Source organism: Erinaceus europaeus, chromosome 17 (assembly GCF_950295315.1).
Source record: "Erinaceus europaeus chromosome 17, mEriEur2.1, whole genome shotgun sequence".
NCBI classification, from domain to species: domain Eukaryota; kingdom Metazoa; phylum Chordata; class Mammalia; order Eulipotyphla; family Erinaceidae; genus Erinaceus; species Erinaceus europaeus.
In genome coordinates, this window is record NC_080178.1 from 27,067,306 (window position 1) to 27,139,394 (window position 72,089).

A 72,089-nucleotide genomic window follows, 5' to 3' on the forward strand; every position below is an offset into this window, starting at 1 on the left:
CCTTGTGCTTTGCACCACCAGCTCTTAACTGCGCTGCGCTACCAGTCGACTCCCCAGTTTCCTTTTCTTACACATCCTTCTTACACACAGTGCAGATTCTTATCATCAAGGCTCTATGAAACTCTTCAGCAAATGCCTTTGTAAGTCACTGTTTAACTTAGCTTCTTTCTAATATATCTAACCATGAAACTCTGTGTGTGTGTGTGTGTGTGTGTGTGATGTTAGCATCCTGAGGATTATAGGCTCTGCCAAAAAGATATCTGGATATATAATGCCGGTTTGATCACTTATAACTACTTGTGTAACCTTTCTAACTATCACTTAGAGTAAGAGTAGTTATATATGTTGAAAATGTACATAGTTTCTAGGGCCAGGTGGACCTCCCCAAATGCTTATCTTTCTTATTGTTTATGAAGTTAAGTGACTGAATGACTGAGAGTTTCTAGGCCCCAGGAGAAATATGTTATGAACTGATAGAATTCAGTTACTACCTTAACATATTCTTTTTTTATGGTATTAGAAACCTGGGTGTAAGAGTGTGATTTCTACCTTCCTTTGTTCATCCTTTTCTGAGAAATTCAAAGTCAACACTAAATGCCTCTCTACAACTTGTCCTCAACACAAATCAGTGTGTTACTTCTACCCAAAAGTTGAGAATATCGCTTCTCTTTGGCTTGCCTTATAATTCAAAAGAAAATCTAGATATTTTACAATGATCCACAAGTATTATGCAATCTGACCTGTTAGTCCCTCTCATATCATTCATGTCATTTCCTACTATGGTTTATTCTTCTCTAATAAACAGGCTTTCTTGCTGTTACTTGGATGTGGCAAGAACATATCACCTCAGGACCTTTGCACTTGCTGGCGCTTCTAGTAAGGTTATATTCCCAGTCATTTACATGAATTTACATCCTTTACATCCTTCTGGTCTCTACAAACTGCTTCCTTCTTAACTCTGCTCAGACTTGCAACACTCTCATACACACTCCAGTACTTCTCTACTCCACAATTCTTTGCTAAACATCGGATGCTCCATATTTTATTTACTTGTTAGTGTCTTGTTTTCTTTTTGCTTCCATCCAATACAGCATAACTTCACAAGAGCAGAGTATTTTTGTCTCCTGCATTTTCTCACCAAACTCAGTGACTATAAGAAAGCCTGGTGGACTTCAATAAATTCTTATTGAGTAATTCAGTGTAGAAACTTCTTGAGCTTTCTTGCTGTATATGGAATGCATTTCCTCTAAGCCCTGCTTTGGATTACTTGTTGAAGTGTAAAGCACAATTACAATCTGGTTATCTGTGATTTTTATTAGTGTTTTCTGGGACCCATCAAACAAAAAACACATTTTGAAAATTATAATTCTTCCATAAGACAGAAATACTTGATTTGAATTTACCATAGTTTCAAGGGGAAAGTTTCTGATTCTTTTAAAAAATGGCAGCAGTAAGGTTATTTTCCACAAATTTCTTAACTTAGAAGCCCAATGGGGAGAAAAGCAAGAATTACACAGCTAGCAACAGAGATTAATCCTGATGTAGATAAACTTGTAAAGGCATATACATTTCAGTGGCTTATAAGGCACAGTCTCAACATGTTGGTGTTGGGGTTTTTTGGTTTTTTTTTTTTTAATGCTATATTTCTTATTCCAGAAATGAAATTCCAAGAACCCATGCTGAGGATAATTCAGCTCTGATAGTGTGATTGCTGTGTTATTCTTTTTATAAAATATATGATAAATATCAAAGCAATTGATTCATATGAAATATCTATTATACCTATAAATAATTAGATATGCTTCTCACCTATCTCATACCACACCATACATATAGTAGGTATGTGACAATTATTTTAAACTATAGAATGGTATCATTGCCTTTTCCTCTTACCATTTTTCCAATATTTTATATATTTGGGGGGAAAAAAGCATACTTGCAAAACTAGAATCTAACATGCTTGACTAGACTTATCAAAAGATCCCTTAGTATTTTTCAAAAAGAATATATATACATATATATATATATAAACCAACCCCCCCAAAAAAAACCCCTAAAACTTAGAACTGCTTTACACTTAAATAGTCTTTTTACATCATATAAACACATTCATAATCTTCATCAGTTAAGACAGGTCAAAGGTTCATCACTGGCTTCTTGCACCAGTTAAGTCTCACAGTTCTTAATAAGGCAACAGAATTCTCATCCAACATCTATTCACTTGCAGACCCAAAAAGTCTATCTGGGTTTTAACTTCAGCACAGGTAGGAAGGCAAAAAAAAAAAAAAAAAAAAAAAAAAAATCACAGTAAAACATCCAGGTGATGGATAATGTCCTTGGCATTTTGGCTGTTATGCTCTTATTCCAGTGAAGAAAAGATTCATGTGCTATTTGTGGATTAAGTCTCCTAATACAAGGAGTCTTCCAGAAGAAATTCACTCATTAACTCAACATATATTTAGGGTCACAATGCTATCATCTCAATCTATCTCTAGCTAAACATGGGCAAATCTTCTATATTTCTATGAAGAGTTTTTTTTTTTTTTGTCTAACAAGATATGGACTATTCAAAGAAAAATGTATAATCTGGTTTACTCTGTTCAGAAAGCAAGTTTAAGAAGCTCTAGGGATGTGCCTGGGAGCTAGAATCTTACTCAATCAAATAAACTGTTTAGGTGCCTCAGTTAATCTGATCCTCCTAAAGTCTTAGTGTCACATTTTCTTCCTTAGATTCCCATGAAAACTATATATAAGAACCAAAAGTTTTGCCTTAAAGATTTCAAGGAGACCATGTGTAGTAACCAGGAGAGCATCTGACACAGACAAGCTTCTTCTTGTGTTCCCAAAAGAAGGGGGGCTCACCTGATGCTGGCTTATCTGTGGGATTTTGATCTCCCTTTCAACACTGCAGTGGGAAGTATTCTGTTCACACCCCAAGTTGGCATGGCTCAGTTACCTGGAGTTCTCCAAGTCACGAACAACACACAGAAAATGCATCAAACTCAAGCCAAGACAATAGAAAGATATACTGAGAACTTAATACTTCAGTAGACTTAAGCAGGAACCAGATGCCAAGAAGTTGTCACTTTCAATAAATAACAGTTTTCTAATTATCTAAAGAACTGTTCTCATTGGTATTCCCCAGACTCACTCACTACCTAGCAGGGGTTGTTCTTCAATATAGAAGGTGCAGAAAAAGCCAAGGCCAATTTGGAGGAATGTGAGAAACTTCCAAGTTTAGAGGTACAAGGAAAGATACAGCTTCCTAGGTGATGAACAGACAGAGCCAGAGAAAAAGAACAACAACAAAAAAAGGCAGAGTGGCAGATAGCCCTTTGTACAGTTCAGATACACAGAGACCCATAAAATTCATGTAATTAGACTAAGGCAAATACTTAAATGCTTAATTTATTCTTTGTAAAATATAGTAGAACACTGGGAAGGCCTTTATCCCTACTCCAGAAGCAAGTTATATCTTTTATGCAAGAATGCCTCAGTTTCATAGACCTGTGCAGACCATTGTTATTTCTTTCCATCCCTTCTGTAACTGTTACCTGACAATAATAAGCAACACCTCTGGAGAGGGCACCCACCTAAGCAGAATTAAAAAGAAACTTGGTTGTACTTTCCAAAGATCATTCATCTCACTAACCTAGTGAAATCATGATTTTTTTCGTTGCAATTACAAGTATTTGGCTCTTTTTAATCTCAACCTTCTAAATATATTGCAAACAGATAGAACTTTTGACAATGAATGGATAAACACTGTGGAAGTGACTCAGAGTTAATAAAGAGCTTCATCCTCACATTATTGATCACAATAAAGAGAAGTGGGGAAGGACGTCAAAGTCTTGGATAGCCAAACTAGCAAGTTTCAAAAGAAATCTGAATACTGGATTTCATCTTGCAAGTGACTACAGTTTCTCATTCCTTCCATATCATAGGACACAGTGATAATCCTGTGAACCCTAGAATGATCCCATCACTGAAAAAAGTCTCCAAATCCTTACTGATGATAACTCTTGAGTTGAGTTTTTTGGTTTTTAATTTCCATCCTTCCTTATTTTTTTCTTCTTGTATTTTATAAAAATTTCCTCTGGACACAAATCTAGTACATATAATATTCCCTTTAACATGAGTTCAGATGAGATGAGGGAAAAGATGACGAAGAAAGGCTTTAACAATTAATATGTACAAAGATTCTCCCTATAACTTTCTCTCTCTCTCTCCTCCCAGTGTTTGATTCTGTAATATAATTGATTCTATAATTCCAGTGAAATAATTGTTATAATTCTAGATATACTATTATGTTTAATTTATCTATGACTCTTACCTGAGGGTCTAGAGAAGTCACTCTAAATATTTTCAATCCATCATCCCTAATGTCTTAAAAATGTAAACTAAATTGATTTTTAAGTCTTGTTTTTGTTTTACCTTAGGGAGTAAGAGATCTTACATATCTTTTTACTGTGAGAATACATCATCTTCTAGACCAGTCAGATGGGTGGTTCTCAGTCAAAGGTAGTTTCCTTCTCAAGGACATTACATAATATCTGGACACATTTTTGATTTTCACAACTTTGGGAATAGGAGTGCTACTGGCAATTAGTACACAAAGGTTATGGATACTGCTAACTATCCTACAATGTACAGGACAGTGTGCCACAATGTATCACAAACAATTATTCAATTAAAAATATCAAACTTGAAGAAATTCTGGACTCAAGAGTTCCAAGAACAACTTAATAACATCTCCTTCTTCCTTCTTAATTTTAAGCAGTGAGGGTAAACATAACCAAGGCTAAACCCTCTCTCTTAAATGAGACAGAAGCATAGGCAGCAACTGATTTTTTTTTTCACCAGCCATCCATAGGGGAGGAAAAAGGTAGCCTTGGCATCAAGTAAATCATTCCTGAATGAGTATAAAGCCCTACACCATTATTCTTCTCACTGATTTAAACATTGCAAGACATGTGGTTATGCAGTGACTACAGTCCACCCTGGATTTTGGGAAGTCACTGGCTGTTAAAAGATCAGGTTAAAATTCTCAGCATCCTTTGGTTCATCAGAAATATTGTCTGGGCCACTGGAGTTCAGTGTGGCAGCCATGCCCACCTCTCTTGATGAGGTCATGTGGAAACATGTGTGGCAGACATACCACCTTTTCTTAAATCATTTTGCATATAAAAACATTTAATGCCCTCTGATTTTTTTCTTTTTCCTTGAAAAAACAAAACAAAACATAACCAAAAAACAAGGCTATAAGCTCTGTTCTTCTTGCTGTGGAAAATTAACTTCACAATTGAGGCAAAAAATAAATCACAACCACATACAGCATCGTATTTCACAGAAAACTGTGTATGGTTGTTTCCTATAGGACATACTTCAAAGTACAAAATAATTTCATCAACTGTAATGTTTCTTCTTCCCATCAGAAGTAGATCTTTCCCCATCTTGGTGCATAAATATCAGAGAAAAGTTGTCTTCAAAAATATTTACGTCCAGAAAGTTCTTGGTGTGTTATCATTTGGGGGTATATTTGGGTTTGTGTTCAAAGTGTTGGCAGCTTCAATTTTCATTTTCTCTCCAGCCACGTGCATTCTTCCCAAATTTATAGACCAGTCTTCGTCCATCCACACGTTCTAGAATTTCTCTTTTGTAATAATATCTGAAACAAAAGATATTGCATGAGGTGACTAGTCAGGCTAAGACTACTAGTCAGGCTATGACTGCCAGGTAGAAACGATCATGATTAGAAACCAGACAGTCCTCACCTCATCGCTCTGCTGAGTTTCTCATAGGTCATGCTGCTGTTGTTTTTCTTTTTCCCCCATAGCTGAGCCACAGCCTCTGATTTCAAGAACCTGAAGATGCCCTCAGACCGATCTTCCCACTTTATTAGCCCTGGGTTCTTGTCAGGGTTTAGAAGGATGTCTCGAATAAATTCCCATAAGTGAGTTCCTCGGGGATCTGAGGAAATGTAGACAAAGGAATTTGTTAATGACTATGCTGGGGCATGAAAAGGGCCAGGGAAAACATAAAACTAGAATATGCCCCCTACTCACCAGCAACGTCAGAACTTAGAATCCCCCAAAATTGAGCATATTAAAGTATGAGAGAATAAACTAGCACAGAAGACTATTATTATTATTTTACAGAAATTGAGCCATGGAGAATTTAACTGACTCAACCACCTGTAACTAATCTGACCAAGACCTCACAGCTATGGAATGGGGAAACCAATACTAGTAAACTGTAGGCTTTAGGCCTCCTTATGGTGGCAGAGGGAGGGGGGACTCTCTCTTGTAAATACTGTAAACAAATTGCTCATGAGTTATTTCAATTTGTTGCTTCCTAGAGAATAACTTTCAAACACTTTTATATAGCACTTCTAGTGAAATCATTCTTTTTTGATTCATTTTTTTATTATTTAATTTACTTACAAAAGAAAAACCAGAAAATATCAACAAAATCATAGGACAAAAGGGGTAAAATTCCACACATTTCCCACCACCAGAGTTCTGTATCCCATCCCTTCCACTGGAAGTTTTCCTGTTCTTTATCTCTCTGGGAGTATGGACACAGGATCATCATGGGATGCAGAAAATGGAAGGTCTGGCTTATATAATTGCTTCTCCGCTGAACATGGGCATTGGCAGGTTGATATGTACTCCCAGTGGACCCCTATCTGGGCCCCTATAAGACACTGTCCTTAGTGTGGATCAACAGTGGTAGGGGCTGCCCTATTCTCGAAAGGGAGGTTGGGCCAAAATCCTCTACCACTTGAGGAAGTTGAGTCTGGTAATGGGTGAAACTTAGAACATTCCTAGCTATATGACCACAGAATGCAAGCTCAGACCTACAGGGATAGAGAGGTTACACAGGCTCCTTCCTGCACTGAATATAGGCCCCAGATCAAATCTATGGGGTTTACAGTTCTTGATATATATACTTTTCCCAGATTTGGGAACTACTCTCTTCCCTGATCCAGCTTTCTAGTCCTATTTCTAACCCTGACATCATCTCCCCAGATAATACCTTTGGCCCACCTGCATAGCTGTCAGGCTCAGGCAAAAATCAGTAGAGTCATGAGCCCCTTAGAATATACTTAAAATAGGCCTACTTTTTCTAAAATGGACACCCCAAATCTCATCTGCTACCTTCTTGCTTTTAGGTTACAGATTATTAAACAATTTGTTCTTTTTTATACTTAATGATTTTCAGACACCAAGTTGCAGATGCTACCATGATGCCAACCTGACTTCCCCAGGCAGACGACCTGACCAATGAACCTTGGAACCCCCATCTCCCCAGAGCCCTGCCCTGCTAGGGAAAGTGAAATCATTCTTACAGAGCAACTGTGCTTTAATCTGATGTACATCAAGAGGATTATAGAATTTAAATGGCTAGAATATATTGTTAGGAAAGGGGTCTTATGGGGCTGGGTAGGGAACAATTCCCTGCAATTGCAAGATTATATTATCTTGGTTTCTTTCTATGACACATTTGCCCATTCCATGTCTCTGACATTTCTTATTCTTTCATAAGATTTTGTTGGAGGAAATGCATCTCCTAAAGAACACTGATCAATCTGTAAGGGTGAAAATATATCTTTGGCAAAAGGTTATTTTGTGTATGATTTATTTATTTTCTACCAGAGCACTACTCAGTTCTGGCTTATGGTGGTGCTGGGGATTGAACCTGGGACTTTGAAGCCTCAGACATGAAAGTCTCTTTGCATAACCACTATGCTATCTACCCCTGCTCAGCAAAAGGTTATTTTCATAGGGGGGGGAGGGTTTCCTTAAGACAGAATGGAGATTACCTTAAAAGAGATACTTACATGTAAACATCTCCTTTCAAGGAAATATCCCAGGGAACATCTAATTAAAGGGGAAGGCAAAACTAAATCTTATCTTTACTATGTCCTTTTTGGGGTACTTGTCCTGACCTTTCCCAAAGTCCTCTGCATTAGGTGAATTATTTAAAGATGGTAGCTAAGATCACATGATCATGATAAATTACTTGGAATTTTGAGGTCTTTGCCATGTATACAGGGGATATACATATTACTAACACATTTTCTGTACTTTTTCTCTTATCAATCTGTCTGGAGCTCATTTGAGGATTTGACCAACCCCTGAAGGACCCTGAGTACAGGATGATTTCTTTTGTACTTCAACAAATCTTAAGATCAGTCACTCCACAGAGGTAGGAAGACAACATTTAGCAAGAGGAAAACAAAATCATCTCAGCTGTCTTTTCCCCACCTTCTTCCATCCTTTCTCTGAAGAGAATTTGCTAACTTTTATGAGGGCTTATGAACTGGTGTCTTCTTTTTAGAACAAACATTACATAATGAAAAGAAAATAGCCATTTGAAGGCTCCACTTGAATAAAAACTGCTGAAGGGGTTACTTTGCCAGCAAGTGACAACCTCCATTTTCTGACTCTCCTCAGTCTACATTGAAGAAATGGAGACAGCAAGCAGAGGCAGTGCTTGCCTGAAAACTAGTGGCTTCCAGTTTTGTCACCTGAAAACCAGCCAACTTACTGTGTTTTTTGGTGTGGGATTTTGTGGGGTGGTCTTGTTCCTTCTTCATATCAGGTGACTCTGCTAAAGAGAAAAATGACAGTCACTTAATTTACCTATTCCTAACAGTTAGCGTTTTCATTTACTCGTTCACCAGATTAGCCATTTGTCAAGCATCAATAATATGCTTGGCACTGTTCAAATAATGGAATAGTGACCAGCATAAAGCAGAGATGGCTAGTATTATAGGGAAAACCATTTCAGTGTAAGCAAGGGGGATAGCAGTATTAAGGTGAAAATCTTTTGCAATTTAATGTAAGGCAGTTATAAAAGACCTGTCTGATCTTCCAAGGGGGAAGAGAATGTGAGAGAAATAGCCATAGAGGATTTCTGGGAAAGTCTCTCACGAGTAAAATGGTAAATGCAAAGACCCTTCCTGAGGTCATGCATGTGTGTTTGGTATGTTCATAGAACAAGGAAGCCAGTGTGGCTGTGAGAAAGGACAGAAGAAAGTAAGAGCTGGGATTCAGGCCATAAGGTCTGATGTATGTGTTTGGGTTGGGGAGGAGCTTGCAAGGGAGGAGAGAGTGCTGTGTTCTCAACTTCTATTCTGAGAAAGATGGGAGCTATTCTATTGACAGAATTAAATCATTGAAAGGGCTGTTTTCTTTCACATAATACATAAATGTAAACATTTATAACAAAGAAAGATGGCTCTTAAGCCAGAGGAGTGTCTTTTTGGGCATGCAAAGTTACATTTTAATCAGCCTGACAAAGGGACCATTGACTGGTCTGAGCTAAGTAGTGTGAGCCTTGGTGGACTATGGAAACACAGATTAGCTTAACAAATGACTCATTATAATAACCCTTGTGACTATTACCAAAGAAGAGATGACAGAGGCAGATATGTAAAATAAAATTTAGAAAAAAAAAAAAAAGAAAAAGAAAGAAAAAGGGGGCCAGGTGGTGGACACCTGGTTGAGTGCACAAGGTCCTGGGTTCAAGCCCCCAACCCCAACAGCATGGGGAAAGCTTCACAGGTGGTAAAGCAGGGCTGCAGGTGTCTCTCTGTCTCTCTCTTTCTCTACCACTCCCTTCCTCCCCATTTCTGGCTGTTTCTATCCAGTAAATAAATAAAGATAATACAAAAAAAGTAAACAAACAAAGAAAAAAGTGTGTGTGTGTGTGCGTGCGAATGGGCACTTTGGGCATTGGAGGAAGGCTAAGGCAGATTTCATCCACAAAAATCTCACAGTGGGAAATGTTCCTATCTGAACATAGAGGAAGGTCCTACACACAGGCCCACTTGTTAAGAAGTTTGATGAATAAACATATTTCTTCGATGCACATTACTACATAGAAGCTCAATGGCCTATTTGTGGTCTCCAAAGGTATTTTGGATTGACTGAAAGTGCACAGAACAAAGAAACTCTCTACCACTTATTCACTTGGTCAAATTCAATTATTCAAATAATTCACTTGATCCATTATTCAAAGACATTTGCATAGTCCTTAGCTCCTAATTAAAATGATTAAGAAGAATCCCTTGGTTATTGAGCAGTTACTATGCACTTGGCACAGGGCTAAACACTTTACATGAATCACCTTATTTAACTTATGCAATAACCCTATGAGGTGGGGAAGATTATGATCATAGTTCATAGCAGTGGAGGAGCTAACTACACACAGACAGGTCAAATGACTGGTTAAAGTCACACAGCCAAAAGGCATAGTCAGTTTGAACCATTATCCTATATCATATCCAAAGACAGGGGCACACAGCAAATTTCACCACTGCCAGCCTGTCAAGTGTCAGCTTTAGTTCAGTAATGCTCTGAATAGTGAGAAAAGTCACTTTAGTTTGATGAGTCTGCATTTCATATTGTGCATGGACCCTTTAACAACCTGACCACTCAACTTATTAGGGTTTTTATATTCCTAGCATTTGCTCCAAAAGCCCATGGCAAAATGGAGGGGAGCAATATAATAAAAGCTAGTTAGAAAAGAAACTTCACTCTGGTTAAGAACTTCTCAGCTGGCATTGTCACAAGAGGGCCTGCACCTGACTGATGTTTCTCTGAAATCTGGAAGGACAATTCACAGGAAGTACAAGGAGACTCCACTCTCCCTCCCTGCAGGTTTCAGGGTGAGGTTGCAACATCCCATCAGGATGTGACAATATTGCAACAGGTCTGGCACCCACCCCGGTTTCCAAGTGATACATCACTCTGACAGGGCCACGTTGTTCTACAGACAAAGAGTGGCATTTACCCAGCAGGCCACAAGCAAAGTTGATTTTCAAATGGCTTCCAGGAGGGATGCAGGCCATTATTTTGAATTAAGAAAAAAAAAAAAAAAAAGCAAATGTCTCCCAGCTTCCTGGCCTCAGTCATTGTTTATGGGTTTCTTGCTGATAGAAAAGCATTTATGTAGGACAGGGTACCTTTATGAATATGGTGAAAACCTTGAACCCTCTCCCCCAGAAAAAGAGGTACCGAGGTGTACACTAATGAAAATCTGTAAACAAGTTCAGGGGGCTGTGACTCATGTAGAAGTCCATAGACTCTAGAGTTAAAAGCTTCAGAACAGTGTAGTGAAGACAGCAAAATGCTTATGCAAAAGACGTTCATGCCTGAGACTCCAAAGTTCAGTCTCCTGAAGAACAGCACTATCTTGGGGCATTGGAGGGGGGAGAAAAGCCTCTAACTAGATATGCCCAGAGATGAGCAAATGACTTCTTCAAGGCATCAACCATTTACCTATGAACTCTGTCCAATGCAGGAAAGGCCAAAAATCAATAAAAATAATATATTCCTAAATGAAAAGGTTTCCATTATCATATGAAGGGCTATGCATTCAAACATGGACCCCCCTCCTTTCTGGTGTTTAGAGACCAGCTGTGGAATGACTGCTCAGTTCTGAAATCTTTTGATCTGAAACCTCACTTTAAGGTTTTTTTTTTTTTAATATTTATTTATTTCCTTTTTGTTGCCTTTGTTGTTTTTATTGTTGTTGTAGCTATTGTTGTTGATGTTGTCGTCGTTGTTGGATAGGACAGAGAGAAATGGAGAGAGGAGGGGAAGACAGAGAGGGGGAGAGAAAGACAGACACCTGCAGACCTGCTTCACTGCCTGTGAAGCGACCCTCCTACAGGTGGGGAGCCGGGAGCTCGAACCGGGAGCCTTATGCAGGTCCTTGGCACTTTGTGCCACGTGCACTTAGCCCGCTGCGCTACTGCCCGACTCCCTGAAACCTCACTTTAATATGATGGTCTTCCCCCTACCCCCTCTGTCTTCCCTTCACCCTCAAATAAAAGTCCAATGCTTTGAAGTTATCCATGTGGTTAAGTGATTCACTCTTATAAAATAAAGGCTTGCTCTGGGGAAGTTGTCCAGCTTGGCTTTCTCTTACTTAGCTCCCAGGCACCTCAGGCCAAGGTCCAGTCTGGGCAGGGGCAGCACCAAGCCACAGGTTTATGATGTATGTTCCAGAGCATGACTTCAGCTAAGCTGCTTCACAAGAAGCAAAGATTAGAAACATTTGCATATGATTCAGCTGTGAGCCATTTCTTTACGGGATATACAAATTTCAGCATTATAATAGACCGTGCCACCCTAGCTTTAGGCTCAACAAGTCAGTGAATAAACACATCAAGCCTGAGTTGGCGTGATTGGCTCGAGAACTATCGGGCAGATCAGGAACACTGGCGGCGGCCATTTTATGAAATGGGCAGATGACAGAGAAATCAAAACAAAACCCGCTTCTCCACCTGCGTTTATCATAGAGGGCATCAGTTTACCTTGGGTCTCGCCTTAGCACAGCTTGTAACTTAACATGAAGACATAGAAAGATGTTTAACGGCAGGCGATTTAATGGGAACTTAAAATCTAAAGACTTGAATGGTGGAGTGGAAGGGGGTGGGGAATTCTGGTCCCACCCAACAGAGAACACTATTCTGAAAGGAACTGACACATTCAAGGCTGTAATTAGCTATCCTAAAGGACGGTTGTGACACCAATGACTTCACCAATCCCTGATACAGAACTGATTATTTAAACAATAAATTTGATAGCTGGTCTGAATTGCTTGTCATTTTTCAACCTATTTTACAATTCCAGGACAGATATGGGTGCCAGGGTGAGGGGTAGTGTGAAGGGGCAAGGATGGAGGTGGGTGGAATAAAGTAGAATTATAAAGTCATTTTAATCAAGACTATCCAAAAATAGAAGAGGTGGACTCAGGAGATAGTGAGATATGAAAGCAGAAAGTGGTCTGTATTGAATTTGAGGTTCTAGAAGGTAATCAGGAGACATAAGAGAGAAAAATTGCCTGGCTGTGAGGGAAATAGAGCTGTGAGTACTGTTTAGTTTTCCCAGTTCCCTCAAGACCTGGCAACCCCTGAGGTTCCAGAAATGGCTCAGATTTGTTCTCTTAGAATCTTTTGTCACAAGACCAGAAGGACATGGGAACCTATACCTTAGGAAGTATGTGAGGAAGTGAGAGGGTTGACCATCATAGTTTCCTCAGCTCTGAAACCTTTGGTCTTGACTGGGTGGCTGTAATTGCCACTGAAATGTTTCCCTGATTAGCTCATTTCTCCCAGAATGACAAAGATACAGCAGAACTTTTCCAGTGTTTGATCTATTTCCTAATTTCAACAAATACTTAGAGTGACATAATGTGATGGGTCCTTGGGGGAGGGAAAAAGGGGGAAAGAAAAAACGAACTGCTCTCAGTTCTTAACCTTTATTTCAGAAGCATTTATACTAGCTCCGAGACTTGTCTCATTCAAGAGGTTTGACCCAAACAAAGGCCCAAACCAAATGTTTTCATTATTTCAATTCTCAAAAATACACTCAGTAAAAGCAGAGAGAATAAAATAAGAAGAAAGGAAGGGAGAAAGGGTGCAGGAGGAGTTATACAACTCCATGCTTTCTTTCATAAACAATCCTTTAAATCCCAGCCTGAAGTTGCTCCCAATTCAGTCCCAGGAAGAAAGAAGTTCAGTTGTGAATGTCCAAGCTCCATTTCATAGACCCAAACAGATCTACAAGTTTGCACACAGATGAAAGGACAAAATGAAATCCTCTACTCACCTCCCCAGTGCATTCATTTCTATGTTTCATACCATGTACTATTTGTTTTTTTAATATTTATTTATTTATTCCCTTTTGTTGTCCTTGTTGTTTTATTATTGTAGTTATTATTGTTGTTGGATAGGACAGAGAGAAATGGAGAGAGGAGGGGAAGACAGAGAGGAGGAGAGAAAGATAGACACATGCATACCTGCTTCACTGCTTGCTTGTGAAGTGACTCCCCCACATGTGGGGAGCCAGGGGCTTGAACCAGGATCCTTCCACTGGTCCTTGGGCTTTGCGCCACCTGCACTTAACCCACTGTGCTACCGCCTGACTGCCAACCATGAATCTTTTTTTTTTTTTTTTTTTTTACCAGAGCATTGTTCAGCTCTGGCTTATGGCGGTGTGAGGGATTGAACCTGAGATTTGAGGGCTTCAGGCATGAAGGACTCTTTGCATAACCATTATGCTATACCCCACCCCCATGAATCTATTTGTAAGGGACAGTAGAAGGTGTGGGGTATAATCTGAAAAACTCTCCATACTTCTTTTGCATATCTTTTCTATCTTTTCTTCCTTCCTTCCTTCCTTCCTTCCTTCCTTCCTTCCTTCCTTCCTTCCTTCCTTTCTTTCTTTTCCAGAGCACTGCTCAGCTCCAGCTTATGGTGGGGCAGGGGATTGAACCTGGGACCTTGGAGCCTCAGACATGAGAGTCTCTTTGCATAACCATCATGATAACAGACCAACTCCTTGCTCAGTTTGGTCTTGAGTCGTAGCCTCCAGTAATGTCCAATCTTAACCAATGCAAGTAATGTGACTAGAATTCTCAAAGTGCAGGTGATTTGAATGATTGGAGAGCCCTAATGAATCATCTGGCTCAGGCTTAATAACTGACAAAGTACTATGATTCCCTGGGTTCTGGAAATTTCCAGTTTCTACCCAAACTCTGCCACCATGGTATCACTGACCTCTGAAAAACCTACTGAACTTTTTTTATCTGAATCCAAATCTGTTTTTTTGAAATTAAATATAGCATTCTCCCCTATAAATATACCTGCCCAAGTAAGAATCATTTTATCAGACAATTTCCATAGAATAAGTTTTCATCTAACAGGAATTTTGTTGTTACAAGAGAATGGCATGATTTCAGAGGATACAAATACCAAATGTTTTCATTATTTCAGTTCTCAAAAACACACTCAATAAGAGAAGAGAGAATAAAATAAGAAGAAAGGAAAGGAGAAAGGGTGCAGGAGGTGTTATTCAACTCCATATTTTCTTTCACAAACAGTCCTTTAAATCCCAGCCTGAAGTTGCCCCCATTCAGTCCCAGGAAGAAAGAAGTGCAACTGTGAATGTCCAAGCTCCATTTCATAGACCCAAACAGATCTACAAGTTTGCACACAGATGAGAGGACAACATGAAACCCTCTTTGCCTAGAGATCCTTGCCTATAATCTTTGGTTCAGGGCCAGGTGTGGCGTACCTGGTTGAATGCACATGTTACAATGTGCAGGGACCAGGTTCAAGCCCCTGATCCTCATATACTGGGAGAAATATTTCATGAGCAGTGAAGTAAGACTTCCTCTTTCTCCCTTTATACCTCCCCTTTTCCACTCAATTTCTGTTTCTATCCAGTAAATAATAAAATATGTTTAAAACATTGGTTCAAAAATAGACCTTTCAATGGGATGATCTTACTCTCAGGGCAGAAGTTGAAAAACAAGATCAGAAGAGAAAACACAAGTAGAACCTGAACTGGAGTTGGTGTATTGCACCAAATTAAAAGACTCTGGGATGTGGGGTGGGGAGGGAGAGTACAGGTCCAAAAAGGCTGACAGAGGACCTAGTGGGGGTTGTATTGTTATGTGGAAAACTGAGAAATGTTATGCATGTACAAACTATTACATTTACTGTCGAATGTGAAACATTAATCCCCCAATAATCTAAAAAAATAGACCTTACATAAATAGTAATACTATTCCTAGCCTAATCTGTTTTTTATTTGAGTAAATTTTTATTTCTGTATATTAGCATAAAGAAAAAACCTGGACAAAAAGGGTCACTTGAAAGATATTTGCTGACATTAGAAACATAGCTATGTTTATTCTGTAGTATGTATGTCAACTTATTGAAATAAAGGAGCAGAAAACTGATATAATTTAGGAAAACATTTCACCAAAGTCATCTAGCCTAATCTTTTAATGAGAAAGTCTCCAGTCAAGTGGCAGCATATTTCTGCTACTAAATGCTCAGTGAAGACAAGCCTTGCTTGCTGTCAACACAACTTACCTACAGGAACATGACCAGCAGTTGTCATAGAGATCTGGGCCCGGCAGAAAGTCTTGCTGTCCAACAAATCTATAGCAACGAAAAGATAAAGGGCATTAAAAGCTCCTTCCTTACAATCTAACTTTGTGACTAGCAGACAAACAGAATGAAAATGTAGGAGGGCCTTAAGTATGGGGAGTTAGTTACCTACTGTGTTACCATAGTTGGTGTCATATAAATAGTTTTCTTCTTTCCAGGTATTCATAATGGAATGGTCTACAAATGACAGAAAATGGGAATGGTCAGCAATCATTTTTCCCCTGGGTATGAAGTTTGCCTACTCTGAATCACTGCTCTTTAAGGGGGTGGGGTTTGGGGGGAGGTACAAGAAGGTAGTTCTCAGAGAGAAGCAATATGTTTCTGCTTTAGCCACACAGTACTATATGATAATGAAGCCCCATTTTTTCTTATTGTCCTGGGGAAATGGACTGTGCTTTGGCTCTAACCATTTGCTCTCCACTTATTGTATTTTTAGGGAAAGGAGGATCCTGACTGACAACCATGTTTTGACTTCCTGGACATTTTTTATAGTAGCAAAGGGTGGGCTCAAGAGCTTGTCATTCTCTTCCTTTCTACTTAATAATGACCAGAATATATTTATACTAGGGGGGGAACGATCCTTTTAAGGACAAATAAATTTGTGATTGATAAGAATCTTTTCCTATTTATCTTTCTGGAAGAATGATGTCTTTTTCAGAAAAGGTCTAATCAGTCTTATCACAGAGTCTTCATTGCTAAAACCCAGAGACTCTTAAAGCTGGGTGATAGTCCCCACCCTCCCATTTCACTCCATTAGCCTAAGAAGTGATTTAAAATTATCAAGCCACTACAAGGGGACAGGGAAAAGAGTATTACCAAATCAAACAACTTTTAAGAATTTAAGAGCTCCATTACCTTATCTCCAGAAAGGAAAAAAATCCTTGTCTTTCTCTCCCTCCTTCCCTCTCTCCCTTCTTCCAGTATGCTGGGTAAGCATGTCTTACTCTGATTGACTTGTCAGATTTCAGATTCAAAGGAAACTCCCCTCCACCTACCCTAAGTGAAGTCCAACTCCTACACAACCCCCAGATCTGGGCTGATCTCCAACAGAAGCATTTGCTTTCCAGGCTGGCCAAGAGCTGTGAGAGCTGCCAGGAGCTCTAACCTCATCCCCACTGGGAACTTCCTGCCTTTCCCTCTTAACACATACAGCTGCCCTCAGTTCCCCTTCTGCCCAGGTTCTAAATTTCAGGGCCTGGATGGTAAACCACTGGCCAAATTTCATTTGTTTTTATAGATAAATAGTATAAAACCTGACTCACTGGCTAAGTCCTCCTGTTTACGACATAGGGATTTAGCTGGTATTTTAACTAATAGCTACGTGTTTGGGCACCCGAAGCCCAGTCTCTTGGGGTTACACCCTCTCTTCTGGTTGGGTCACCTCGTACACCTGTTGTTGTCTCTGAAAACATACTGAACCAAAAAAATGTTTGGGGGTGTTGGCCCCTCTCTGAGCCTCTTCTCCCTCCCTCCTCCCAGGGTGGACCTTCCCCACCCTTCAACTAAGCGTTTCTAAACTGGCAACACAAGAATGTCTAGATGGTCAAGGAGGAATTATCAAGTTATTTGGGATCTCTCCAATACCACTGTGGCTGCTTTAGTGGGACTATCGGTGGAGTCACGTTGGGGATGGGAGGGCTGCCATCTTTTCAGCCAGGTCTTATGTCCATCTCTAGGACAGTCAGGTCCATGAAGTGCAGACCATCTGGGTAACCCAACACCCAGTCTCTAAGAACGTCAAGGCCCAGGAAAACCTAATTAACATGCTTAGTAGCTATTTTTTTTTTCTTTAATAATTGCAGACTACCCCCACCCCCGTAGTAAAAAAGTAAATAACTACATGGGGCCAATTGCAGCCTGGAGTGACTCACAAATCACCTCTAGGTCAAATTCTGCCCTTGGTGACTGGCACGCATCCCTGAGGGATGCCAATGGTAAACTCGGTCAGCCCACATGGCTTGAAATCTCACTGGTGTGGGCATGGACATGAAGACTAACCCTGGAGCTGCAGTAATTGCACTGTCTTAACAAGGCCAGTAGACTCTGGGGTTCTTGCATAGCTCACCCAAGACTGTGAGGTCATAGGCCAAAGGTCAATATGCAAGAAAATCTGATTAGTGCAAATTCCTGGGATCCTTTTCAAGACAGTTGTCATCCCTACCTAACAACCTCCATTCCTTCACCCTACTCACCACCCCCACAAGTCCAACTGACTCACAGAAAGTCCTAGACAGTGGGATAGTGGATTAGTATTTTTGGAGGTAGAAAAAAAAAGTTTAAGAAAGGAATTGGATTGCCTTCGGACTCCCTCCAAAAGCCCCAAGATCCCCAGAAACTATGACCACTACAGGACCAAGTCCTTCTCTTTCCTCTTTTATGAAACATCTTCCCATTAAGAGAGAAATAAGGAGAGGACATTTTGACACTCTGCTCTCTCCTCCTTTCTTTTAAGTTTCTCAAGTACAGCCCCTGGCTCTCTTGGTAAAAATAGGCTTCTACATTTTTCCTAGCTTCTAGAATAAAGCCTGATTGATAAGGAAAGAAAACACACAAGAAACAAAAAATCAAACCAAACCAAAACAAATAAACACATGGGCAGAACGAGGCTTACTATCAGACTAGAAATCAGAAATATTAATATATGGTAGTCATTCCTCTCAAAGACAGTGAATGAGGCTCATTGTAGGGTAGCCACAATGGAGAGAGAGAAGCAACCTTTCTGCATTTCTAGCCCAAATACTGTCTCTGGTCTCCCTGGCTCCCCTGGCTCCCCTTTCACTTCCTACTATTTATCCTCCCCAGGGGTTTGCTTACCAAGTTGGCTCCCTTCACTACCACTACTACTCACCAGTTTGTTCAGTCTTGACAATAACATTGTGTGTGGACTGGAACAGGTCACTACCACACTGGCCTGTGAAGGACAGATTGGGAAAGTCAGAACAGGCCCAAATGGAGCCAAACTCAAAACTTCAGCAAGAACAGAGCCAGCTTCTTGGAAGAACTTCTTTAAGCCCAAGTGCCTGTCACCAATGCCTGCTTGCTTATGCGAGGAGACTTCCCTCTGACTAACCTGTAAACTCAGGTTTGGAGTCCCTTACCCAGAAAATTATCTTCCCACATCAGATGCAATATTTTGGCCTTATATGGGGAAAGCATCCAGTTTGGATGAAAAAAAAAATTTCTAATATGGAAATGGAACTTGAGAAGTTTGAAGACCAGTTTTTCCACTGAGGCACTTCAGACACTTTCTGGGTCTCGATTTCCTCATCTACGCATGTAGAGGATTAAACGAGATAAAGTTATTAGATATACTCTAAGGTGCTTTCGCATACTAAGGTATGATACAAAGCAAATTTGTAAATGCAAGGACAAATATTTCAATTTACCTAGTTTGATTCTTCTTTAATCTTAAAGTTAACCAAGCCCACCTTGACTAAATCTATGAAATACATGTGAATAAATGCAGGTATATCAGTCTCTTCCTTTATGCTCTGCAACTTCTTCTCTAGATAAATCATATATAAAAACGCAACATACAGAACATACTCACCTGAATGAGTGAATATGCTTTTCCTGTCCAGTCAAATTATAAATATTTCAAGAGCAAAAAAAAAAAAATTGCTCCTTTAACCTCACTGACCTTCCCACCTGTAAGATGGGTATAATGGTATAGTATTTATTTTTCTATGTGGTCACTGAAATAATTTAATTCACTCAAAGTGCTTGGTATAAGCAAGTTAATAAGATGCCCACCAGAAAGGCAAGCAATATAACTAAAAGGAAAAACCTGGTCATTAGGCACTTAGGCAATAGCAACACACAGTGAGGCTGAACAAGTCATGGAAGGCCAGAAATGGCCACAGCACCACCCAAGTCTCCCAACCTCAGGCTTCAATTAAGGCAAAGGTTTAAAGGCATGAATTTAATTGGAGGTGGGGTGGCAAATATTTTTTAATTCTTCAAATGTAAGTCTGCTCTTTCTGAAGATTCCTAGGGGTTATTTATAGAGCCTTGTTTGGTTTGGTTCTAGTAAAAGAAAAATGAGCAACCACCTCGGTGAGGTGGGTTGAAAGAAGGGAGTACCCGGGAGTTGAATGAGGTCACCCAAAATGGCCACCTTGTCTGCCAGCTCCAGGACCAGACCAGGTCCTCCCAGGTGTTGATAGCAGCTGTCAGGGTCTGAATCTGGCTCATAGCCTTGGAAGACTGCTTTCTAGGGTGCCAGATACTTGCCCAAGCACAGATTCTGCTAAAATAGACTTGTGTGTTCTGATGTGGAACTACACAGTCGTTCTTTTATCTTACTGCTTTCCAAAATGCCCAAAGTTCTCAATAGAGCTAGTTGGTTTTCTTTTTTTGTCCAAATGTAATAATCAGGAAAACCTTATACCAGTGTCAAAGACATTCTGCAAATGAACTAGCTATCCTATCATATTTTTCTTATTTTTTAAAGTTTTCTTTTTTTAATTTATTATTTACTATTTATTTATTTTATTGTAGTTACTGATGTCATCGTTGTTGGATAGGACAGAGAGAAATGGAGAAGGGAGGGGAAGACAGAGAAGGGGAGAGAAAAATAGACACCTGCAGACCTGCTTCACTGCTTGCTTGTGAAGTGACTCCCCCACAGGTGGGGAGCCAGGGACTCGAACCGGGATCCTTATGCCGGCCCTTGCGCTTTGCACCACGTGCGCTTAACCCACTGCGCTACCGCCTGACTCCCCCTATCATATTTTTCAAGTCAATTTAGAATGTGAGCCATTTGAAACAGTGACCTGTGTGCTAAGTAAGCCTGAGAGGGGATGAGAGAGAGAGAGAGAGAGAGAGAGAAATAGAGAGAGTGTGTTGAGGCTTACAGGGGAGTATTAATTCCAAAATCACTGCAGAAGTATCCTACATATATATCCAGATGCTTAGATTTTTGAGTTATGGACCTTTAAAGAATGTGAAGAGACATTGTGAAGTCTTCACCTCCCAATACGAATTTGCATCTAATCTTGCAAAGCTTCCTACCACCCTCAGACACCATCATAAGAATCTAGGTCTCGGGAGTCGGGCTGTAGCGCAGCGGGTTAAGCGCAGGTGGCGCAAAGCACAAAGACCGGCATAAGGATCCCGGTTCGAACCCCGGCTCCTCACCTGCAGGGGAGTCGCTTCACAGGCGGTGAAGCAGGTCTGCAGGTGTCTATCTTTCTCTCCTCCTCTCTGTCTTCCCCTCCTCTCTCCATTTCTCTCTGTCCTATCCAACAACGACGACAACAACAATAATAACTACAACAATAAAACAACAAGGGCAACAAAAGGGAATAAATAAATAAAATAAAAAATATTTAAAAAAAAAAAAAAGAATCTAGGTCTAGAAATCTTAAAATAAATAAATAAAGCAGCCACTATGATCATAACAGGAACACAAACTGAACTCTATTTGCAAAAGAAAGAAGAAAAGATTTCCTGAGAGTAGCAAGTATTCTGTGAAACACCCAGTTAGTCCGTATTTCCTGAAAATTAACTGTAAAAGGAGAGTTAAATTACACTGAAGTTTGTAAGGGACTCGATACTACACCTTCTATCCTAGGTTTATTTGTGTCTCTTATCTCATGTCCCTTCTACTTCTCCATCTCAAAACATAGTAACTTAAAAGTTGAGGCCATCTTTTGTCATCCCTGTCAAGAAGATAGATAGATAGATAGATAGATAGATAGATAGATAGATAGATAGATAGGGAGAGACAGAGAGAGTTACCATTCCATTTGAGATGCTGCAAATTGCTGTAGAGGAGCTGCCCTGCTGTCCCTGCTGCCCGGGTGAATTCCTGCAAACTCATGCTGCAGAGGTGATCGCCACTGATGTCAAACTCCTGGAAAGGGATGCAGTTGGCGTCCAGCTGGTTGGTGTCCAGGAGGTGCTGGAGCCATTCCCACACCTGGTACTTGGTCCAGTACTGGGGATGGATTTCATGCCACTGGCCTCCAAAAAACCCGCTGGAAACTGAAAAAGGGAAGACAGCCCTGTGAATGAACTGTGGTTTTTCCTAGGCATAATTCCAGACAAAGAGATCAGCTGATAACTACAGGATATCATGGGGAGCACAATTATAGTCCCTAGGCTTCAGCAGGGGATGCATTCAGGAGAGGAAGTTCTCTGATGAGTGGTTCTTTTCTCAGTTAGGGTGGAAGTCCATCACGTAGCCTCAGTGATTCTTTATGTCCTCCATGATGCTTACTTCTGAGCACTGGAAGGATATGAGACTTGAAGCCTATGAGCCATCTGCCTTATCACAGTCTAAACTCAATGGCAGCCTCTGAGGTCATTCCCCACCTTCCCTAAGTACCATGAGAGCTAAAGTCTCATTTCAGTTTTAGCAATTTATTAGCTTACTGTTTGCTCTCAAATAACTCTATTCCTCTTTACTCAATCCCTCTTTCTCCTCTAATTGCCTCTCTCATGGATACCCACATATACACAATACTCAAAAACAAAACAAAGCAAAACAAAAAGACAGACCATTTAAAAAAAAAAACTGAGGTCTGAAATTAAGGTTGTTTTCTCTATAATTCCTTCGCCTCTGTCCTATGTAATCCAGATTATTCATCTGTTATGTGTGCTGATATAACTGTATTTATTATAGCTACTGTGATGTCACATCTCTACTCAGTTACCTTCTGTAGCTTCCCATAAACCATAGCATTAGATACAGAACTTCTTTTTTAAATTATCTTTATTTATTTATTGGATAGAGATAGTCAGAAATAGAGAGGGAGAGGAGATAAATAGGGAGACAGAGGAGCCAGGTGATGGCACACCTGGTTAAGCATTCACATTACAGTACACAAGGACCCAGATTCAAACCCCTGGTCCCCACCTGCAGGGGGGAAAGCTTCACAAGTGGTAAAACAGGCTGCAGCTTGCTCTCTCTTTCTCTCTCTCTCTCTCTCTCTCTCTCTCTCTCACAAACACACACACACACACACACACACACACACCAATCCCTCTCAATTTCTGTCTCTATATAATAATAAATAAATAATATCTTTAAAAAGAAAGGTGGGAGAGAGACAGACAGAGAGACCCCTACAGCACTGCTTTAGCACTTATGAAGCTTTCCCCCTGCAGGTGGAAATCAGGGGTTTGAACCTGGGTCCTTGCATGTTGGAACATGTGTGCTTAACCAGGTGCACCAGTCGCTGGCCCTGATACAGAACTTCTAAAGTAAGCATCAAGACTCTGCTCTAGCTGCTTTTATTGTGACCTAAGACGCTTTGCTTTCTTGCTGCATTGTACTTTCTGCCTAGTGTGTATTTTACCAAACACCCTGTTGAATTCCTAGCCAAACTGCAGATTCTGACACTCCAAAGAGCTGGTCCCCCAAAGAGCCATCACAGGTACCCCACACGCCCAGTTATTTTTTCTTTATGGGTCTCTAAGCACCATGTTATTCCCTCCTGTGTACACTGCTCAAAGTCAGAGGCTCTGTTGCCTCTGTCTTTGTGTCCCCTATAAGGACATGACCTCAGAGACTGCAGACATCGATGTGCTCTACATACTTGTTTGGTGAAATATGTTGCTAAATAGGGAAGAGCTGCATGATGCATTCACAAAGTGCTTAATTAAACTACACCACTACAGATAATTTCATTCACGCCAGTAAATATAACTGAGCTTGATAGGGCCTACTCTTCTATGCATGTGACTCTGTTGTGTTCACTTAAGAAGACTTTGCAATCTAAGTCAGCTCCAAGTCCCAGAGCATGAAAGAGAAAAAGCCAGTCTTTGACAGAGCTGGGAAATCTTCTAGTCTCACTGAATACAGAAATGATGGTAAGGGGCTCTCCTCTGAGAAAACTGATGGAGATGGAGGAGAAGAAATACAACTGAATGGAGCACACAGGCACTCCCACAAACTTAGGAGTGGACAAGAAGAGGAAAAGGTAGCACAGGAAAGATGACCCTAATGTTTTCTTCCAGGTCATGCTAGGCCAGTACACCTCAAACTCTAAGGTGACTGTGAATCATCAGAGAATGTTGTTCAAATGCAGATTTTTGACTCCATACATCTGGGGTGAGGTCCGAGTCCCTACATTCCTAACAAGCTTCCATGTGGTGAGGAGGAGGTGGGTCTGTAGATACAAGTAGCTAAAACATTCTCAGAGGTTTGATTCTTGGGCCTGACAGTAGTGCATCTGGTAAAGTGTACATGTTCAAGCCCCCAGTCCCCACCTACAGGACAAAGTTTCACAAGCAGTTGAGCAATGCTACATGTGTCTCTTTTTGTCTCTCCCTCACCTCTCTCAATTTCTCCCAGTCACTATAATATATATATTTTTTCTCATAATACTCCTTACCTATACTTATACCTCTTACAACCACCAGAGGAGAGGCTAAAGGGGAAATATGTCTAGCCCAATCTCACTTTTTGCTCCCCCTCTTAAGATCCAATCACTTCCTTCTAGGATTCAGAAGTACTAGGAGCAATCCAAGATCATGTTACCCAGAAGATGACTGTTATGGATAATAAATATGTCACAGCACACAGTGTGTGCTGTGCTCCCCACACCTCATAGCCGGACACAGAAGGAATCTATCATTAGAAGGAAAAGGGGCCAAGGATGGGAAAATGTAGTATCAAACCTGAATTACACAGAGATCTTCTAAAATGTATAAACTCGTGGAGCTTATATGGGCTCTTTCTAATCCTCAAATTAAACAAACAAGCAAAAAGCAATTCATTTATTTTGGGGAGAGACACTGAAGCACGGCTCCATCATATGCTCTTCAGGGGTGGAGGGTGGTGGTGTGTGTGTGTGTGTGTGTGTGAAAACCATGGCCTCCTGTTAGTAATGAATGCACTCTACCAGTTAAGCCACCTGGCTGCTTTGATTTCTCACAAATGCAGCTGTTTAAGGGTGCAATTTCATCACTCCAAGCCATCTTTTCATTCAGAAAGAGAGAGAGAGAGAGAGGGAGGGAAAGAGAAGGAGAGATAAAGAGAGGGGAGATAGAGAGAGAGAGAGAGAGGGAGAGGGAGAGGGAGAGGGAGGGAGAGGGAGGGGGAGGGGGAGGGGGAGGGGGAGGGGGAGAGGGGGAGGGAAGGAGAGGGAGGGAGAGGGAGAGGGAGAGGGAGAGGGAGAGGGAGGGGGAGGGGGAGGGGGAGGGGGAGGGGGAGGGGGAGAGGGGGAGGGAAGGAGAGGGAGGGAGAGGGAGAGGGAGAGGGAGAGGGAGAGGGAGAGGGAGAGGGAGAGGGAGAGGGAGAGAGAGAGGGAGAGAGAAAGAACAGCACTGGAGTTTCCTTTGATACCATAGCATTTTCCATATGGTGCCAGGGTTTGAACCTGGGCCAGATACTTGCTAAGACACACACCCTACCCAGGGAGTTATTTGGGTTGTTGGAAAAGTCATGACATATTTTTACACAGAAAAAAAAAATTGTATGTTGTTCGAGAGATGGCTCAGTGGATAAAGCATTAGACTCTCAAGCATGAGGTCCCGAGTTCAGTCCCTGGCAGCACACATACCAGAGTGATGTCTGGCTCTTTATCTCTCTCCTCTATTTCTAATTAATAAATAAATAAAATATTTTAAAAAAAGAAAAAAATACATCATGATTTTTTCCAATAACCAAATATTGCTCCAATCCAAGGATAAGATATATTTTGTGTAACTCTTGGCTCTTTGATAATTTCTCCTAAAAGAACGGTGTCACAGTGGCAGCACAGATCTGACTTTGCCACCAAAAATGCAACAAGGCTATAGCAGCCTAACACAAGACCTGAAATCACTTTTTGTCAGCTTTCTATGACACAGATTCAAGGCTATTTCTGGACAGTGCAGTCTTCCAGGAAAGAAAGACCAGAGAAAGTTCACCTTAATGGAGGGTTCAAGGATGCCAAAACTGAAGTGTTTGTTGGTTTGTTTATTTGTTTTTCCATCAAGGTTATTGCTAGGACTCCATGCCACTGAGTCTATAAATCTGTTTCCAGTTGCCACTTTTTAAGTATTTTTCTTTTTATTTTATTTGATAGGGAAAAGAGAAGTTGAGAGGGGAAGGGGAGATAGAGAGGAGGAAAGAAAGAGAGACACCTGTGAACCTACTTCACTGTTCTTGAAATATTCCTCCTGCAGATGGGGGGGGGGGGGCGGATTCAAACCTGGGCCCTAGTGCATAGTATTGTGCACACTCAATTCAACCAGTTGTGCCACCACCCAGCCCAAGAATTTTTTTGTCTTATTTGTAATCCTCCTTCACAATCCCCAAAGTAAAACTGAAACCTGCAGCAGAAATTATAATGACCCAGAAAGGAGAGCAGTTTGATGGAACAAGTGATCAGGTAAGGGAAGGTTACCTGTTCACACTTTCAACCCTGCTTGACTGGAATTCCAAACTAAACCTTTCCATGGTAGCAATGCCCATGGGGTATCTGCTTTTTTGGAGAGCACAGAACCTCCCTCTCTTGCCTACCTTGTAGACTCTGATTACCCATAAACTGTTCCCATTTTTCAAGAGAAACAAGAGCTGTTGACACTATTATGAGATCAGCATCAGGTATGGGGTGGGGAAAAGCCCAGAACTTCTTAAACCCACTGCAGTTTGATGCACAGCAATCTGCCTAAGCAGACTGCCTTCCCAACGGGGTGTGGGGCCCTGATTCAGCAACAACTGTATTCAGTTCAGCTTCCACAGTAAGCCACAAGCTTGATCACCAAACTCTCTCTAAGCCCTAATACTAGCCCCTCCCTCCTTCTAATCAGTAGGTTGTAAGTTAAAGCACCTATTCTCATGACTAGAGGCCACCTGACTGAAAGAGAGCACCTGGTCTCCTGTGTCCTCTCTGCTTACAAAGGGAAAGAGAAAGATTAAGCTATTAGAATCTCATCAACTTCCATGCTTTCATGAAGCATGCATGCATGTGCATGCACGCGCGCGCGCGCACACACACACACACACACACACACACACACACCTATTTTTCTCTCCTTTTTTTTTTCCCTCTAGGGTTATTGCTGGAGCTCAGTACCTGCACTACAAATCCACTGCTCCTGTGATTATTTTTTCTATCTTTTTGGATAGGACGGAGAGAAATTGAGAGGGGAAGGAAAGATAGAGAGGGAGAGAGAAAGACAGACACCTGCAAGCCTGCTTCACTACTTGTGAGGCTTCACCACAGGGTGGGGGGGGGGGGGTTGAACCAGTATGCTTGTGCAGGTCCTTGTGCTTCATACCTATTATGCTTAACCCGGTGCTCCATCAACTGTCCCCCTCTCCCTCTCCTAGCTTTTAAAATATATTTTATTTATTTAGGATAGAGACAAAAAGAAATTGAGAGGAAAAGGTAAGATAGAGAAAAGGTAAGGTAGATAGAAAAGGGGAGAGACACTGTAGCACTGTTTCACCACTTGTGAAACTAACCTCCTGCTGATGGGGACAGGAAACTTGAACTTGGGTCCTTGCATACTGTACTATGTGCACTCTACCAGGTCTGTTGCCACCCAGCCCCTCCTATTCTATCTTGATTTCCTAGCCAAGTGCTATTAAAAACCTCTTCTACTATTCTCTCTGCCAAGCTGCCAGCCCGGAACTTTGAATATTGAAATGCAGCAATGGAAATTGCAAATAGACTTACGAATTCACTTATGCTCCTGGCAGCCATTTCCCATCCCCCTCCCCCCTCTTTTTCCCCTCTATTTTTCATTTGATAGGACAAAGACAAAATTTAGAGGGCAGAGGGAGATAAAGAGGGAGAGAAAAAGATAGATATCTGCAGACCTGCACCATTGCTCTTGAAGTGTTCCCCCATCCCCTGCATGTGGGGAGCAGGGATTTGAACCTGGGTCCTAGTGCATAGTAAAGTGTACGCTTAACAGGGTCTGTCATTGCCCAGCTGCAAATGAACTTCTAATTGGAACACTGAGTATTTATTGAGATCTCCTGTGTGAAAAGCTTTCTACATTTCCCCTTGGACCCCACTCTCCCAGATGAATAAAGCCAGCATTTTATTTTCTAAATTGTGACGCTGGGAAAAGAAACTTAATTAAAGAAAAGGGAGAATCCCCTTAGGGAGGGGCACTGACACCCACTCTGGCCTTACCATTGCACGTGGGATAGCTGTCTGCCCAGGCTGACTGCTGGTGGAGGAGGTTGTTGCTGGGGTTGAGATTCATTACACCACTTCCTTCCAGAATCATGATCTGCAGAGGAATCAAAACAGCTCATTCAGTGTGCTCTTGGACAAACATCATTTGAGAATATAGATTACACACCAGGAGGAATATAGAATGCACCACCAGGAGGTGGTGCAGTGGCTAAAGCGTTGGACCCTCAAGTGTGAAGCGTGAGAATACAGACCATAGAGTCCATTTATGAAGACCAAAAACCAATTTTTTTTTGTGACCCTGCTTCCACTATTGTCTCCAATGCATATTGCCCCAACCTATCAGTAAAAGCAAACTCATTGGCAATTCACAATTCCCGGGTTCCATTTTCATAAGTTTTTACAGTCACCCATTCATAAATGAATAATCTCTGATCAGGAATGGAGCAGGAAGAAAATGTAATACCTGCTCACAGGGCGAGTCTGGCCGGGTTCCCTCCTCCCCGAAACAAAAGTGAAAATACTGAAAAAGTTTTATTTAAAATGAAACTGCAGTCAATGAAAATCAAAGTGTATAGCCACACAGACCTGCCACCCATGTGGAGACTGTGACCTGAAAATAGCCCAATGCAACTGAACGACCGCACCCAGCAAGATTTCTGGGTGCCAAGCACAACCATGGAGTGGACTGGTCTCAGGGGATCTCTGTTGCATTTGAGCAAGAGCTCTTCAAGAGTTTGATGCTGTGGTAACGATCACAAAACCCTTTGTGTCTGACAGAATGCTGTCCTTCCCCTCTAAATCAATAAAAAAAGAAAATCTTTTTTTTAAAAAAAGCAATATATATATCATGACTGGCTTTCTCTCCCTTCTGACACACCTGAAGAGTACTCCAGGCAAGGAACCTGAACTTCAGGTGATTTTTCTCAGCCAGAGGACTCATTTTCTCAGCAAAGGACCCAGGAAAATCACTTTTCTCCCATGGGCTCCTTTGAATGTTTTAAGCAACATAAAACTTACACTTCAAAAGTATTCTATTCAAAAGTCCAGCATCTGTCTCATTCATAATACACTGAGCTCAGCAGCTTGCCCTGACTTTCAGAAAATAGCCCCAGAAAGATGTTCAGTCATTCAAGAGCAAAACCATCTGCTTTCAAAAGGCAAATGCCTAGGGTTGGTGAGATAGCTCAGTGGATAGTGCCTTGCTTTGCCATTGCGAGATCCAGGTTTGAGCCTGGCCAGCACTGCAAAGAAGGTAGCCTATCTCTCTCTCTCTCTCTCAAAAAGGAAGAAGGAGGAGGAGGAGGAAGAGGAGAAGGGGAAGAGGAGGAGGAGGAGAAGAAGAAGGAGAAGGAGAAGGAGAAGGAGAAGGAGAAGAAGGAGAAGAAGGGAACTGCCTGAGCATTATCCACGGTCTCTGAAGGCAACTTGCCTTTCTGAAATGCTGGGGAAAGGAAGCTAGTTTTAGAGCAGCAGATTGTGGACATTTTTCTGCCTCTTCTGAAGAAATCTATCTCCCATGTCACCAGTGTCTCCAAGATTGAGACTGCCCACCCAGGCCTGGAAGTATCTCCATTGCATGGAGTTTGCATTACTGAGGTTCAGCCCTGCACCACATATGCCAGAGATAAAATGTCCTCTGGTCTCTCATAAGCATAAGCATTAACTTTTAAAAATGAAACTTCCCCAGGGATTGGGTAGTGGCACACCCAGTAGAATGCATGTATTACCATGTACAAAAACCCAGGTTCAATTTCCTGATCCCCAGCAGCAGGAGTTAGGGGGTTGGGGGAGGGGAAGGGCAGTGCTGCAGGTCTCTCTCTCTCTCTCTCTTTCCTTCCTTCTCTCTTTTTTCTCTGTCCCTCGCTCTCTATGAGAAAGAATGTGGGGGCGAGTTCCACCAGAAACAGTAGTGGTGCCAGCACTGAGCCACAGAGATGGCAAAAAAAAAAATTTTTTTTTCTTTCTTTGAAGTGCCCAATCAGAACACTTTCAGCTCTCAATAAGTTAAGAGTTTTGGTACATGTGTGTACATGTGTGACATGAGAGAGAAGAATCTAGTAGAAGCATAAATATTTATTTGTACGTTCATTTCGGTAACAGACTAATACATATGTTCATTTAGTCAACCAACCAGTATTGGCTCTGTAGTAGTGTGGATATTGTTCTGGGAACTAAGGATAGGACAGTGATTAAGACTTCTATGTGGCTACACAGAGACATTTATGATGATAATTAACACAAATGTGGCTGTTTGGCAAATAATTGGGCCCAAATCCAAGCTAAGTGAAAGATGAAGGACTGGCAGGGTGGGACCCTTGGCACTGTGACAGTGAAGGGACTTCAGGCTGGGAAGCTGAATTCTATGTGGCAGCAAAGAATCTGGTTTGAAAGCCAAGAGTTGGGTCTGATTTCAAACTCTACCACTTACTAGCTAAGTACTAACTCAGACAAGTCATTAACCTCTTTGAACCCCAATTTCCCCATATACAAATGCAGCTCCTTTTGCTTCCCGCCCATGTGTGTTTGTTGGAATTAAATTAGTTTCTGTACCATGAGGACTCGGTGCAAAATAGAACAGGATTTTCTGTGAGCTGTTAGGAGCAGGAGGGTCATTCTTCTCTGGGTAAACTGAATCAGAAGCAACCTTGGGCTTCACTCCCCTGCCAAACATAAAGTCAAAGAAGTTGACTACCTTGATTTTTGAGTTTTAGTTGTTAATGGGAGTCAGTGCTCTGGATTGCCTTTGTCAAACAGAAAGCCAAGAGATAAGAGAAAAAGAGGGAAAGAAACTACAATATCAAGGCTTCTAGAGAGATGGAGGCCAGGCATACACCTGAGTATTAAACGTGGCAAAGCAGGTGGCACTATCCAGGTTAGTTATTTTGCAAGCCCAATACCTTCATTTTTAAGTTCTCATCCAGAAACTTCTGATTCTCATCCTTAGAGAAGGACAATTAACCCAATCAAGCCTTCTTCTCTTTTTCACAATAATAGATTTCTCTCTCTCTCCCATATTTTTCCACTATAACTGATCTTTTCGTGTGTGTGTGTGTGTGTGTGTGTGTGTGTGTGTGTAATATCAAGGCAAAAGCAAACCTCCAGGACTGGGAGAGGGCGGGACACAGCCCAATAGGTCTCCTGTTTGCTCAAGGCTGGGCTTGTTCCTAGCCAGCATTTGCTCAACCACAAGCTGTAGAATGGTTACTGTTTAACCCTGAAAGGGCTGAAGCTCAGAGCACATCCCATGTGCACCAGAGGGATTAACCCTCCAAGGTTTAGGGGGTGTGGTGCAGGGCTGGGGGAGTGAGGCCAAGGAAAGAACAAGGAAAGGCTTCCCTGAAATTGTTTCACAAGGCTTTGCCCCCAGGCCTATTTCAAAGCAGCCTTTTCAGCATGGAAAATTTGGCAGTGGGTGTAATGAGCCTTGTACACAGATCTAGGTGTGAAACTATACCCCCGTGTTTTTATAATATGGTAACCCAATGTTACACCTATTAAAGAATTAAAAAGATAAAATAAATTGGTCATATTCAGGGAAGCGGGATCTGCCCAGGGTATTTATGAACTGGTTCAGGATTTCTGTTTTACACTTCCCAAACCAGAAGGCAGGGGTGTGTGTGGGCCACACAACTTCAGTGCTAGGAAGAGGTGCGTTCAGACCCCAGTCTCATGACCAATACCTCCCCCCACCCCACCCCCAGGATATGTATGTAACCTTGATCCTGATCTTGACCAGATTCCATGTCTATCTAGCCAGCAACTCTCTGGTCTTTGTTCCCCCCCACACCTGTAAAAGCAAACTGACCTCAAACTCAAAGGACCCTGAGGCTCAGCTGAGGTCTGGAACTTAGCAGGTGGTGAACAGTAAATTAGTAAATGTGACAGCAAAGGCCTTTCACCAACCCCTACTTCTTTCCCACCCAAGGCCCGGTTCTTGGGATATAAAATGGAGGCATTTATCCCCCTCCCCCACCACAAATAGGACTGCCAAGATCAAACTCTGGGAGATGACCCTTGGCCATGTGTACTAAAGGAAACCTTCTGGCGGGTGCTCTGCTTGTGAACACATGCCCACAAGTCCCTTTCTCATCCAAACTATCCCAGCCCCCAAAGAAGTTACCCGGTGGCCCTGGATCCCCCAAGAGGCTGGCCTGTGCTAAGGGGCATGGCTCCCTGCTGGCACTCCCCCAGTCCCTTTCTGGGGAAAGCAGCCAGCCTGGTGAAGAGCCCTCTTTTTACAGGGCTGGGTAAATGGTTACTACTCATAAAAGAGTTTATGTGGCTTAACCCTTAGTGAGTCAGAGTTCACTTGAGCTCACCAGGCTTGTAAGGAAAGATCAATGTCTCAAGCCCAGCAAGGTGCTGCAAAGGCCTTTCCCTAAGACCTACTCTCCTCCCACCCAAGGCCCAGCTCTTGAGGTGTAAAAGGGAGGCCTTTGTCAATCCCAATAGGACTGCTAAGGTCAAATGAGATAGTGGATAATCAGTGCACCTTGAGAATTATTTAAAAAAGAAAAGTATTATTATAACCAACACACTCACAGCCCCATATACTAATACAGACTTTCCACGGTTTACAGTGATTACTTTATGGGATATAAAAAGTAATCCTTTTAATTATGAAGTGGGGGGTTATTTAAGGCTTGTCTTTAAGCTTCTGACTTTATCTTCAGCATAGGTTTTATGATTTCCTTTAAAAAAAAAAAAAGACTATGAAGTATATGACTTTGAAGCCCGAACTAGAATCCATTCTATCTTTGAGCCACTCAACTTTAGCCATTAATAACACCCCCCACTAGCCTCAGTTTCTTTATAGTCAAAAGAATGGGGGGAGGGGAGGGCTGGAAAGGGGAAGCTCAATGTTTTATAAGTCTAAGGGCTGCTGAGAGGATAAATAATATTCTCTAAAGGATATCCTCTTATATACTTTAAAGGTTTAAAGATGTCTCGTCCGGTGCCAGCACACATGCCTTCAATAAAAATCAGTTTCCTTTCCTTTCTTTAAATATCAGTTTTCTTGGGCCAGCGAGATAGCTCACTTGGATAGTGTTAATTCTTTGTCATGGGTAGGACATAGGTTCGAGCCTGGCCTCCACCACACTGACAGAAGCTTCAGTTCTGTGATCTGTCTCTCTATCTCTGTCTATGTCTATCTATCTGGAAAAAAATGTAGAACTCGGAAGCCCCAGTGATAACAACAAAGAAGGGAAAACAAGGCAAAATAATAAACTTTAGATCTCAAGTTGTTTCTCTAACACATTGTATTTCTTCCAGGACTGGGAGGAGTATACTATTTCAGGAACTCAGCAAGAACAATTCCACTCCTGGAGCCAAAAGCAGGGTAGGAAAGGACTTTGTCTCTTCGTCTCTGGCTCAAAGTGGATGGGGGTGGGGGTGGTCCTCAACTGTGCATGCCTAATGGGACAGAAGTTCTCCACCACTGAAAGGCCTTCTGCACGCTGTAAGATACGCAGCAACGTCTCTGACACACTGAATCTAGTATCCCTGCACTCCAAGTTCCCTGAGATGAAGTCACTCCCCAACTGGCTAAAGGGAAAGCATGTGGCAGTGCCAGCTCAGGCTTTGATCTTGCTGGTGTGGTGACCTTGGCCTGTCCCTTAGCTTTTAGCTGAGTTGCTCTTGTGAAGCACACAACAGCAGTACTTACCACTTAGACCTGCTGGAAGGTTAGCACTTTAAAACTTCCAGCACAGTGCCATGTGTTACCATGCTCAAGAACCCATGTTCAAAGCCCCACTCTCCACCTGCAGGCGGAAAGCTTCACAAGTGATGAAGTAGTGCTGCAGGTGTCTCTCTTTCTTTCCCTACCTGTCTCCCCTTCTCTCTTAACTTCTCTCTATTGTATCAAATAAACAGATAAAGTTTATGCAGGCTAGGGGTGCATAGTAGTGGGTGACCCAGAGGTGTGACCCACCCCTCTGCACAGCAATTTCTGTGACTGGCAGTTTTGGAGACAGAAACCTACTCTTCATTTGCAGAGGAGGAATCACACACACTACCACCTCATGTCAAACCACCAACCAAGACTTCAAGTAATTGACTTCAAGTAACAGCCCCCCTCCCACCACAAATGATGGGTCATTGGGAGCTTGGCCAATCTGAACTCCATCTTTGCAGAGATAGCACTATGCCCTGCCAGAATAGCCCAGCTGGCATAGCCACAGCCTGCATGCTGGCAGCAGAGATAGGCCAGTTTCTGTTCCCACACTGTTCATGGGCAGTTCCTGCTTGAATCCAAACTCCCCACTGCCCCAAATGGCTAAGGACTTGGAGCACTTTCATGCCCACCACCCCTCTTTCCACTTCTTTTCCAGCCATCACCAAAGGTTCAGTTCTTTCCAGAACCAACTCCACCACCTCCACACACAGGGCAGTTGGAGCAGGGGAAGGGAGGAACCATAGGGTGCTGGAGGTGGGAGCAAGGGGATGTGTGACCTGACCCTGGGACACAAGAGTCTATATTTCTACTGCTGCCTGGCATTGCAGGCCAGTGGAGCAGGAAAAGTCTAGCCACAGGGATTGAATCTCAGAAATATCTGAGTTGAAATTACATTTTCAAATTTAGGCCAGAGCTACTTTCTCAAAGGCAGGAAAAATAAGAACTGTGTCATGAGATACACCTGGCGAAGACTAAAATCTTCATTCTGAAAAAAGAAGGAAAGAGACAGACAGACAGAGTGACCTGGGAAGTGGCACAGTGGCTGAAGCATTGAACTCTCAAACATAAACTCCAGCCAAACTGCTCTCTCTCTCTCTCTCCTTCTCTGTCACTAAAATAAATAAATAAATAAATAAACAAATAAATAAATAAAAGCAAAGTAAAAACAACAACAACAAATCTTGACTTTCTGCCCCTTGGCTAACTGTGTTGATCTTGGGAAAGTACCATCCTCTCTATGGCCTCAGGAAAAAGGAAAACAGTGGAGTTGACACATGGATTAAATGAGAATGTAAAGTCCTCAAATATTATCTCTTACCTGGCAAGTGGTCACGAGATAGGCCCACAGGTCACTCTTTACACTGGATTGGTGGGTTTGGGAGGCATTTAGAGAGTCAGAGAAGAATTTTCAGAGACAGAGTGTTGTTTTCACAAAATATCATTATAATGTTAAGTAGCTCCAGAGGGCTCTGGAGTCAGATGACTAAGGTTCAAATCCTGCTTGGGCCAATTGACTAGCAGGGCAAGTTCGGACAAGTGACTCGGTGTCTCTGGGCCTGGGTTTCCTCATTTATTAAATGGAGATATGAAAAGAGCAGCTGAAGGATGAAAGAAGACACTTGGTATAAAATGATTACCAGAAGTATTTGACAAACAGTAACTACTTGGTAAACATTAACTGCTTCTTGTCATCATAGTGCTTGCTGTGGTGCTGTTATTATTATTTAATTGAATCTCTAAGGAGGAAATGGAGGGTAAGTTCATTTCCATCAAGACCTGGGTAGACATACCCAGTGTTTCTCATTCCAACTAGATAGCTGGGGGAAAGGGGGAGGCTAGATTTCTTGCCTCCTAAGCCCCCATTCGGGGGTTGCTGTGTAGATTCACCATTGGGCTGAGTGGTGAGCAGCAGCTCTCAGTCCCTGCTATGTTTCTCTGCACATGACCTTGCTGGAAGGACTACAAGTCATCCCTCCTGCTCCCCTTCCTTCCATCAGCCACACTGTGCCAAGTCTGCAAGGCACAGTGGGTGGCACACACCTCCACAGGCTCTGGGCCAATGTGGTGAAGCCCACACACTGATTTGCAGGTGTAACACAGAGCAGGGTATCTCAAGTGAGAGCTCCCAATAGCATTGACCAAAGGAAAAGACTCTCTTTCTCTCACAGGGTCCCTTAGCACAAGGTTGTGCTTACAGACCACAGTGAACAGATTCTGATGATGGATGTTAGCTGATCCTATGGTGGTAATCATTTCACAATATATGCAATCTGACTATTGTGCTGTGTGTGTTCAATTTATACTGTGATCTCTGTCCTTTGCATCTCAATAAAACTGGGGGTGAGGAAAAATAAGTTGCCGGATATGAGCTAGTTAGGGTTAAGAAAGTGAGGGGAAGAAGGTAAGGACTCTGCCAGGGTACACCAGAACCCAAGATGCTCAGGTCAGTGTCCAGAGTTCTCATAAGGTCAGGAACTATTGAACTGACCTCTCTTCTTGAATACACAGGGAGACACTCCCAGCAAAGATAGACACAGCCCAGCATTGTCTTAGTTGGAGAGAGGCATGCCTTTTATCCCATATGGGACTTCTGAAATGACTATTGTTATGTACTATAGTAACTAGGGCTAACTGCACACTAAAAACTGTGCCAGCTTTGTACTAATAGTTATTTATTTATATTTATTTATTTATTACCATCAGGGTTACTTTGGAGCTTGGTGACTGAACAACTCCATCCCAGCAGCTACTTCCCCCCCCCCTTTTTTTCTTTCTGTTTAATAGAGGATGGGATACAGAACAAGATGGGGGGTGGCTGGAGAGTAGTTATGCAAAAAGACTTTCATGCCTGAGGCACCAAAGGTCTCAAGTTCAATCCCCAGTATTGCTCTCCTACTCATGAATCTTCCCCCTGTAGTTGGGGACCAGGTACTTGAACCTAGGTCCTTATGCATGATAAAAATGAGTGAATCACCACCTAACCCCTATGGTAATTACTTTAAATGCATTGTTTCAGTCGTTACTCACGGTATCTCTACACAGCACTGAGTCATTTCTGAGAGGACCTGAGGCTCAGAGAGGTTAGGTAACTTGTTTAAGGTCACACAGCTTAGTGCAAATTACTATTATTCATGATATATCTAGTCACCAAAATAGATTTAAACATACAACTGTAGGCATACATGATCACATCCATATAAACACAGTCTACAATATAGTTTGTTCCTATAACTTAATAAAGCTGTTTATTTCAGTTTTTTGGAAATGAACTGATCTTTAATTGCACTTTAGCTGAATTAGACCTTCGGTTAAAAAGCATGATTGGCCCTGGCTACCAGAGGAAAGATGCAGCTGCCCCACAGAGCAGAACTTAACAAAGACTGGCACCAACATTTCTTGTCCCCAGCCTCAAGGCTGGTTAACCAGAGCATGTTCTGCCTTCTTCCCAGCTCTATTATTCATTCAGCCACATCATCCTCAAACTGCCAGAAGACTGGCTGTGGGTGGGTATTTTTACTCCTCAAGCCAGAAGAGCAATTAGGCATTTGAAATAATTACTGTTGCGATGACAGAGATAGCCAGACCATTCTCAGTCCTTAATCAAAGTAACCAGCAGGTGAATTCATAGCATTTGCCCTGAGGATGTCGCAACAGCTCACTGACTGACTTCCGGTTTCAATATGACTTGTCATTTAGAAAGGACTGTTCTTAAGCAGGAGCAAACAGAATGCACATTCCATGAGAAATCTCACTGAATGTCAGACAGACAATAATTCATGTTTTTCAAATGAGTTGAAGTGTGAATCAAGCTTAGGGAATGTATTTGATCCTCTCAAGATTACGTCACAGGTAATTGTATACTCTCCTAATGTGTTTTGAGGGTTCATGTTCCCAGGGGCAACATCAGAGGCATTATCCCTGGGTTTTCATGCATTTTCAGGAGCCATGCAGTATTGGGAGGCCAAGTGTTGATCTACTGTAGATACACTTTCCTGACTGTGAGCCATTTGGACATAGACATGTTATACTGATGTTTATCATTCTTGGAGCCAGATCCAGACAAAACGTAGATGCTGACAGTGGCTGGGCACCAAAACTGATCAAAAGGCACGATTACCCTATGTGATCTTTGGGGCTTTTATCAATCCCATTCAGACATGACAAGTATAGTAGGGCAAGCCTTAAGTCTTAAATAGTCATGGAGTCTTTTGAGAACCAGAGCTCTCTCTGTCTCCCAAGGTATATGCAGCCACAGCTGGTTTTCCTTGTATTTTGTGGGTGCAGACCTTCTTAGCCATCCCCTGGCCCATATAGATCTGTGGACAACATAAATCTCCAAAGAATTTTGCTGCATTTATGTCGGCCTGAAACATAAATGAAATGGCCCAGCATTGGAGGGTGAGATTTACATAAGGGAGGCCTGGGTTCAATTTCCAGCACCACAAATGCCCCAGGCAGTGCTCTTGCCTGTCTGTCTCATAAAAATAAAATCTTGTAGGGCTGGTGAAATAACTCACTGGATAGTGCACTGCTTTGCCATGTGCTCGAACCTGGTGCAAGCCCAGCTCCCACCAGATTGAAGAAAGGCAGGTTCAGTGCTGTGGTGTCTCTCTCTCTCTCTGCCTTCTCTGTCTCTATCTAAAAAATTAATTAAAAACAATTAAAATATTGAAAAGAAGAAAAAATTAAAGAGAGTCAGAGGTAAGGAATAAAAGTTTTCTCTTTGTCCTATGAGAGAAGGTCTGAGTTGGTGTTGTTGTTATTAATTTGTCCTCACTGATACTTCACTGCTTTGGACTAGCTTGTTCAGATAGAAAGCAACAGAGAGGAAAAAACACAATAGCACTGATGCTTCCTTCAATGATGTGGAGGCCAAGCTCAAACTTGGATCTCAGGCAAGGGAAGCAGGTCCACTATCCAGAAGAGCTATTTTCCCAGCCCTAAGAGTCCATTCTTGCTCCCTTATATAGCACCAGGAAGGGTTTCATGGTCCTTCTCCATCAGCAACCATCTCTAGACCTCCATCTGACAAAGAATTCACCATCTTCCCGATTGCCTTGAATCTCAACATCTGTCCTACCATTATGCTCCTATATCTGTTCTAAAACCAGATCACAAACTTGAGTAAATAAAGTACAGAGAGAAATGAACACAAGCAGAATTCACATTTTTTTTAAGGTAACAGGAGTATAATTCTATACCGTTCCCAATACCAGAGTTCTGTATCCCATCCATTGGAAACTTTCCTATTCTTTAACCCTCTGGGAATAGGGACCAAAATTCTTCCTGGGGTACAGAAGGTGGAAGGTCTGACTTCTATAATTGGCTTCTTCGATGGGCATGGGTATTGGCAGGTTGATCCACAACCCCAGCCTGTTTCTCTTTTCCTAGTGGGGTAGGGCTCTAGAGAGGTGAGACTTTGGGATACATTGGTGAAGTCGTCTACCCAGATAAGTCAGGATTCACTTCTTAATATGATCATAGGTCTCTGTAGGTATTTACGAGGCTTACTGATGGGAACTAGAGCATTCAGAGTTTCTTCCATGCTGTCACCCTACTTGATTAAAGAGACCATACAGATATTTGCGAAACTTTGTTCTCTAGACTATCACTATCTGTCTCATCATCACCCAAAGAGGGGTTAATCTGAAAGTTTCCTGGGGCCCTACCCCAGACATTCTAGTCAGTTCTACATTTTTGGTTTTATTTTTTAATATTTAATTTATTTATTTTAATGAGAGAGCAAGAAAGACTAGAGCACTGCTCAGCTCTGGCTTGCGGTGGTGCTGGGGATTGAACCATTATGCTGTTTCCCCAGCCCTGGTTTCGCATTCTTAAAGGCCTCCCTAATAAATCCTTAAGCACTCTCACAATTGAGAACTTCTGATCATAGACTCACTTACTTGCCTCTCTTCAATTTCCCACAAGATGACTAACCCCAAGAGTTTTCAGCCTTGAGGGAGAAGTCCAAAACTGCCAGGAAACCCTCATAAAGTTAGAAACCACATATTTAAACCAGAGAACTCAAACTCCAATCCATCTGTGGAGGTTGTACCAGTATATGAATTTGCCAGCAGGAAGGAAAGCTACTCCAACGCTCGCTACCACCAAATTATTAAATTCAGCCACTTGCAAATGTGAGTCTGACAGGCCTGACGGCAGAGCAAACCCAGCCTCAGAACACAGCATTTACACAGAATTTTTATCATGTCAATTTGTATCAGGAGAATATAGTGGCTGGTTAAGTCACTTTTTGTTCCATCTGACCCCTATATTAGTCCTTCAAAACATTAATTACCCATCCCAGATTTAGACCCCATCTTCTGCAAAGAATAACAATCACCAAGAAATGCTTATCCAGCTGATAACAATATTCATTCCCCCCTCTAACCAATATGTATTTATTGATGATCTACTAGATGCCGAGTACCTGGCAAGGGGCTGGGGCCACAATGATGAGTAAAGCACAGTCACTGCCTTGTCCTGACAGACTACTCTATAAGGACAGCACTTGTAGAACAATGGAAGCTCTTTCCAAAGTCACCTGAACTCATTCTTCACTTTCTTACTGGGGATGGAAAAGGGCTGGAGCAGAAGGAGCACAACAAAGTGCTCTGGCATTTGGAAATAACTGATCTTGTAAAGAACTTCAACTATGTTTCAAAGCAGGATGGACCTCCTGCTCTCCAGCAACCCAGTCCCTTTGCCCTCACAGAAAACCTCTGCTAAGACACAGAGTTGTCAGACAGGGCAATGCCTCAAAGTTTCACAAAGCTGCCTCAGCCAAAATCAATCCCTACTCGGGGCAGAATAAAGCAGTTGGTTGTCTGCATGGCTGAATGTCTCTCTTTGAGACAATGGTGTGTTTATGTGTTGGAGGGTTAGGAGCAGGCTGTTAACATAAAACCCCCCGTAAACAGAGCTGTTAATTCAGTTGCTGGCAGGGGCTTCTGTTATCTTCTGAATACCTCCCAGAGGGTATAAGCCCTACCTTTTCATTTGAGTTGGCAGCAGAGTTATTTTTTTGCACCTGTTGCTCTGCTCCGATAACAGTGGAGTTAAGCATTGATTTGTTGAAAAATAAACAGAAAAAAAAGAAAAGAAAAAGAAAGGCATCTGCCCAAACAGCCTGAGCTGGTTTGACAGAGCATTTATGCCAATTTTTTTTTCCTATAAAACCTATGAAAACTCCACACTTTCAGTTTGGATACGACCCTCCTACTCCCTCAGTAGAAATGGGGGTATTGAATAGCCCAGTAAAAAGTTGGCAGGGCCAAGAAGACACTGTACTTTTCCATGACTAGCTCTGGGAGGGAATTGAGGGGTATCCAAAATCTTCAGAATGGCATGGCCAGTCTCCAGCCAACCCAGGTTAAGATAATGAATCAGATTAACAAGGGCAGGGAAGGGGCTGTTGGGACCTGATTAAAACCCAAACAACACTCTCCAAATGGTTGACTTCTGAAAGTCAACGTGGTTCAGGGAATAGGTGTGGTCTAGAGGTTACCTCCTAAAGCAAAGACTCAGCCTGTGTGACTCTTAGCCCAACTTCTTCCACAGACTCCCCATGTCTAGTCCAGAACAACAAGAATGATAACCAATAACAGCAAGATAACAACACAGTACCCTGATCCCTAGACCACAGCTTTCCAGTGGGGATAGCCAGAATTACCTTAAAGGCGACTGCTACAGACTCACTTATATCCTGCCAAGTGACTTAAAGACCCAGGTCCCCAGGTCCCAGGTGGACGAACTTAAGATGTATAAGGTGCAATTTCTACATGAATCCAAGCATCATCTTGCTCTCATTTCTCACCTCTTTGTCAGTATCACATGATGAACTCAAGCCCAGAAAAGGTCACAAAGAGCTAAACAAATCACTTAAATGGAGATAATGACAACACTAATTAAGTAAGCAATGCCATCATCACCCAAACTTCAAAACACATGGGCAGAAGACGTCTCTGAGTATTTTTTTTTTAGGCTTTGAGAAGAAAGTATAAGATGTGTGGGCCAGTGGGCAATGTTCCCCTGAATTGTCACAGCACCTCCACCAACACCACCACCCACACCAGACTTCTCTTAGCCATGGGCCTTCATTATTACTAGACCACTGCCTTAATGGGGGAGTCAAGTCTGTGGGGAAGACCTCGAGAATGCTGTTTCTCTGAGAACGTTGAGAACAGGCTGTTCCAGCAGGGAGGGGATATGGCTGACTGAGCTTTCCCAAGCTTTCTTGTCATGAGCTGGGCAGGGAGTGGAGTGCTTCAGAAACAAATTGGGCATCCAGAAAGAGAAAAGATTTAACAACACCCTCAGCTGACTGAAAAATAAATAAGAACAACTGCTCAAGAATGTGAAAAGGGTGGAGGAAAGGAATAGGTGGGGACTGGAGTCAGGGAGGGGATGGAGTTGACTAGGACAGTGGATTTGACCATTTTGAGATTCATCTTTTATTTTCCCAGGAAAAGATCAGATGTTTCAACCAAGGAAAGTGCAACAACTACCTATCTGGAATCTCATAGACAATACAATTACAAAACAACAACTGAAACTATGATGGTGATAATAACTTATGCTTATTGAGTGTTTATGATATGCTAGGAATTAAGCTATTCTTTATGTGAATTCTCTCACTCAATCCTTGCAAGCATCTCAGACATTGGTATTAATATTATTCCCATTTTACAGATAAAGAGAAGCAGAGAGGTTAAGTGACTTACCCAAAGACACAGAGCTAATAAATGGACTGGATATACTTTAATAAATGTACTGGGGGTATCCAGAATAATTCACTGTAGCTTTGAAAGTGGATCTTTGTGGGCCACAGGATATTTTTATGGATCTACAGTACTTGGGGGGTACATGAAAAGGCAGGCACCAGGTAAGGTTCAAATCCCAGCACCACATGTAAGTAGCAAAGCATACTTGGGGAAGCTTTTGTGCTACGGAATCTTTCCTTCTCTTCTCTTCTCTCTCTCTCTCTCTCTCTTTCTCTCCCTCTCTCTCAAACTCTGAAATAAAAAATAATGGAAGTGTTGGCCTGGGAGTGATGTAATTATGTGTATACAATGCCCTAAAACTGATAGAAAAAAGGAAGAGGGGAAAAATTAATCATTACAATTCTGAAGACGAGGAGTTTGTTTCTTAGGACCTCATATCTTTAATTTGAAGTTAAGATCCTTTAAGTACAGTTCCCATTATTATTGCCTACCTGTGAGCAGGGGGCCACACTCATCATCCTCATGCCCTGATCTGGCAGTCAGTCGTCTTTCATGTACATCCGTCCAGATGCTGCTGAAGCATCTGCTTACAGCCACTCAAACTCATCTGTCAAAACTGCAGTCTGGCTTCTAGTTAAAAGCCCCAGATTGACTCAGGGGTTGGGCTTGGCTGCCTGAAGCTACCTCAGACTTATTAGCCATTATAAAAGAGCAATGATAACAACAAGAAAAAGACTGAAAAAAAATCAAGGGGGAAGGCAAGGCTCCTGTGGAAAAGTATTTGCTGTCTCAGCCACCATGCACAAGAGCTCAAGACAGCCACAGGGGCGCATACATCACACCGATGAGAGAAAGACTATGGGCATGCCATTTGGGGAAGTTGAATTCCATCACTCTCACAAACCTAGGGAAGTTTTCTCTCCCACCAACTCTATGTCTGTGACCCTGGAATAGTCTATAAAAACTTTACCATGAAATAAATACCTACAAGAGCTCACAAGGCTCATTCCATTGTCTTCATTGTAGCTGAAGCAAAATAATATCTGAAAGTTCTTATTAACTACAATATCTTGTTAGAAGAAGCTGATCTTTTTGGCATACAGATAATCATGAAATGACAATAAGAGAGAAATCCAAGGTCCATTTTTAGTGCCTTCATTTGAGAACAATCAGCCGTGCACACCTGGTTTCATTTTTCCCTTCCAGAATACTCTGCTCTTCTCCCCCTAGCTCATTGGGCTATGTAATAAGTCTTTTGGAAAACAAAATGACATGGGGCGGGGGGAAAGAAAGAAAGAAAGAAAGAAAGAAAGAAAGAAAGAAAGAAAGAAAGGGAAAGAGAGAGGAAGGTAGGAAGGAAGGAAGGAAGGAAGGAAGGAAGGAAGGAAGGAAGAAAGGGAGGGAGGGAGGGAGGGAGGGAGGGAGGGAGGGGAAAGGAAGAAAAAGAGGAAGGAGAGAGAGAGAGAGAAAGAAAGTAAGGGGAATAGGAAGGAAGGGAGGGAGGAAGGAAAGAGGGAAGAAAGATAGGAAGGAAGGAAGGATGGAAGGAAGGAAAGAAGGAAGGCCATCTACAAGTCCACCAAACAAGCAAATCAGTACCAAAAATATTTTTCAAAGAATTAAACCCTCTCCTGTCAGTCACTCACCCATTCCTTTGACTAATCCAGGAGAAAACTCTGCTGCTCAAACAAAATTTTAAAAACTCACCAATGCAAAAACTACGACAATTCTCTGCCACAGGACTCAGTTCTCCACCACAGATCAGCTAGACAAGTGAGATAAAACTGAGCAGTCATGTACCACCCCGGCAGAAGCTGCCCAGCATCGGGAGTTGTCACACGTTCGAAAAATTTCACCACATCCAAAGACAAGCCCAGCTACCCAATTTGCAGGGCTCACTGCAAAAGGAAAATGAAGTGCCCCTTGTTCAAAATATGTTAAGCATTTCAAGGTAGTGACAACAGCCAGCATTAACCCAAGGACAGGGCCTTTGTAAGTGCAGGGCCTTGTGTCACAACACAGACCGTGTGTCCATGGTATGTGCCCACAGGACCTGTCTCCATGTTTGTCTTCCTCTGTGCAATGTTCTGGCACTATAGGGAAGGTGTGTGTGGTGGGGGTGGGGGGATATTCTCTATCTTTAACAGTCATACAGGCAACCTCTCGATGTAGGCAGAAAAACTCAACAGATAATGATTTTGAATGTGTCTGTAAGAGCATTTGGTTTAGAGCAGACACTCCATTTCATTATTTTATTATTTATTTTATTATTTTATTTTTATTATTTTATTTCATTATTTCATTTTATTTATTTTACTACTTCATTATTACTATTTCATTAATTGTCTTCATTATGCCAAGGTCCAAAATATATCCTGGTTTTAACAAAGGCCAAATATCAGTTGATGCCATTCAGACATAGTTGTTTCCTAAGTCTTGTGCAAGAGAATACTATATATTGGGGAGTGGGTGGCTTCTGCCTTTTTGTAGTCTGGTGAGGCCAATCAACCCATTCTCAAAATGATGTTTTTAAAACGACAAAGTAAAACATTTGAAATTAGAATGGGGGCTTGTTTTGAAATGCAACAATCAAAACACCTCAAAATAAAATGTATTATATCCTAATTGTACATGTGCTTCCTTAATGACACATTAAATGAGGTCAAATAGCCTCCATGACATCAAGGTAGTGGGGAAGGTCAGTATTTTAAGGCATCTGCAACAAGTGTTGATTGATATAAAAATGACTGTAATTTATCTTGGGGATAGTCATATTAGAACTAATACTACCATGGAGTTTTTGCTCAATTTCAATTTGAAAGAAAATGTTAAGTTTTGGTGAGATTATTAGAAACAAAGTAAAGATTTTTATATATGTTAAAAAAAAAACTCCCTGAATTCTTTCTATGGATTCACTAAGAAACCCTTGTATCCTAGGTTAGAAATCCTCACTATCAATATCATATAATAAGGATTCTGTATTCAATTCAGATAGTTTCCAGAAGCCACATCTATATGACCAGAAGCTTCATGTGAATAATTCACCAAACAGCAAAATTCTTGGTAAAGTGAATATACTTTTTTTTTTCCAGAATTTCTAACACATCCAAGATAACACCTCAGCTGTGGCAGTCAGCAGACATCTGGAGATACTATCAAGAATTTTAAAGGTAGACAAAGGTATCCAAAGCTGCAGTTCATCGTATGAACTGCCTAGACAGTGATCATTTCTTTCTTAGAGGTTCCCATGTGCCAGGTATTGAGACACAGGATAGGAACATGCAGTGTGTCTGCACCCCCTTATCCCCCCCCCATAATCCCTGGAACTTCTGTGGGTTGTGGTTTGCAGCCAGTTCAAGACAAGACTCCATTGAGAGGTTCACCACTATCATGCTTCATGACATCTCCCACGTACCCACATACCTGAGTGAAAACCCTCATGTTTTTATGTGCCTCTATCCAAAGATCACAGTACAAAACCAATGTCAATCTCTAAAAAAATAAAATAAAATAAACAAAATCCCAGAATGACGTACCAATCCAACAGAAGCTATAAACATCCATGTTGAGAATTAGCCTCAATTTCCATGTCACAAACCATTAATTATTTACTCAGACTTTTGTCTAGGTCCTTTCAGATCCTTTGTATAATTTGACCCCAACAACAGTCCTGTGCAAGTAGATGTTATTAACCCCATTTTCCAAATGAGGAAACTTCATTCTTTCGCTTCCATAACTCACTCAAAATCATTCAGCTCCCTAACAGCAGATTTAAATTTGAACCCAGGTATTCTGACTCTAAACCCAGTGCTTTTTGCTCCAAGGTAACAACAACAAAAACAAATTTCTTTTCATATGTACAAGCAGCTCAAGTCTATTTTTCAATGTTCCTCAGCCCTCAGCCTCTGGCCAGCCAAGTGAGGCTAGGAGTTAGGTGTTCATTGGATTTATAAGTGGATGTAACAAGGCAGACACTGAATTGGGGCAAACTCTGGAGCCTGTCACAGAGGTAGGTTTCTCAGGAGTCACTGTGAAAATTTACACCAAATTTTAAGAATTACACCAAAATTTATCATTAGCCCCACTAAGGGAATTTTTTGTTGTTGTTGCTTTTGCTCCCAGTGTTACCAGTGGGACTTGGTGCCGGCACTATGAGGCCATATCCTACCCACCCCTTTAAAAAAAAATACAGGACAGAGAGAAATTGAAAGACGATGTGAAAATAGAGAGGGGGAAAGAAGGATAGATACCTGCAGACCTGCTTCACCACTTGTGAAGCGACCCCCCTGCAGGTGCGGAGCCGGGAGCTTGAACCGGGATCCTTGCACAGGTCCTTGCACTTTGTATTATGTGCACCCTACCCAGTGCACTACAGCCCAGCAACCCCCACACACACACACACACATACACACACTAAGGGAGATTTTTTTTAAAGATTCTTAAGAGGAATCCTAGGGTAATCTCTATAAGACAATCAGTCATCCATAGTGCACAAGCTGTACTGTCATACAAAAAGTTGAACACACTTTCTATGTAAAAAGAAAAAAAAAAATGAAGGAAACTTGCATTGAGATTGAGAGGGGTTGACACAGTGACTGAAATTTCCCCCAATGTGCAGCTGGGCCACTGAAGTCCCAGCTCCTGTTTATTTTGTTTATTTTGTGTCTGTAATACTGAGAGAGGGGGAAGGAATATAACATGAAATTTTATGTTCACACAATACAACATCAAACAAAGTATGCATCTAAGGCAAAGCATACCAAAGTGAAAATGGATTATTAGTCTAAAACATCTAGGTTTATAAAGTGTCTACTAGCCTAATAATCAGAATATAGTAAGCATCTCTCTCTCTCTCTCTCTAACATGACTCTCACCAGAAAGCATATTTTCAGTGCACCTCTGCTGGCCATATTTTAAATGTAACCACATATCCTTTACAAGGATGAAAAATTCCTCTGAAAAAAAGAAGTAAGGAGGCTCTAAGGGATAGGTTCAGGAAATGGAATGGAAGATTGGGAGAAAAGAAATAATGTAATCCAAAGAACCAGAACAAGGGGCTCAGCTCCATAAAACAAACTGAAGTCTGAGTGTGGTTTCCTGCTAGTGAAATCAGTTTTCAAAGGAGTGTTTTTACAGGGTATCTTTTTAAAAACAAGGCCAATTAAAACCCTGGGAGCCTCTTTAAATAGGCCACCCTGCCTGACTCTATTGCCAACTCCGGTAACTCCAGATACAGGCAAGTTCCTCCAGGAACACCGGAGTATCTGGGTTGCTGCTAGTGACTGGGCAGCCAGGCTCTCCTTCTGACTTCCCCCAGGGTCTGCCTCTAGGAGAAACAAGTCCACGTCCCTTCACTCTGTCCAGTACTCATGGGCAACCAGTCATGTGAGCAGCTCAGCACCATAGAGAGTATGTTCTACAGATGCCTGACTGCTCACTTTACAGCAGTTTCCTTTGGTGTTTTATAGACAATGTCATTAAAGAACCTACTTGTGTGTACCAGCTGTTCCCTTGGTCACAAAGCAATCTGTTTCTATGCTCCCACCAACTCTGGGCTCAATGGACAAATCCATACAGACAGGGTGTTGTCATGGGAGCAGACTCTAACCCCCCTAATAACATATGTGGTTCAAGGTGTCCCATCTCAGTACCTCCAGCAAATATAGGCATTCGTCCAAAGTCCAAAGACCCCAAAGAAGTCATTGAAAGGCTTCTACTGATCTTTTTTCTTATCTCAATCTTAGGAGGGCATCTTCCTTCCCATTCTCAGCTTCCATCAAGCTAAACCTCAAAGCACGGCCTGCCCCAATCATTCAAATATGAGCATGAAAATCAATTTCAAAGATCATCAGATTCAAGCCCCTTTCTCCAGAGGAGGGAGCTAAAGCCCAGAGAGGCAGAGTACATAGTTCTGAGTCCACAGCTTTGACACAGCTAAAAACTCAGGTTTCCTTCCTGCTAATCCGCTGGGTTACCACTGTGCTCCAAATCATGCAGAAGTGTGAGACTGAAGTTTCCTCAAGGAAGACTCTTAAAACATATCCTTTTGTCTCTCTGATAGCCAATGAAGTTTTTTTTTGTTTTTTTTAATCAAATAATTCTGAGGGATCAATCCACAGAAACTTGGATTCTGGTTCAGCTTGCTTCCTGACGTGAACATATGCCCCCCTCTCAATGTTACTACTGTTTGCTGGGTTTTTTTTCTTCTTCCTACATACACTTAGTTGGCCCTTAAAGCCTTGTCCAATTAATAGAAACATAGTCGTGTAGCTCTGAGAAGAGCACAATTACCTGCTCCTTAGAACAAACCATGTTGTTTTAAATCATATTATTAAAAGTTAGATGAGAAATATTAAATATTGTTTATTATCTTCACTGTCTCTTTATCAACAGGTTGATGAGAACCCCTTTCCTGCCTCTGCCTTCAGACGCAAATGCCAATCCCCATGGCAGATTCCACTTACCCAAGCTGAAAGCCACCACACAAAGCCAGTTAACCAGTGAGCACGCCAGCCAGGGTGAAACTATGTGGTCTCTGAATACCCAGCCTGCCTTGGAGTCAATGCTTCCCAACCAGAGCCCCACCCACAACAGAAATTGTCACTTTAGTCCTACCAGAGAGTGATCTCGCTATATGGGGTAAAAGGACAACAAAATGTGTCACCAAAAATCACGTTCCAACTTTTTTTTTTATTGTTGTAATTATTGTTTTTATTGATGTCGTCATTGTTGGATGGGACAGAGAGAAATGGAGAGAGGAGGGGAAGACAAAGAGGGGGAAAGAAAGATAGACATCTGCAGACCTGCTTTATCTCCTGTGAAGGGACTCCCCTGCAGGTGGGGAGCCAAGGGCTCAAACCAGGATCCTTATGCCGGTCCTTGCGTTTTGGGCCACCTGTGCTTAACCCGCTGCACTACCGCCCGACTCCCAGGTTCCAGCTTTTTAAAAAATGTTTTAAGTTATCTTTATTTATTGTACAGAGACAGCCAGAAATCGAGAAGGAAAGGGGAGATAGAGAGGGAAAGAGACAGAGAGACACCTGCAGCCCTGCTTCACCACTCGCAAAGCTTTCCCCCTGCAGGTGAGGACTGGGAGTTTGAACCCAGTGTAACATGTGCACTCAACCAGGTGTGCCACTGCCCAGTCCCCACATTCCAACCTTAGATTTGGTCCTTTATGAAAAAGGGGGGGGGGAGAGGAGGAAGAGAAGGAGAGGAAGGGGATGGGAAGAGGAAGGTGAAGGGGGAGAAGAAAGGAAGGAAGGAAGGAAGGAAGGAAGGAAGGAAGGAAGGAAGGAAGGAAGGAAGAAAAAAGAAAGAAAGAAAGAAAGAAAGAAAGAAAGGTAGAAAGACAGGGAGGAAGGAAGAAAGAAAGGAAGGAAAGAAGAAAGGGAGGGAGGAAGGAAGGGAGGGAGGGAGGGAGGGAGGGAGGGAGGGAGAAAAAGGAGAATTCAATAGGCACAGGAATTTGGGGTTGCTTTCTTCACTATTGTAGACTCAATATCTAGAGTGAGATGTGGCATGCAGTAGGTTTTTCTTGAACAGTGAAATGGACATTCACCCCCCCCCAAAAAAAAAAAAACAGGTAAAAATAATATCCTGTGACATTGTTTCTCAAATCTGTTAGCAGGCTCTACCATAGTAATCCTAGTATCCACTCCACTTCATCTCCAAAAGGACTTTGAAAATCATTTCTGCCTAGAAGGACGTAGAGATAACTCTATCTGGAAGAAAGGGAAAGACTAAATAACTTCTTCATGATTTATCTAAACCTATACGCCTGCGCTTGATGCTTTAACATGAAACAGGTATCTCACACTGGGGCTTTCAGAAAAAGAACATAGTCTGAGGTGCACAATCAATGCTAAAATCCCCTATTTTAGGAAAGAAGGGATAAATAAAGAGAAACTAAGACATTGAAAGATTGCAGAGAGCTAAATCCTATTTCCTAGAAGTAAGCTTTGGCTGAGAGCACTCAAATTCTGACCTGAGACCTGATAATGCATTCCTTCCCATTTCTATTTGGCTAACTGACTACAGTTAAGTACATATTTTAACTCCTCGGTTTATTTATTCTTTTCTTTTTCTTTCTTTTTTTTCTGTCTCTGGAGAAGTCAAAAAGATTTTGAAAGAGGATTTGGGTAAAGTTAGGTAAATTAGTGGGACCAGGAACATGGAATCCTGACTGCAAATATAGGAACTCTCAGAGGTTGAGAAAGGCCCAAGGCATTTCCACTTCAGAAATCTCACAACATATTAAAACTTAGAAAACATATCCAACAACAACAACAAAAAACCCACATTGTTTTAATTTAACAAGCAAGGTGCTCTTTAACACAAAAGAGCAAATACAATTGGATTTGAGATCTTTTATACATATGTGACTTGGATCAAGTGTATAGTTTTTGCTCACAACCACCTGAGAAGGCCCTGACTGGTGCCACTGCCTTGAAGAACAGGGCAACAGAATTTACAAAGATGTTATTTTCTTTTAAATTACCTCTAAAATAGTTTGGAAAATTAAAAATGGCTTTCTCCACTATACTAGTTTTTTTTTTTCTTTCCAAAGTGAGCACAGGCTTCCAAATGAGCCTTGTTTTATGTTTTATTGTCTTTTTTAAAAAATCCATTCACAGAAATCATTAGCATTTGAAGTAGAAATAAGGAACTCTTACATGACTTCAGATTATAAGGAAATAGATTTAATGAGTTAGTTCATAGTCTCAAAATTCTAAATCTCAAAAACAGAACAAGTAGAACTTTCTGCAAGCTCTAAATGCAGCTATTAAAGTAATTCTTAAAATCTCTTAAAAATTAGCTAGCAAGACAGCATAGTGGTTTATTCAACAAATAATGCTCTAGTCTTAAGAGATCCCAGGCTCAGTCCCTAGCACAACAAAAAACCAGAATTGGGTAATGCTGTTGTGAAAGATATTTTTAAATTCCTTGATTTAATAGTATTATTCACACGTGATTTTTTCCCCCTAATGTTATGGCTCTGTCTTTTCCCTTGACTTGTATGGAATTAGTACGTGAACACTTAAGATCTCCAACTACCCTTTTGCACATTGTAGGCTCTATGTGAACACATCCTCACACCCATGTATACAGAACCAATTCCTGAATAAGACTTTTCATGGGAAAGTTCCCAAAAGCCACTCTCCCACTTTCTCCCTGTTGCTAAGGTCCATGGAGAAAACAACAGAGATACCTGTGAACTTAGACTCATAGAATTGTGAGCTTCCTCTTAAACAGACACATGTGTTCATGGTCCTGAGAATATGCTAAATCACAGCAAAGATGGGTGGTGAAAATGTCACTTGGCTGACTCAGTGTTGTTATTTACCAACGAGAAGATTGATTGTCCACAGTTCCCTGCTCAGTCCACACCAGGACCAATATGTCTCTATGGTGTCCAAATAAAATCAAAAGAGTCTCTGTCTTAGAAGACATTTGTTGCTGCTTACTCACGTCTGCTGTCTGATCATAGTGTCCTATTGTGGAGCAGACAAAGGGTGAGCTTGTTCCTATGAGATATGGTGAAACACTTGGCCAAATTAGTATTATTTTTTTCCCTTTTATTTTTCTGGACTGAGACCTTTCCAAGTCTGCAGCTCTCCCCAGTGCCCTTGTCTACCTGGGCTGCCATACTACTTTTTCCACCTACCCTTGCTGGTAACCATGCATTTTCCAACATTGGAACCTAGTGAAGATGAATCTGCTTTTCCCTATAACCAGTGAGTCAGAAAAAGAAAAAGAAAAAGAAAAAGAAAAAAATCACCAACAGAAGACTTCTCTAGAAAGTAAGAACATGGACTCTGAGTCCCAAATAACTATTCAGTCAGCTGGTTCTTTCCTGAGCTGTATCGGAGTCACCTGTTTCAAGCTGCCTATTTGTTTCAGAGAATTCAACCCCGGAGAAGAGCTTTGTCACACAGACAGAAGGAAAGCAGGGGGGGCTTTGAAGTCCATGGGGATTGGAAGTCCATATTCAAATGCAGGAAATCCACAGAAAACATCCAAAGGTGTTCAGCTGCCTCCAAAGCAAATCCTGGTGCCACACAGTGAGGTGAGCACAGGTGAGGCAGCTCCACTTCCTGTCAGCCGCCTCCGGGAGTCTGTGCTATTTTCATCTTTCTAATTCAAGGAAGGCTTCTCTTTCCACTCAGGTGTTTGAATTCCAGATTCAAAAGAAGGTTTAGAAGTCAGAACTTACCTCATTTACCTAAAGATTCTGGGTGGGAAATCCAATAGCTGTGGCTAATGGAGGGCAGACGGCAGGTAACACGCACGCCAGCTCCTACAGGGATGGGGCCACGGGTGTTATCACGTCTGAGCCCTCATCAGAGTGAAGATAAATGCATATGACAATAATTTTAAATCATTTTGTAGGATATTAAGCAATAAGCCACCAACCGGGAATTCCCTAAGTCACTTCCCCCTCCTCTGATTGGCTGCCGGGCCCTTTAAAAAAATAAAATAAAGGATTACAAACATTAGCTCATTTGCATTTGGCCAACTCACACGGTTAGTGTTCAAACAAAACAGGTCTAACCAGGTTATGCCTGTGTCTCAAGAACAGAGAGACAACCTGTTAATAGATGAGGAATTGATTTGGTGGTGACTATTTTTTTTCGTCTCAGAGGCTGTTTCAAGGGGAAAGCATTATTCACTACCCCCCACCACCCCCCAAACACACACATCGTGGGGGAAGGGGAACTGTTAAAGTGAGCAGAAGTTCAAATCTATAGATGACGGTAGCGGCAGTGGGGGGGCCCTCTTCAACATCTGTCTCGTGTGCTAATCTGTATTTTTAACCATTCTGCTTTGGCAGCAGGATCTCTTTGCTCTGGCTGTGCAGGCACCAGGTTCTCAAAGGTTCTCAGCTGAGTAGCTGGATAGCCTGGAGCAGGCACACTGATGGCTTGACAATAACCCTTGGTGATCTCTCTCTCTCTCTCTTTCTCTCCTTCCTTTCTTTGGTAGAGACTAAGAAGGACAAGAGGCAGAGAAAGAAAGATGAAGTAGACCACCGAACAGAAGTTCTCTTCAGTGCAATAGGGGCTAGGCTCAAACCTGGGTTGTACATTTGGCCAGGCAGCATACTAGCTGACTGAACCATTCTGTCATCCCCAGCTCTTGACAATTTCAGTGAACTGTGAAAAATCCATCTCTTCTGGCTCCAGAGAAGACTGGATGGGACAGACCTGGAATGGAGGGTCCATTCTGATTTGTTCCGATCACCAATGTAAAAGCTGACCATTAGAATGCTGGACAATAGGGATCTCTAATTCTTTTTGACACATTACCCCTCCCCCCCCCCACACACACACACTTATCAACAGAATAAATTACAAGAGACAGAGAGAGAAAAAAAAAAAGAGCAAAATGCTGGAACTAGGGATGATACAGTTTGGGGAAGCAGCAGGTGGAATCCTAGGGGAGATATCCCTGAAATCCACGTCATCATCCCCCAAGCCAAAGACCTGCTTCACTGAGTCAGAGGCCTTTCTACCTATACAGGTGAGTGACCATCCTGGCCAGGAAAAATACCGTCTCCTAACCATTAACTTTCCCAAGTCTTCCTGGATACCAGCCTGGCATGAACCAAGTGTCCTAACAGATTTCTTTAACTTGTCCAGCCTCCCTCTGTGGGAAAGGAAAGGAAAATAGAGTTTGGGGAAAGAGGCAAAGCTTTTTTGATCAAAATCCAGAAGCTGTTTGAATTAGAAAGACAGCAAGTCAGTTCATGGACAAAGACTGAACAGAACACAAAGGCAGCAGTAGTTGTCCTTTGAAGGTGGAATGGCAAATGAGCAGCAGCAACTCTCCTTTCTGACACCCCAATACAGAGGTTTTCAAAGGTATGAAAAGGGGGTAGGAGGCAGGCAATGGTACATCCAGTAGAGTGCACATGTTAAAATGTTCAAGAACTTGGGTTCAAGCCCCCCATCCCCTCCTGCCAGGGGGAAGCTTCATGAGCTATGAAGTAGTGCTGCAGATGTCTTTCTCTCTCCCTTTTTGTTACTCTCTATCTCCCTCTTGATTCTCATTTTCTCTCTGTCTCTATCCTAAATAAATAAATAAATAATTTTTTAAAATAAAGGCATGAAAGGCTTGGAGGGAGGGCAGGGATGGGCTTAGGAGGATTTTGGAACTCAAGTAGGTTGTGAAGAAGGTTTGGAAATTTTGACAGCTTGCCATTCAGGGAAACTCTAAAGAACACCTCACCTTCCTGAGACCTCACTAAGTCATGCCTATTACCCAAGGGCCCAGTTAAAATGCAAATGTCTGATAAAAACAGTAGAAGTTATTACTGCCTATTATCACATTAGCCCCAATTAGTCTATCAGCTTCTGATCTGAGAGCAGGGCCTGAGGGAACAGCTTGGTAACTTTTTTTATTTTTTGCTTGGGAGATGAATCAGAAGCAATCTGAAATTGCTCCACCCACTACAGAGTATTGGGGATGGGGGAGCATTATTAGTGCCAGGGGGACTGGAGGAAACCAGTTTGACCTTCTTTCTAGACTTTGCCTGAAATGAGCCTGAGACAGCAAGGTTGTGTGGTAGATATAGAAACTCAAAGAGCAATCCCCAAATACAACAACAAAAACAACAAAATAGCTCACCTGTATAGTTTGTTTGCTTTAGCCTGATCCTGACCCAGGCACAAGAAACTTCAGTGTTGGGTTGTCTTTCTCTCTGTCTCTTTTTCTCTGTCTTTCTATCTTTTTTTAAAAAAAGTCATGCTAGAGCAGTGAAGCCCCAGTGATGACAAAACAAAACAACAGTAACAGAGATGTATCTCCCTACCCCACTAGGGAAAGATACAAACAGGCTAGAGGTATGGATCAACCTGCCAACATCAATGTCCAGCAGAGAAGTAATTACAGAAGCTAGAACTCCCACCTTCTACACCTGAGAAAGAATTTTGGTCTATACTCCCCGAGACAGAGAGAAATTGAGAATGGAGAGGGAGATAGAGAGTAACAGAGAGTTTGTATATTTGTTGTACAAAGAATACTTAACGATGTGTTTGGTGCTTAGAAGTATTGCTTCTCTTTTTTTAATTAAATATTTATTTATTTATTTACTTATTTAAGATAGTGTGAGACAGAGGCCAGAGCACCCTCTCCAACCTATGTAATTCTGGGGAGAAGAACTCTGGGTCTCAAGCATGAAAATCCTGGACTCCACCTGCTGAACCACCTCCCTGGATGATGATTCTCTTCTTTACTCATGGCATAGCTAAACCAACCAGGAAGAAGAAAGATAACATCCTCATGCCCCTCCAAAAAAGCAAGATTTTAGACATGTCAGAACCATAGAGAAATTCCTACAAACGATGAGGGTTTTTGCCATATGGCTGACTTCAGCAAGATAGCATGGCACATATGAAATTAGTTAGATGTATAGATAGGTGATGAATTGATGATAGATGATAGATAGACAGATTGATTGATAGATACATAAGGGTGTGGGTAGATAGCACAATGGTTATGCAAAGAGACTCTCGTGCCTGAAGCTCTTAAGTCCCAGGTTTGATCCCCTGCACTACCATAAGCCAGGACTAATCAGTGATTGATAGATAGATAGATTAGATAGATAGATAGATAGGTAGATAGATAGATAGATAGATAGATAGACAGACATCTTGACTTTTAACTGAGAATGTTGGAAGTTGAATTAGCTGCTGAAGTTTTTTTTTTATTTATTTAAGAAAGGATTAATTAACAAAACCATAGGGTAGGAGGGGTACAATTCCACACAATTCCCACCACCCAATCTCCATATCCCACCCCACCCCCTGATAGCTTTCCTATTCTCTGTCCCTCTGGGTTGCAGAAGGTAGAAGGTCTGGCTTCTGTAATTGCTTCCCCGCTGAACATGGGCGTTGACTGGTCGGTCCATACTTCCAGTCTGCCTCTTTCCCTAGTAGGATGGGTCTCTGGGGAAGCTGAGCTCCAGGACACATTGGTGGGGTCTTCAGTCCAGGGAAGCCTGGCCGGCATCCTGATGACATCTGGAACCTGGTGACTGAAAAGAGAGTTAACATACAAAGCCAAACAAATTGTTGAGCAATCATGGACCCAAAGCTTGGAATAGTGGAGAGGAAGTGTTAGGGGGGGTACTCACTGCAAACTCTAGTGTACTTCTGCTATACATGTCTCAAAAAAGCATGTCTCTAATTTACAAAAGAAATTTAAAAATATACCCACAAAACACCAAACACAGAAAGCCTATATATACATATATCATTTATTTCTTAAAAGTTATGGCCTTCTCTGGGAGGAATCAAATAAGAGTTTCATGAGGGTCCTACCTCCAGCACTAACAGAGATCCTATTTGTTCTTTGCTCCCAGGATTCTCTCTAAAACAAATGAACACACAGGGAAGTGAATGGAGTGTTGAGACAAAGATTATGCCTGGGAAGACTAAGGAAAGAGAGAGAGAGAAAGAGAGGTTTGCCTTCAGGTCAAGATCAGCCTAATGCTGGGTAAAATCCAGAACACCAACATGACTTCCCTGGGCAAGTGCTGGGAATTCAACCAACTCTTCATACCCAATTATTCTGCATAGAAATATTCCTGGTCTCACCTGCAAGTCAAGGTGTTGTCACTGTGTAAGACCTGCATGGAGTCTTGATTTTGGTTCCCACTAAAGTAGAGGGAGTGGGTGGGTAGCAAACCAGAGCAGGTCTGATGCAATGACATGGAGACCCCACCACCACCACCACCTCATGTTGAGTTAGATTGTCTACTAGGCAATCCATACTATAGCACCAAACAACCCTAGGGACCTGGATTCTCAAATCAAGGCCAAAACAAAGAATCTCCATAAGCCAAGTATCAAGCCCTAAGGTGTTTGAGTCTTAAAACCAACACAGGCTGCGGTTACCAGGTTAATAAGAGTTGTATGCTTGCTTGGCAAGAATGAGGATGGCTTTACACAGCACCTTTTAACTTGAGGCCCTATATTTATTTTTGAAAGTAAATGTGTGTTTATATATGTTTCTGTGTATCATCCCCTTCTAATGACATGGAGTTACCTCTAGGGCAGAAGGTGACAAGTATTCAGTGAGACCCACACACACATATACACACAAGAATATTACTGTAGGGCTGACAGGAGTGAGAGCCTCTGTCGGGTGGTTGGGAAGGAATTACATAGAGCAAACTGTTTTCATCAGTCTCCTTGGCTAGAGACCATTGACAGTGAATGAATAATAATCAACATCTTATGTTAAACTCTACTCCCCCCTGAAATTCACATTTCCAGCCTCAGGAAAATAATCCATCAGCTAAAACTCCAACCTTCCAAGTGTAAGACTCTGAGTTAAAATCCCAGCACCAAATGAAGGCAGCAAGGATACAGATAGGTAAAACTCTATAGGTGACAAAAAAAACTATGGTTGGTGAAGAGATATTTTGGTCTCTCTTTCTCTTCCTCACGTTATCTCTCTCCCCTTCACTCTCTCTTCTCCTGTCCCTCCCTCATAAAAATACAAAGTAAATTATTGGGGTGGGGGGAGATAGTCCATGGTCAAATGCATGCTCAAGACCATGAGTTGAAACCTGGCACCACATAAAAATAAATAAATAAATAAATAAAACCCATATTTCTTTTATTATTTAATTTTTATTTATAAAAAGGAAACATTGACTAAACCATAGGATAAGAGGCATACAACTTCACACAATTCCCACCACCAGAACTCTGTATCCCATCCCCTCCCCCGATAGCTTTCCTATTCTTTAACCCTCTGGGAGTATGGACCCAAGGTCATAGTGGGAGGCAGAAGGATGAAGGTCTGGATTCTGGAATTGCTTCCCCACTGAACATGGGTGTTGACAGGTCGGTCCATCCTCCCAGCCTGTCTCTCTCTTTCCCTAGTGGGGAAGGGCTCTGGGGAATCAGAGCTCCAGGACACATTGGTGGGGTTGTCTGTCCAAGGAAGTCTGGTTGGCATCATGCTAGCATCTGAAACCTGATGGTTGACAAGAGAGTTAACACACAAAGCCAAACAATCATGGACCTAAAGGCTGGAATACTGCAGATGAAGAGTTGGGGGGCCCCTCCATTTTGTAGATAGCTAGTAGGCATATTTTAGTTATATTCCAAAGGACCTGTGGCTATACTAGTGTTTTTTGATTGTTTGTTTTTACCTGAGCCTGAAATCTGATACACAGGTGAATCCTAACTATTGTCTGGGGAGGTGATATCATGGCTGTAAAAGCAATATTTCTGAAACCCTTATATTTGGGACTAGATTAGATTCACAGGGACCTTTAGAACTTCTCAGCAAAAGCTTTCTTTGTAGGCTCTGAAGATGGCACCTGAACTCTGTTTGGGAAGCCATATACTATTGTCCTACAGATTTGTGTGGAGTCCCCTGGTATTGCTTTTGCCATCATGTCTGTGCCTACTTGTAGAGCAAAACCTATACCAATAGCATGTTACCCTGAACTACTGAGATATGAGGAATAACCCTTGTATTGGAGTGACAGATGGCACTCATTGCCTTTTTACAGGTGTGTGTTGCATAGATCACCAGCCCTAGCTATGCAACAAAAATGTGTTTGCCTGGTTCAGCAGAGTTTCTTATAACCATGGCAGTTGATTTTATACATTGTCTAAGAACTTCTTTTCTGCTACCTTGTAAGCCCAAATGTAGAAAAAATGAAAGAGATGCATGTGGATTAGAGCCAAGAGACCTCAAGTATCCTCATTCAGTTGTCCTTCCTCACACCCAGAGGCTTTACTTTTCCCTAGTATGTCCTCCTTCTGGCTCTTGGTCCTTGTTCCAAGCCAGTGGAGCATCAGAATCATCTTCACAAGTTCAGACTCCTGAGTTTCTCCCACACCTCCCAAATTGGCATCTTCAGGGGTGGGGTGATAGCAGAGACAATAATCAGTTTTGTACTCATCACCATCCATTTCAACTCTGTGGGTTCTCAGATTGTTCCACTAAGAATAAACCACAGGGTTTGGTTCCTACTCTCTCAGGTAACATTTAAATGGGGTCACCCTTGAGTAAAGACCTCAATGTCTGATCTCTCTCACCCAGTAATCATAAGAGACAGCAAGTTTTCAGATCAGAAAGAAAATGTATAAGAGCACCATCTGGATGCCTAAGTATCCCAAAGAACCTGATATATTACAAGACTAAAGGTGATCAGAATCTCTTTTCTTACCTAATAAGACAAGATAGTTCAACTTTCTTATAAGCAGTTTGATGAGTTGGAAAAGACCCTATTTAGACAGGGGTAGATAGCATAATATTATGCAAACAGACTTTTATGCCTGAGACTCTGAAGTCCCAGGTTCAGTCCACTGCACTATCATCAGCCAGAGCTGATCAGTGCTCTGGTAAAAAAAAAAAAAAAAAAAAAAAAAGGAAAGGATGTAGTTTTTGGAGACTGAGCAGCCTTAACAACCTTATCACAATTACTTAAATTCTAAGTCTTGGTTTCTTCATCTGTCTGTTGGGATATGAATGTTCTCTGTGAGTTATTTGAGTGGTTAAGTATAAAAGCACATAAAGCTTTAACAGTGTATGGAGTTTGTATTCAAGAGATTCTCTGAGTCATACTTGAAGCTACATAGAGTGGTGAGAGAAGAGAGGACTAATTCTGTGTTTCAAAAGGTAGAGAAGGAGGTGATGCTGGATTGATCATTAGAAAAAATGAAAAACAATAATAATCGCTCACATTGATAAATCTTAACTATACCCCAGTCACTAGACCAAAAATTTGGTTAGTGTTAACCTCATGTAATCCTCCAAAAACTCCATCAGAAAGGTACTGTTACTACCCTCACTTTCAGATGAGCAAACCAAGCCTCACCAACATGATAAGTAATTTAGCCACACAGGAAAGCTGTGTGGCTAGAGCTCACACCAAAGTTGATGACAGTCCAAAATAGGATCTCTTAACCACAACACTCTTCCAGAAAGAGAAGATTAACTACTGGTTGAAAATTGAACTCTGATATCTTACATAGACTCCAGAAACCTAGCTTAGTTGTGGAATAAAAGTGGAATTGTGAATGCTTTTTAGAATAAAGTGAGATTATAAAGTTGAAAGGAAAATGTACATGATCCAGGACAGGTTTTTAGCCCATGACTAACTTTCAATTGCAAATATCTTAAAATCTAGAAATTCAGAGTAAGAACTGAGGGGAAACCCATTGGAAAAAGTTGTGACTTGGTCTTGCCTGGGAGTCATGAGACTCTTGACCCAAAGGTCATTCTGTCACCCATTAGGCTTAATACCATATGAGCAGTCCTTGGGAGTCTAGATCCAACAGACTAGAGCAAAGGGTTAGAGTGATATGCAGGCTGTAAAACAGAAGGTTGAGGGAAGTGCAGAGCCTATTTGGAGGTGGGACTTCTTCATTCTTACTAGCATAAATAATTGTATGGCTCAAGGTAGCATTAGTTGTGAATCAACCAAATTCTGCACCTAAATACCTTCTAAATAGAAAATGAGGAATTCTAGACTTGCTCATGACTCTGGAAAGAACACATCTAGACTCCTCCTGGAAATGAGATCTAAGAGGTGACAAGTAGGACTATGCAAAAAGCCCATTTTTATAAATAAACTATCCATTCAGTTTATTCAAAGCATATGCACCTGTACATTGGTGGAGTGTTACGAAAGAAACCCTTGGGTTTATTTCTGAATAAATCCATGGAGGGGGAATCCAGGTGAAATCTCCCCACATGTATCATGGTTTGTCTATGACTTTTCTCCCCTTTCTCTCCCCCACCCCCAGTCTGAGCAACCACATTGGGTTTAGGGTCAGGGATTAGTCAATCTGTCTTCCTGAGCAACAAGAGTAAACCAAATAGTCCTATTTTGAGAACTGATTCCTTTTATGAAAGTGTCCCAAGAAAGTTTTATGAGAATCTTTATTTAAGTTTGGAGACTAATAGCTCAGAAATTCTGAGAATCAAAGACAATTGTGTAGGTGGAGTTACAGTAAAAGTGAAATGAGGAACTCTGCACACAGAACCAACAAAGTTGAGCTGAAAGCTCTTGGGAGGGTAGCCTTGTTGTGACAGAGACCAGCCTCAGGCTACCCACTTCCCTACATTGGAAAGCCTGGAGGCCCATGAGCTCTGCTGTGCTGGAAAGAATGTGGTGTAGAGGACAAGGGGCAGGACCCAGCCCTGCCAAGGGGGTGTATGAGAAGGCCATGGTCAACTTGCTGAGAACGTTCTCCCTGAATACCCACATGTTGATAGAATTTTTCTGTCAACACCAAAAAACTTCCAAGTCTTCCCAAGGTTTACCAAATGCCTCAGACTCACCAGCATGTGGTTCTCTAGGAACTGTCAGAACCAGTAGAGCAGAAAATCTCAGTGAACTCAACCTCTGATCTCACAATTGTGTGCGGTTGTGGTGGTGGAGGAGAGGGACCCTTGGCACATAATCTGATTGTTATTAACTCGTTTTATTTCCAACTTGGCAGGTCACCTTAACTTGGATGTTGAATGCACAGTTGGAAAAAAAAATTGTTATGGGATACATCAGTGCTCTGTGAACTTGGCCTTAGGTGGGGGTAACATTCTTTGAACAACCAGGTAAGCCAAACCTAAGAAACCACAGCACTGATAGTTTGAACACAATTATCAGATTGGCAAACCTACCCTGAATCACTGCACAACACACAGTCTCAATCAGAGTGGTCAATTATTCCCATGACCATTCATTCTTCCTTTCCACTCCTCACAGCTGTTAGCTTCCAGAACCAGGCAGCAGGGCAGAGCTACTGGGGGAAAAGGATACAGTGAGACCAAGAAGGAGAGAGACACAGAGACTCCTGCAAGTTTCATCCTGATGCCTAAGAGAGACTGTGAAAAGCCCCCCAAAAAACTCACTTTGGTATTATTCTCACCATTTCAGTCATATTTAAACCAGAATTATATCTTCATCTTCCTCATGCTTACAGCCTAGATACACACACACACACACACACACACACTTTTTTTTATTTAAGAAAGGAGACATTAACAAAACCATAGAATAAGAGGGGTACAGTTCCGCACAATTCCCATAACCCGATCTCCATATCCCATCCCCTCCCCTGATAGCCTTCCCATTCTCTATCTCTCTAGGAGTATGGACCCAGGGTTGTTGTGGGACACACACACTTTTACTCAAAAATATTTGCAGTTTCTCATCTCTGGAACTGTTTGTCAGAGGAAGGTTCAGATATTAAGGAAAGGATGTAGATGTCTTTAAGTGCAAACCATAGTTTTATTTTATTGCATATGTTGATAGGGAAACAAGCTTACTAAAAGAGTCAGTGTAACTCAATGGTCAAAAATTATTATTTATTTATATTTATATTATTTATTTAAATTATTATTTATTTATATTTCTAATATTTTGATGGGGGCACATTAAGGGTTTCTAGTGTATTTATTAACACAGAGCACAAAATCATTATGCACCAGGACTCCACATTTCTCTTCCACCCCTCCTTCCCCCTTTTTCTCTAGAGTCCTCTGCTTTGACACAATACACCATGTCCAGTCCACATTTTAGTTTGTGTTCTCCCTTCCTATCCTTGTTTATTAAGTCCTACTTATACATGAAGTCACTCAGTATTTGTCCTTCTCTTGTTGGCTTATTTCATTTAACATGATAACTTCAAATTTCATCTAAGATAATGCAAAGAAAATGACTTCATAATTTTTAACAGCTGAGTAGTATTCCAGAATATATATATATATATATATACATATATATATATATATATGACTTTTTTTCTTTACTTGGGGATTAATGTTTTACAATCAACATTAAATACAATAGTTTATACATGAATAACATTTTCAAGTTTTCCACTTAAGAATACAATCCCCACTAGGTTCTCTGCCATCATGTTCCAGGACCTGAACCCTCCCCCCAAAACTTTTTTTTTTTAGTCACTCATCTGTCATCAGACATCTGGATTGCTTCCAAGTCTTGGTATTTATAAATTGTGCTGGTGTGAGCAGAGATCTCTACTGATAAGTGTTCTTGTTTCTTCTGAGTAAATTCTCAGGAGAAAAATTGCTGGGTTATAGGGTTGGTTCATTTCTCATGTTCTGAGAACTCTTCAGACTGTTTCCCATGAGGGTTGGACCAATTTATACTCTAACCATAAGCAGAGAAGTGTCCCTTTTTCTTTACACCTTTTCCAAAGTTGTTGTTATTGGCTTTTTTTAATGTATGCCATTCTCATAGGCACAAAGTGGTATCTACCTGTTGTCTTTATTTGTATTTCTTTGTTATTTGATTTCATCTGGTGTCCAGCTGTACCTCATAGGGAACATCCCAGGTTCAGGCACCCATGACTTGGGGCTCCTTGCTTCCTTCTTCTTCTTCTTTTTTAATTTTTATTTATAAAATGGAAACACTGACAAAACCATAGGATAAGAGGGGTACAATTCCTACCATCAGAACTCCATATCCCATCCCCTCCCCTATTAGCTTTCCTATTATTTATCCCTCTGGGAGTATGGACAGGGTCATTATGGGGTGCAGAAGGTGGAAGGTCTGACTTCTGTAATTGCTTCCCTGCTGAATATGGGCACTGACAGGTCGATCCATACTCCCAGCCTGTCTCTCTCTTTCCCTAGTTGGGGAGAGCTCTGGGAAAGCAGGGCTCCAGGACACATTGGTGCGGTCGTCTGCCCAGGGAAGTCCGGTTGGCATCATGTTAGCATCTGGAACCTGGTGGCTGAAAAAAAAGAGTTAACATATAAAGCCAAACAAATTGTTGAATAATCATGATTAGTGGCTGGATTAGTGTAGATGAAGATTTTGAGTCTCTGTTTTGGAAATAGCCCTTGCTTCCTTCTTATCCCTTGAGCTGTTTTCCTCTACCCTTTGTCGAGTAGAACCAAATCCATCTTCTCCATCCAGTATTCTTCAGTGGCTTCCTCAGAATTTAATTCCACAGATCAGCTGGTTTGTACCTAGAGCCACTCGGTAGTCAACATCCAATAATTGAGCTTCTACTATATGCCAAGAACTTTGCTAGACGATGTGGGTCAGTCATAGAAGGAAAAACAAAACTAATATGCCTGATATCTAGGAATTCTGTAGATTTGACCTACGGAACAAAGACAAGTAGAAATAACTTTTTGATATCTGACTAAAGAACTGAAGTTACAGGGAGAAGAGGCAAAAGGTGGGAAAGGTAGAGGAGGGATAGTGGTATCTTGGTGAAATTTGAAGAAGTGTGAAACTCTGCTCCTAAAACAGTGTTATTAGCCAACATTAAAAATATATTTTTATAAAATACATAAAATGTATAAAAAATAAATTAAATAGTATAGGGGCTAGACTGTGATGCACCCCACTGAGTGCACACACCATGATGTGCAAGAGCCTGGGTTCAAGTTTCTGCCCTCCCCCCATACAGGGGGGAAGCTTCATGAGCAGTGAATCATCTTCAGTGCTGCAGGTATCTCTCTTTCTCTCTTCTCTATTTCTCCTTCCTTTTTCAACTCCTCTCTGTCCTATTAAATAAAATTAAATAAATAAATGGGGAAAATTAAAAATAAAGAAATGTAAATCCCAGTGAAGTGAAATATTTGTGGGTTTCCCATTATGTCATCTAGGGTCTCTTTGGAAGGCACTGCTGTTCCCCAGCCAGCCTGAGAAACTCAGGCAGACACTGCCTTCCTTGTCCTATCCCAGAAAGCCTGGAAGCCCCAGACAGGTCTGATGTAAGTGGCAGGGTCTTAGCATTTCTCAGTGGTTGAAACCCCAGAGTCTAGAAACAATGTTATAACCTATCTACCCATGTATCTATGGCACTGAAGATACTATTTTCTAGGGCCAGGAGATTGCACACGTGATAGAGCACACCTATTAACAAATGCAAAAAGACCTAGGTTCAAGCTCTTGGTCCTTACCTGCAGTGCTGCAGGTGTCACTCTCTCCCTTTCTATCTCTCCCTTCCTTCTTAATTTCTCTGTCTCTATGCAAAAATAATTAAATAAATAAATATTTTAAATGAGGGGGCTGGGTGGGGGTGCACCCACTTAAGTGCACAAATCACCATGTACATGGACACTTCTCACCTGAAGGTGGGAAGCTTCATGAGTGGTAAAGCAGGTCTGCAAGTGTCTGTCTTTCTCTTTCCCTCTCAGTCTCCCTTGCTCCTCTCATTTTCTCTCTGTCCTGTCAAATAAAATAGAAACAAAGAAAAAATGAAAAAAAATGTCTGCCAGGAGTGGTGGATTCATAGTGCCAACACCAAGCCCTAGCAATAACCCTGGTGGCAATTTAAAAATTAATTAATTAAAATAAAAAGAAGAAAATAAACTATTTCCTCTGTGTCTCTCCTTCCAACCTTGTAACATCCCTGAGATGGGTGATCCAGAAGACAGTTGAATAGTGTCTCAAAAAAGGCAGATGCCTGAGGCCAAATACATGGTTCCCTGTGAAACTCTTTTTGGATGCCAGAGAGAGACACCTCTAGGCAGATGCAAATCAAAAGGGAGAGACATCTCTAGCCATATGCAAATAAGATTCCCAATAGGAAAAAAAAAAAAAAAAAAGAATGAAGGCTACTCATCATCCTACTAATGCAAGATTTTTTCTTACTATAGAACATAGACAAGACTGGGAGGAGGGCCCTGGTTTCTTTTCAGAAGCAGCGTCCTTCCTTGTTCCTGCTGTCCCTTCCCTATATGTCCTTCTTCTCCCCTGACTCTAACCTACACCTTTTCCACAACAGCAGAGCCTTTACTGCCTATAGAAGAATCAGCTCATCCCAGGATTTCTCAGGGTTAGCAATGAATGCTAAAAGTCCCAGTAAGCCCTTCAGTGCTGGGCAAAGCACAAAGTTTGGTCACATCATACTGACGGCTTCCATCCACCTCTAATAACTGTCCTTGAGCAGTTGTCTACCATCTCTGGATTTTCCCATGAGACAATGGAGATAAAGTCCTCCATCACTGTATCTGTGGGGTTTAAAGAGGTCCCTACACCACAAATGGTTGCTGTTATTAATAACTTTGGAGGCTGGACTGAAAATAATCTGACAAAGTTCTACCTTATTAATTTTACTAAGCACTTACTATGTGTCAGAAACTAAGCACCTTACCTACCGTTTCTTTAATCCTCACTACAACTAACCACAGTAGCCTCATAATCCCCATCTGAAGCATAAGAAAACTGACACTGAGGCAGCAGAGGGAGTTCAAGGAGGTTGCCTGTGGGCATAAGGCTGGGGAGATTGGACAGAAACTAGCACTGCCTGACCTCACATCTCTGCCCCAAGCACCACTCAACCATTTGGTAGACTTGGTGATTTGACAGAAACCAGCCCCCTTTCTCCCCTCCGAAGGGTGGGAGATTTTCTTTTGATTAGGCACTGGACAATCTAGATCAGCCTTAGAGAGCAAAGGAATTAGCAGGCGAGCCCTTGCTTGCTGGGAGGTAGCTAACTCTGCAAGCCTGCTGGGTTTCCCAGAACCCTGAGTACATATTTACAGAATCTCATTACACTGGTCTCCAGCATCAGGTGGAGGAGAAAACACAGCCAACAGAGATCAACAAACCATTGCTGTGGAGCAAACCGTTCTCCAGCTCAGAACAGTTTAAAACAAAGAGTACTTCCAGTTGACTAGCCCTCCCAGAAGAGAGGGTTCCTGACCTAAAACAGACCCGAGAATCCATCCTAATTCCACCACTCACTGGCCATGCCACTTTGGTTAACTAGAAGCTCAGTTCTCCTGCCTATAGAATGGGCTTAAAATGTATCCAGTTAGGGTACCCCTATGAATGTCAGCATCAACACCATCACCACCACCAATTACAGCACACTTGGTGCTGACAGTACGCTAAGCACTCTACTCACATCTTTGCATCAGATCTTCTCAAGAGACCTTTGATGTAGTTGCTGTTTTATTTCTGTGTTATAGTGGAGGAAATCAAGGATCAGAGAAGTTGAGAGATTTGGTCAAGGTCATACATCTACTAAGTAGCAGAGCTGGGTCTGAAACCCAGGCAATCTGACAGAAGAATCTAGTCCCCCTTTCCCCACTATTGAATCTAGTCCCCCTCTCTCCCTCTCCCCACTTTCATTGTGCCCACCCACCTATAACTTACTCTGGGAGCCGTCACATGATGATGACACGTTTCAACATGCTGTGCTACTGAGTCACCCTGCTCTGTCACCCCCCATTCCACATTCTCAACCCAGTTCTCCTTATAAGCCCCTGGAAAGAAAAGAGAGGGGCCCAAAAAAAGAGGGTCCTACCTCTTTCAAAAAATAGGGACCCAAAGAAAAGAGGGACCTACCTCTTTCCCTAACTGTATCACTCTTTGAGGTGATAGTGAATGATTCACCAGTCCCATGAAGCTTTTGTGAGCCTGAGAGTGACTCAGGGATCCCGAGGGACCAAGGAAAGAGCATTGCACTGCAGAACAAAGCAGGGCAGCCACCTGTGTAGAGCTAATTACAGGCTGGAGCAGCGACACAGAGGCCAAGGGCTGTCTAGTTTGTACAGCAGTGAGTCACAGCCTCAAAGAATTTGAGGAGGTCCAGAGGCTCCACCGGGTCATTGGAAACCCAATCAGTATTTTTAAAAACAACCCCCTTCCCCCAGTTTCCCCTCATACCAACTGCCACACTATAAAAATCTCCATATCTTCCTCCTTTCTGAAGTCCTTGCCTAAACTTCCTCACCCTGACACCCCCCACCCCTCAACTCGTCTACTATTCTCAAACAGGATGGGGGTTAGGAGGAGTGCTCTCGGGAGTATAAGAGTTGTCAGACATACAAAATATTCAAAAAAAAAATACCATGATTGAGAAATCAAAGTCACAGCCCAAGTTGAGTCTAAATAGGCCAAAAGTAAAGACCCCACTCAGCGTTTTGGTTTTGGATCAAACAGATCTAAATTTGCGCTCTAGGTCTGCCACTTGTGACTGTGCCACCTTGGCCAAGTGAACTAACCTTTCTAAGTTTCTTCATCTATTCACTATAGACGGTAACAGACTTAATTAAGTAGGATAATCAAAGTAGACAATACAGGTGAAGGCTTGCTCATGTCAGTTAGTTGAAGTCTGCTCCTGTAGTTCCCAGTTCTACCTTCTCCTACCCTGGTACTCGGTCATCTATCAGCCTTGCACAGTTTCCATTGAGCTTTATCTCCCCATAGCTCCAACTTCCTATGTCTCTAATGGGAATTAGACAGTGGGGCCAGTTAAATTGATAACCAATCCAGATCTAGAGTTCTTAAGTCTTTGGTTGTCACAGACAACACAGTGGGCCTTGTATGGCCAGTGATCAGGCTCTTGACCTTTACAATAGGCCCTTGTTTCAGAGTTTGAGGCTGGGGAAGCCTCCTTCTCTTCCTCCCCTCACTGTCGCTCCACCTCTCTGACCTGCACACAGCACCACAGAGGTCATGGGTTCTTTCCATGGAAGTGCTATTTGAATAGCTGGTATTTTACTTTTCATGACCATGACAAGGTCTTACTTTCTTGACTAACACCTCACACCTTCTCCACACCCCACTTTCTTTCCTAACTACTGTCCCTCCAGACACAACAAAGAGCTATGTATTAAAACTTCTTACAGCAGTACACATACATGATGGAAATTCATTGGATCAACCACAAAACTATGTGCTTAAAATGTAGGTAGATGTGAGTTGGGCAGTAGCACAGTGGGTTAAGTGCACATGGCACAAAGGACCAGAGTAAGGATCCCAGTTTGAGCCCCCATCTCCCCACCTGCAGGGGGGTTGCTTCACAAGTGGTGAAGCAGGTCTGCAGGTGTCTATCTTTCTCTCCCCCTCTCTGTCTTCCATCCTCTCTCAATTTCTCTCTGTCCTACCCAACAACGACGACATCAGTAACTACAACAATAAAACAATAAGGGCAACAAAAGGGAATAAATAAATAAATACTTTTTTAAAAAAAGTAGGTATATTTATATCTGAAATGAGGATACTCCATTAAACCTTCAAAGATATCTTCCCCTATATCCTCAGGCTTGGTTTCTCCTTTTTATTGGGCCACCATTTCCCTGATAGCCCTGCCAGATGCTGTCATATGACACTACTTGTCAGGCACAGAAACAGTAGAATCAGCCTGGAAGGAGCCACATGGCCTTTGGAGGGATGGAGCTGTGGGTCAGAGTTTTATAAATCCCACAAGAATTGGCAACACCCATAGATGGTTCAGGATTGGGGAGGCAAGTACTCTGAATAGAATGATAAATTCATATAGTCCTCATGAAGAGTAATTTGATGCATCTATCAACTCCATTTCTGGGTATCTATCCACAGAAGAGGGCAACATTAATACAGAAAGGTAAATTTACCCTAATGCTTAATACAGTAGTACTTATAGTAAAGACAAGAAAAGTAGGCATGGATTGGAAGACTAAGAAGAGGTGAAAAAGATAGACACATGCAGACCTGCTTCACCACTTGTAAAGCAACCCCCTATGCAGGTGGAGATCCGGGGGCTCAAACTGGGATCCTTGCGCAGGTCTTCAGAACATATGCGCTTAACTGGTGCCCTACCGCCTGCTCCCCCCCACCCCATTCAAATAGAATCCTTTAGCTAGGTAATGCAGAATAGCCCCTCAAAAGCATTTATAAAGCACTTTTGTTGTTTATAAAACACTTTTACAGATACAATCTCCTTTAAGTCTCATGGTACCCCTAGCATCTCCACTTCACAGATGAGGAAACAAAACCTCAGATAGGGAATGTGGTTCTACCCTAAGTCCAATGACTTGTAGGTGGTAGAGCTGAGACTAGAAGCCCAAGTGTCCACCTCCAAGCATCTGTGAGAGCTGCAGTGTTTTTTTCCATGATCCAGGATCTTGTCAGGTTACTCTGGCCTCGGATCTCCTTTACCACAAGATGAAAACCAAAATACTGCATGGCTAAGAAAACTGAGGAGAGGGATGGGTGGTGACACATCTGGTAAAGCACATATATTACAATGTGCAAGGACCAGGGTTCAAGTCCCCTGTCCCCATATGCAGCAGGGAAGCTTCAAGAATGATGAAGCAGTGCTGCAAGTCTCTCTTTCTATCTGTCCTCCTTCACTCTCAATTTCTCTCTGCCTCTATCCAAAATAAATAAGTCAATAAATTAAAGTTTAACAAGAAAACTATAGAGGCAATCACAGAGTTGGTGAGGTAATGAAAAGCATGGTAGAGAGAAGAGATTAAAAGACTGTAAGATGGTAAGAGTTTTGGCATCATATTCAATAATGAAATGTGCAGTCCATCAGCAAGCGAGGTAAGCAAAACCACAGCAGAGGTCTCCTTCCCATGACACTCTTGTTTAGGGAGGAGTTATTTGTCACGGTCTTTCTCTAAGCTGTGGACCACTCCCATCCTAGGAACACCATAAGAACTTCTGCCTGAGAGTCCTATTGGGGGGTCTGAGCTCAGAGTCACAGATAGGAGAAGATCTCAGAAGTCAATCTACCCTTTAACTAAGGTTTATCTGCTTGCTTAACATGACAATGTCTCTTATGCCCTTGGAAATAAGATTCAGCCCCCAATAATGTGATTCATCTCTGATTTAACACACTTATGTAGTTTCTTCTGTCCAGTTCTCTCTCTCTCTCTCTCTCTCTCTCTCTCCCTTGATAGAGGTGCAAGTAAGGAAAGAGAGGGGGGAGAAGGAAAGAGAGAGAGAAACTGACCACAGCACCAAAACTTCCTTCAGTGTGGTGGGGGCCAGAATTGAACTCGTCACATTTATGACAAAGCAGCACACTCACCAAGTGAACTATCTCACCAGCCCTCCAGTTATTTCTCACCTGGCATATTCTACAACTGACTCTACTCAGTACCCTAACAAATAAGGTACTTCTCTTTCTCTCTCCCTCCAACCCCTAGTCTACTCCACATTCTGTTCCATCTGCCCAAAACATATCAACTCTCCCTTCTCACCCCTGGACAACTGCTACATATTCTCTAGATTTCAACCTAAAACTAATTTCCCTGAAGGAGCCTTTCTGTATCATCTCCCTCAGCTTCTGCTACCTCTCCCATCTCTAGCTGTTGCTTCCTCTCTCTTCTTTTTGCCGCTCTCTCTTGCTTTAATGGGATGTTGACTTCTCTCTCTCCCTGCTTGGACAGCACAGTGGCTGGTGCATTCTGGGAATCCATAAGTATGAAATTGATGAGTAAGGGGGTGACATTATATGGTCACCCCATGGCAGGTGACAGATACCTGACTTCAGTAATGGAATTTAGCAAAACACTCAAAAGAGACTCTCATGCCTTTGGCTCCAAAGTCCCAGACTCAGTCCCCTGCACTACCATAATCCAGAGCTGATCACTGCTCTGGTTAAAAAGAATAAGAAGGAGGAGGAGGAGGAGGAGAAGGAAGAGGAGGAGGATGAGGAGGAGGAGGAGGAGGAGGAGAAGGAAGAGGAGGAGAAGGAAGAGGAGGAGGAGGAGAAGGAGGAGGAGGAGAAGAAGGATAAGAAAAAGAAGGAGAAGAAGGAGAAGAAGAAGAAGAAGAAGAAGAAGGAGAAGGAGAAGGAGAAGGAGATGGAGAAGAAGAAGAATAAGAAGAAGAATAAGAAGAAGAATAAGAAGAAGAAGAAGAAGAAGAAGAA

The 72,089-nt window shown here is 41.9% G+C and overlaps 1 protein-coding gene across 6 annotated transcripts; it reads right to left on the reverse strand.

Annotated features, from left to right (window-relative positions):
• Nucleotides 1-1,294: 1,294 nt before the first annotated feature.
• Nucleotides 1,295-52,844, reverse strand: EHF (ETS homologous factor). Of its 6 annotated transcripts, none has more exons than XM_016187558.2 (9): nucleotides 52,688-52,844; nucleotides 28,063-28,162; nucleotides 21,722-21,967; nucleotides 18,828-18,890; nucleotides 16,088-16,156; nucleotides 15,902-15,970; nucleotides 8,554-8,613; nucleotides 5,775-5,970; nucleotides 1,295-5,668 (listed from the first exon to the last, which is right to left on the reverse strand). In XM_016187558.2, exons 2-9 carry the CDS (start codon nucleotides 28,157-28,159, stop codon nucleotides 5,569-5,571), a joined length of 900 nt encoding a protein of 299 aa, XP_016043044.1. In that variant the 5' UTR covers nucleotides 28,160-28,162; nucleotides 52,688-52,844; the 3' UTR covers nucleotides 1,295-5,568. The 6 variants fall into 6 exon arrangements, with proteins under 6 accessions (XP_016043044.1, XP_007521879.1, XP_060032596.1 ...); XM_007521817.3 differs by having other exon boundaries at nucleotides 8,554-8,616; XM_060176613.1 differs by having other exon boundaries at nucleotides 8,554-8,616; nucleotides 52,697-52,833.
• Between the last annotated feature and the right edge of the window lie 19,245 nt (nucleotides 52,845-72,089).

Coding starts and splice junctions, on each gene's coding strand:
- EHF (XM_007521817.3), bottom strand. CDS start 28,159: ATGATTCTGGAAGGAAGTGGTGTAATGAATCTCAACCCCAGCAACAAC. Junction 21,968..28,062: donor CAGCTATCCCACGTGCAATG/GTAAGGCCAGAG, acceptor TCCCTTTTTCAG/TTTCCAGCGGGTTTTTTGGA. Junction 5,669..5,774: donor AAACTCAGCAGAGCGATGAG/GTGAGGACTGTC, acceptor CTTTTGTTTCAG/ATATTATTACAAAAGAGAAA.